This window comes from Petromyzon marinus, unplaced genomic scaffold (assembly GCF_048934315.1).
Source record: "Petromyzon marinus isolate PM22_M1 ecotype Great Lakes invasive population unplaced genomic scaffold, UKy_Petmar_22M1.pri1.0 PM_Scaffold_36, whole genome shotgun sequence".
Lineage (NCBI taxonomy): Eukaryota > Metazoa > Chordata > Hyperoartia > Petromyzontiformes > Petromyzontidae > Petromyzon > Petromyzon marinus.
The window spans coordinates 371,902-443,990 of record NW_027423346.1 but is presented as its reverse complement, the minus strand read 5'-3'; the positions used below and the strand labels follow the sequence as shown (position 1 = coordinate 443,990).

At 39.9% G+C, this 72,089-nt stretch overlaps 1 protein-coding gene across 50 annotated transcripts; it reads right to left on the bottom strand.

Annotated features, from left to right (window-relative positions):
• Window positions 1-21,623: 21,623 nt before the first annotated feature.
• LOC116938419 (ubiquitin-ribosomal protein eL40 fusion protein) lies at window positions 21,624-53,502 on the bottom strand. 50 transcript variants are annotated; one of them, XM_076064243.1, is made up of 6 exons: window positions 53,400-53,502; window positions 44,051-44,170; window positions 38,952-39,038; window positions 35,997-36,099; window positions 29,713-30,389; window positions 28,834-29,682 (listed from the first exon to the last, which is right to left on the bottom strand). In XM_076064243.1, the coding sequence occupies exons 2-5, from the start codon at window positions 44,151-44,153 to the stop codon at window positions 30,296-30,298; spliced, it is 387 nt and encodes a 128-aa protein (XP_075920358.1). In that variant the 5' UTR covers window positions 44,154-44,170; window positions 53,400-53,502; the 3' UTR covers window positions 28,834-29,682; window positions 29,713-30,295. The 50 variants fall into 50 exon arrangements, with proteins under 50 accessions (XP_075920318.1, XP_075920330.1, XP_075920357.1 ...); XM_076064245.1 differs by lacking the exon at window positions 53,400-53,502 and adding an exon at window positions 53,192-53,393; XM_076064203.1 differs by lacking the exons at window positions 35,997-36,099; window positions 38,952-39,038; window positions 44,051-44,170; window positions 53,400-53,502 and having other exon boundaries at window positions 21,624-29,372; window positions 29,483-29,512; window positions 29,593-29,622; window positions 29,663-29,712; window positions 29,753-30,298.
• Window positions 53,503-72,089: the final 18,587 nt, after the last annotated feature.

The following is a 72,089-nucleotide window of genomic DNA, read 5'->3' as shown; positions in this document are numbered from 1 at the left end:
TTGAGGTTTTGTTGTTAAATTGTTGAGGTTTTTGTTGTTAAATTGTTGAGGTTTTGTTGTTAAATTGTTGAGGTTTTGTTGTTAAATTGTTGAGGTTTTTGTTGTTAAATTGTTGAGGTTTTGTTGTTAAATTGTTGAGATTTTTGTTGTTAAATTGTTGAGGTTTTGTTGTTAAATTGTTGAGGTTTTGTTGTTAAATTGTTGAGGTTTTGTTGTTAAATTGTTGAGGTTTTGTTGTTAAATTGTTGAGGTTTTGTTGTTGTTAAATTGTTGAGGTTTTGTTGTTAAATTGTTGAGGTTTTTGTTGTTAAATTGTTGAGGTTTTGTTGTTAAATTGTTGAGGTTTTGTTGTTAAATTGTCGAGGTTTTGTTGTTAAATTGTTCAGGTTTTGTTGTTAAATTGTTGAGGTTTTGTTGTTAAATTGTTGAGGTTTTGTTGTTAAATTGTTGAGGTTTTGTTGTTAAATTGTTCAGGTTTTGTTGTTAAATTGTTCAGGTTTTGTTGTTAAATTGTTGAGGTTTTGTTGTTAAATTGTTGAGGTTTTGTTGTTGTTAAATTGTTGAGGTTTTGTTGTTAAATTGTTGAGGTTTTGTTGTTAAATTGTTGAGGTTTTGTTGTTAAATTGTTGAGGTTTTGTTGTTAAATTGTTCAGGTTTTTGTTGTTAAATTGTTGAGGTATTGTTGTTAAATTGTTGAGGTTTTGTTGTTAAATTGTTCAGGTTTTGTTGTTAAATTGTTCAGGTTTTGTTGTTAAATTGTTGAGGTTTTGTTGTTAAATTGTTGAGGTTTTGTTGTTAAATTGTTGAGGTTTTGTTGTTAAATTGTTCAGGTTTTGTTGTTAAATTGTTCAGGTTTTGTTGTTAAACTGTTGAGGTTTTGTTGTTAAATTGTTCAGGTTTTGTTGTTAAATTGTTGAGGTTTTGTTGTTAAATTGTTGAGGTTTTGTTGTTAAATTGTTGAGGTTTTTGTTGTTAAATTGTTGAGGTTTTGTTGTTAAATTGTTGAGGTTTTGTTGTTAAATTGTTCAGGTTTTGTTGTTAAATTGTTGAGGTTTTGTTGTTAAATTGTTGAGGTTTTGTTGTTAAATTGTTGAGGTTTTGTTGTTAAATTGTTCAGGTTTTGTTGTTAAATTGTTGAGGTTTTGTTGTTAAATTGTTGAGGTTTTTGTTGTTAAATTGTTGTTCAGGTTTTTGTTGTTAAATTGTTGAGGTTTTGTTGTTAAATTGTTCAGGTTTTGTCGTTAAATTGTTGAGGTTTTGTTGTTAAATTGTTGAGGTTTTTGTTGTTAAATTGTTGAGGTTTTGTTGTTAAATTGTTGAGGTTTTGTTGTTAAATTGTTGAGGTTTTGTTGTTAAATTGTTGAGGTTTTGTTGTTAAATTGTTGAGGTTTTTGTTGTTAAATTGTTGAGGTTTTGTTGTTAAATTGTTGAGGTTTTTGTTGTTAAATTGTTGAGGTTTTGTTGTTAAATTGTTGAGGTTTTGTTGTTAAATTGTTCAGGTTTTGTTGTTAAATTGTTCAGGGTTTGTTGTTAAATTGTTGAGGTTTTGTTGTTAAATTGTTGAGGTTTTTGTTGTTAAATTGTTGAGGTTTTTGTTGTTAAATTGTTCAGGTTTTGTTGTTAAATTGTTCAGGTTTTGTTGTTAAATTGTTGAGGTTTTTGTTGTTAAATTGTTCAGGTTTTGTTGTTAAATTGTTGAGGTTTTTGTTGTTAAATTATTGAGGTTTTGTTGTTAAATTGTTGAGGTTTTTGTTGTTAAATTGTTGAGGTTTTGTTGTTAAATTGTTGAGGATTTGTTGTTAAATTGTTCAGGTTTTGTTGTTAAATTGTTGAGGTTTTGTTGTTAAATTGTTGAGGTTTTGTTGTTAAATTGTTGAGGTTTTTGTTGTTAAATTGTTGAGGTTTTTGTTGTTAAATTATTGAGGTTTTGTTGTTAAATTGTTGAGGTTTTTGTTGTTAAATTGTTGAGGTTTTGTTGTTAAATTGTTGAGGTTTTGTTGTTAAATTGTTCAGGTTTTGTTGTTAAATTGTTCAGGTTTTGTTGTTAAATTGTTCAGGTTTTGTTGTTAAATTGTTGAGGTTTTGTTGTTAAATTGTTGAGGTTTTTGTTGTTAAATTGTTGAGGTTTTTGTTGTTAAATTGTTGAGGTTTTGTTGTTAAATTGTTGAGGTTTTGTTGTTAAATTGTTGAGGTTTTTGTTGTTAAATTGTTGAGGTTTTTGTTGTTAAATTGTTGAGGTTTTGTTGTTGTTAAATTGTTGAGGTTTTGTTGTTAAATTGTTGAGGTTTTTGTTGTTAAATTGTTCAGGTTTTGTTGTTAAATTGTTGAGGTTTTTGTTGTTAAATTATTGAGGTTTTGTTGTTAAATTGTTGAGGTTTTTGTTGTTAAATTGTTGAGGTTTTGTTGTTAAATTGTTGAGGTTTTGTTGTTAAATTGTTCAGGTTTTGTTGTTAAATTGTTGAGGTTTTGTTGTTAAATTGTTGAGGTTTTGTTGTTAAATTGTTGAGGTTTTTGTTGTTAAATTGTTGAGGTTTTTGTTGTTAAATTGTTGAGGTTTTTGTTGTTAAATTGTTGAGGTTTTGTTGTTAAATTGTTGAGGTTTTGTTGTTAAATTGTTGAGGTTTTGTTGTTAAATTGTTGAGGTTTTGTTGTTAAATTGTTGAGGTTTTGTTGTTAAATTGTTGAGGTTTATTTTGGTTAAAAGTGCTGGGATTTTTTTTGGTTAAATTGTTGTTGAGGTTTTTTCTTTGGAAGTTTTTATTTATTTATTTTGTTTTAGCGTGTTATTTTTTTCTCTTAAGTTTTTGTTGTTAAGTTTGTTGAGTTTTTTTTAAATAAGTCTATTTATTTATTTTGTTTTAGCACGTTATTTTTTTTCTGTTAAGTTTGTCTTGTTAAGTTTGTGCCGTTTTAAAAACATAAATTTACGCGAACCAACACACCTGATGATGACCATTTGAGTTATGGTCGAAACGTCGTGAGAATTTTTTTATTGTTTTATATATTTTATTATTTTATTGTTTTATTGTTTTATATATATTTTATTATTTTAGTGTTTTATTGTTTTATATATATATATTATTATTTTATTGTTTTATTGTTTTATATATATTTTATTATTTTATTGTTTATTGTTTTATATATATTTTATTATTTTATTGTTTTATTGTTTTATATATATTTTATTATTTTATTGTTTTATTGTTATATATATATTTTATTATTTTATTGTTTTATTGTTTTATATATATTTTATTATTTTATTGTTTTATTGTTTCTCTTCAACGTGGTGACTTTACCGAAAAAACTAAGAATATGAATTACTGCAGTCAATAAAAACTTTAAATCAAAATTTAAGTTGGTTGAGGTTTGTTGTTTAAGTTTGTTGAGGTTTTTGTTGTTAAATTGTTGAGGTTTTGTTGTTGTTAAATTGTTGAGGTTTTGTTGTTAAATTGTTGAGGTTTTTGTTGTTAAATTGTTCAGGTTTTGTTGTTAAATTGTTCAGGTTTTGTTGTTAAATTGTTGTTGATGTTTTGTTGTTAAATTGTTGAGGTTTTTGTTGTTAAATTGTTGAGGTTTTGTTGTTAAATTGTTCAGGTTTTGTTGTTAAATTGTTGAGGTTTTTTTGTTAAATTGTTGAGGTTTTGTTGTTAAATTGTTGAGGTTTTTGTTGTTAAATTGTTGAGGTTTTGTTGTTAAATTGTTGAGGTTTTGTTGTTAAATTGTTGAGGTTTTGTTGTTAAATTGTTCAGGTTTTGTTGTTAAATTGTTGAGGTTTTGTTGTTAAATTGTTGAGGTTTTGTTGTTAAATTGTTGAGGTTTTGTTGTTAAATTGTTGAGGTTTTTTTGTTAAATTGTTGAGGTTTTGTTGTTAAATTGTTGAGGTTTTTGTTGTTAAATTGTTGAGGTTTTGTTGTTAAATTGTTCAGGTTTTGTTGTTAAATTGTTGAGGTTTTGTTGTTAAATTGTTGAGGTTTTTGTTGTTAAATTGTTGAGGTTTTGTTGTTAAATTGTTGAGGTTTTGTTGTTAAATTGTTGAGGTTTTTGTTGTTAAATTGTTGAGGTTTTTGTTGTTAAATTGTTGAGGTTTTTGTTGTTAAATTGTTGAGGTTTTGTTGTTAAATTGTTGAGGTTTTGTTGTTAAATTGTTGAGGTTTTGTTGTTAAATTGTTGAGGTTTTGTTGTTAAATTGTTGAGGTTTTGTTGTTAAATTGTTGAGGTTTATTTTGGTTAAAAGTGCTGGGATTTTTTTTGGTTAAATTGTTGTTGAGGTTTTTTCTTTGGAAGTTTTTATTTATTTATTTTGTTTTAGCGTGTTATTTTTTTCTCTTAAGTTTTTGTTGTTAAGTTTGTTGAGTTTTTTTTAAATAAGTCTATTTATTTATTTTGTTTTAGCACGTTATTTTTTTTCTGTTAAGTTTGTCTTGTTAAGTTTGTGCCGTTTTAAAAACATAAATTTACGCGAACCAACACACCTGATGATGACCATTTGAGTTATGGTCGAAACGTCGTGAGAATTTTTTTATTGTTTATATATATTTTATTATTTTATTGTTTTATTGTTTTATATATATTTTATTATTTTAGTGTTTTATATATATTTTATTATTTTATTGTTTTATATATATATTATTATTTTATTGTTTTATTGTTTTATATATTTTATTTTTTTATTTTTTTATTGTTTTATATATTTTATTATTTTATTGTTTTATTGTTTTACATATATTTTATTATTTTATTGTTTTATTGTTTTATATATTTTTTATTATTTTATTGTTTTATTGTTTCTCTTCAACGTGGTGACTTTACCGAAAAAACTAAGAATATGAATTACTGCAGTCAATAAAAACTTTAAATCAAAATTTAAGTTGGTTGAGGTTTGTTGTTTAAGTTTGTTGAGGTTTATTTTGTTGTTAAATTGTTGAGGTTTTGTTGTTTAAGTTTGTTGAGGTTTTTGTTGTTAAATTGTTGAGGTTTTGTTGTTAAATTGTTGAGGTTTTGTTGTTAAATTGTTGAGGTTTTGTTGTTGTTAAATTGTTGAGGTTTTTGTTGTTAAATTGTTTAGGTTTTGTTGTTAAATTGTTGAGGTTTTGTTGTTAAATTGTTTAGGTTTTGTTGTTAAATTGTTGAGGTTTTGTTGTTAAATTGTTGAGGTTTTGTTGTTAAATTGTTCAGGTTTTGTTGTTAAATTGTTGAGGTTTTTGTTGTTAAATTGTTGAGGTTTTTGTTGTTAAATTGTTGAGGTTTTGTTGTTAAATTGTTGAGAATTTGTTGTTAAATTGTTCAGGTTTTGTTGTTAAATTGTTGAGGTTTTGTTGTTCAATTGTTGAGGTTTTGTTGTTAAATTGTTGAGGTTTTGTTGTTAAATTGTTGAGGTTTTGTTGTTAAATTGTTGAGGTTTTGTTGTTAAATTGTTCAGGTTTTGTTGTTAAATTGTTCAGGTTTTGTTGTTAAATTGTTGAGGTTGTGTTGTTAAATTGTTGAGGTTTTTGTTGTTAAATTGTTCAGGTTTTGTTGTTAAATTGTTCAGGTTTTGTTGTTAAATTGTTGAGGTTTTGTTGTTAAATTGTTGAGGTTTTTGTTGTTAAATTGTTGAGGTTTTGTTGTTAAATTGTTGATGTTTTTGTTGTTAAATTGTTGAGGTTTTGTTGTTAAATTGTTCAGGTTTTGTTGTTAAATTGTTGAGGTTTTTGTTGTTAAATTGTTGAGGTTTTGTTGTTAAATTGTTGAGGTTTTTGTTGTTAAATTGTTGAGGTTTTGTTGTTAAATTGTTGAGGTTTTTGTTGTTAAATTGTTGAGGTTTTTGTTGTTAAATTGTTGAGGTTTTTGTTGTTAAATTGTTGAGGTTTATTTTGGTTAAAAGTGCTGGGATTTTTTTTGGTTAAATTGTTGTTGAGGTTTTTTCTTTGGAAGTTTTTATTTATTTATTTTGTTTTAGCGTGTTATTTTTTTCTCTTAAGTTTTTGTTGTTAAGTTTGTTGAGTTTTTTTTAAATAAGTCTATTTATTTATTTTGTTTTAGCACGTTATTTTTTTTTCTGTTAAGTTTGTCTTGTTAAGTTTGTGCCGTTTTAAAAACATAAATTTATGCAAACCAACACACCTGATGATGACCATTTGAGTTATGGTCGAAACGTCGTGAGAATTTTTTTTATTGTTTTATATATATTTTATTATTTTATTGTTTTATATATATATTTTATTATTTTATTGTTTTATTGTTTTATATATATTTTATTATTTTATTGTTTTATTGTTTTATATATATTTTATTATTTTATTGTTTTATTGTTTCTCTTCAACGTGGTGACTTTACCGAAAAAACTAAGAATATGAATTACTGCAGTCAATAAAAACTTTAAATCAAAATTTAAGTTTGTTGAGGTTTGTTGTTTAAGTTTGTTGAGGTTTATTTTGTTTATTTTTTTGAGGTTTTGTTGTTTAAGTTTGTTGAGGTTTTTGTTGTTAAATTGTTGAGGTTTTGTTGTTAAATTGTTGAGGTTTTTGTTGTTAAATTGTTGAGGTTTTTGTTGTTAAATTGTTGAGGTTTTGTTGTTAAATTGTTGAGGTTTTTGTTGTTAAATTGTTGAGGTTTTGTTGTTAAATTGTTGAGGTTTTTGTTGTTAAATTGTTGAGGTTTTGTTGTTAAATTGTTGAGATTTTTGTTGTTAAATTGTTGAGGTTTTGTTGTTAAATTGTTGAGGTTTTTGTTGTTAAATTGTTGAGGTTTTGTTGTTAAATTGTTGAGGTTTTGTTGTTAAATTGTTGAGGTTTTGTTGTTAAATTGTTGAGGTTTTTGTTGTTAAATTGTTGAGGTTTTTGTTGTTAAATTGTTCAGGTTTTGTTGTTGTTAAATTGTTGAGGTTTTGTTGTTAAATTGTTGAGATTTTTGTTGTTAAATTGTTGAGGTTTTGTTGTTAAATTGTTGAGGTTTTGTTGTTAAATTGTTCAGGTTTTGTTGTTAAATTGTTCAGGTTTTGTTGTTAAATTGTTGAGGTTTTGTTGTTAAATTGTTGAGGTTTTTGTTGTTAAATTGTTGAGGTTTTGTTGTTAAATTGTTGTTGAGGTTTTGTTGTTAAATTGTTCAGGTTTTGTTGTTAAATTGTTCAGGTTTTGTTGTTAAATTGTTGAGGTTTTGTTGTTAAATTGTTGAGGTTTTTGTTGTTAAATTGTTGAGGTTTTGTTGTTAAATTGTTCAGGTTTGTTGTTAAATTGTTCAGGTTTTGTTGTTAAATTGTTGAGGTTTTGTTGTTAAATTGTTGAGGTTTTTGTTGTTAAATTGTTGAGGTTTTGTTGTTAAATTGTTGAGGTTTTGTTGTTAAATTGTTGAGGTTTTGTTGTTAAATTGTTGAGGTTTTTGTTGTTAAATTGTTGAGGTTTTGTTGTTAAATTGTTGAGGTTTTTGTTGTTAAATTGTTCAGGTTTTGTTGTTGTTAAATTGTTGAGGTTTTGTTGTTAAATTGTTGAGATTTTTGTTGTTAAATTGTTGAGGTTTTGTTGTTAAATTGTTGAGGTTTTGTTGTTAAATTGTTCAGGTTTTGTTGTTAAATTGTTCAGGTTTTGTTGTTAAATTGTTGAGGTTTTGTTGTTAAATTGTTGAGGTTTTTGTTGTTAAATTGTTGAGGTTTTGTTGTTAAATTGTTGTTGAGGTTTTGTCGTTAAATTGTTCAGGTTTTGTTGTTAAATTGTTCAGGTTTTGTTGTTAAATTGTTGAGGTTTTGTTGTTAAATTGTTGAGGTTTTGTTGTTAAATTGTTGAGGTTTTGTTGTTAAATTGTTGAGGTTTTGTTGTTAAATTGTTGAGGTTTTTGTTGTTAAATTGTTGAGGTTTTGTTGTTAAATTGTTGAGGTTTTTGTTGTTAAATTGTTGAGGTTTTGTTGTTGTTAAATTGTTGAGGTTTTGTTGTTAAATTGTTGTTGAGGTTTTGTTGTTAAATTGTTGAGGTTTTGTTGTTAAATTGTTCAGGTTTTGTTGTTAAATTGTTCAGGTTTTGTTGTTAAATTGTTGAGGTTTTGTTGTTAAATTGTTGAGGTTTTTGTTGTTAAATTGTTGAGGGTTTGTTGTTAAATAGTTCAGGTTTTGTTGTTAAATTGTTCAGGTTTTGTTGTTAAATTGTTGAGGTTTTGTTGTTAAATTGTTGAGGTTTTTGTTGTTAAATTGTTGAGGTTTTGTTGTTAAATTGTTCAGGTTTTGTTGTTAAATTGTTCAGGTTTTGTTGTTAAATTGTTGAGGTTTTGTTGTTAAATTGTTGAGGTTTTTGTTGTTAAATTGTTGAGGTTTTGTTGTTAAATTGTTGAGGTTTTGTTGTTAAATTGTTGAGGTTTTGTTGTTAAATTGTTGAGGTTTTTGTTGTTAAATTGTTGAAGTTTTGTTGTTAAATTGTTGAGGTTTTGTTGTTAAATTGTTCAGGTTTTGTTGTTAAATTGTTGAGGTTTTTGTTGTTAAATTGTTCAGGTTTTGTTGTTGTTAAATTGTTGAGGTTTTGTTGTTAAATTGTTGAGGTTTTTGTTGTTAAATTGTTGAGGTTTTGTTGTTAAATTGTTGAGGTTTTTGTTGTTAAATTGTTGAGGTTTTGTTGTTGTTAAATTGTTGAGGTTTTGTTGTTAAATTGTTGTTGAGGTTTTGTTGTTAAATTGTTGAGGTTTTGTTGTTAAATTGTTGAGGTTTTGTTGTTAAATTGTTGTTGAGGTTTTGTTGTTAAATTGTTCAGGTTTTGTTGTTAAATTGTTGAGGTTTTTGTTGTTAAATTGTTCAGGTTTTGTTGTTAAATTGTTCAGGTTTTGTTGTTAAATTGTTCAGGTTTTGTTGTTAAATTGTTGAGGTTTTGTTGTTAAATTGTTGAGGTTTTTGTTGTTAAATTGTCGAGGTTTTGTTGTTAAATTGTTCAGGTTTTGTTGTTAAATTGTTCAGGTTTTGTTGTTAAATTGTTGAGGTTTTGTTGTTAAATTGTTGAGGTTTTTGTTGTTAAATTGTTGAGGTTTTGTTGTTAAATTGTTGAGGTTTTGTTGTTAAATTGTTCAGGTTTTGTTGTTAAATTGTTGAGGTTTTGTTGTTAAATTGTTGAGGTTTTTGTTGTTAAATTGTTGAGGTTTTGTTGTTAAATTGTTGAGGTTTTTGTTGTTTAAATTGTTGAGGTTTTGTTGTTGTTAAATTGTTCAGGTTTTGTTGTTAAATTGTTCAGGTTTTGTTGTTAAATTGTTGAGGTTTTGTTGTTAAATTGTTGAGGTTTTTGTTGTTAAATTGTTGAGGTTTTGTTGTTAAATTGTTGAGGTTTTGTTGTTAAATTGTTCAGGTTTTGTTGTTAAATTGTTGAGGTTTTTGTTGTTAAATTGTTGAGGTTTTGTTGTTGTTAAATTGTTGAGGTTTTGTTGTTAAATTGTTGAGGTTTTTGTTGTTAAATTGTTGAGGTTTTGTTGTTAAATTGTTGAGGTTTTTGTTGTTAAATTGTTGAGGTTTTGTTGTTAAATTGTTGAGGTTTTGTTGTTAAATTGTTGAGGTTTTTGTTGTTAAATTGTTGAGGTTTTTGTTGTTAAATTGTTGAGGTTTTGTTGTTAAATTGTTGAGGTTTTGTTGTTAAATTGTTGAGGTTTTTGTTATTAAATTGTTGAGGTTTTGTTGTTAAATTGTTGAGGTTTTGTTGTTAAATTGTTGAGGTTTTGTTGTTAAATTGTTGAGGTTTTGTTGTTAAATTGTTCAGGTTTTGTTGTTAAATTGTTGAGGTTTTGTTGTTAAATTGTTGAGGTTTTGTTGTTAAATTGTTGAGGTTTTGTTGTTAAATTGTTGAGGTTTTTGTTGTTAAATTGTTGAGGTTTTGTTGTTAAATTGTTGAGGTTTTGTTGTTAAATTGTTGAGGTTTTTGTTGTTAAATTGTTGAGGTTTTTGTTGTTAAATTGTTGAGGTTTTGTTGTTAAATTGTTGAGGTTTTGTTGTTAAATTGTTGAGGGTTTTTTGTTAAATTGTTGAGGTTTTTGTTGTTAAATTGTTGAGGTTTTGTTGTCAAATTGTTGAGGTTTTTGTTGTTAAATTGTTCAGGTTTTGTTGTTAAATTGTTGAGGTTTTTGTTGTTAAATTGTTGAGGTTTTGTTGTTAAATTGTTGCGATTTTTGTTGTTAAATTGTTGAGGTTTTGTTGTTAAATTGTTGAGGTTTTGTTGTTAAATTGTTGAGGTTTTGTTCTTAAATTGTTGAGGTTTTTGTTGTTAAATTGTTGAGGTTTTGTTGTTAAATTGTTGAGGTTTTGTTGTTAAATTGTTGAGGTTTTGTTGTTAAATTGTTTAGGTTTTGTTGTTAAATTGTTGAGGTTTTTGTTGTTAAATTGTTGAGGTTTTTGTTGTTAAATTGTTGAGGTTTTGTTGTTAAATTGTTGAGGTTTTGTTGTTAAATTGTTGAGGTTTTTGTTGTTAAATTGTTGAGGTTTTGTTGTTAAATTGTTGAGGTTTTTGTTGTTAAATTGTTGAGGTTTTGTTGTTAAATTGTTGAGGTTTTGTTGTTAAATTGTTGAGGTTTTGTTGTTAAATTGTTGAGGTTTTTGTTGTTAAATTGTTGAGGTTTTTGTTGTTAAATTGTTGAGGTTTTGTTGTTAAATTGTTGAGGTTTTGTTGTTAAATTGTTGAGGTTTTTGTTGTTAAATTGTTGAGGTTTTTGTTGTTAAATTGTTGAGGTTTTGTTGTTAAATTGTTGAGGTATTTTGTTGTTTAAGTTTGTTGAGGTTTTTTTGTGTTTATTTTTTTGAGGTATTTGTTGTTTAAGTTTGTTGAGGTATTTGTTGTTAAATTGTTGAGGTTTTTGTTGTTAAATTGTTGAGGTTTTGTTGTTAAATTATTGAGGTTTTTGTTGTTAAATTGTTGGGGTTTTGTTGTTAAATTGTTGAGGTTTTGTTGTTAAATTGTTGAGGTTTTGTTGTTAAATTGTTGAGGTTTTGTTGTTAAATTGTTGAGGTTTTGTTGTTAAATTGTTGAGGTTTTGTTGTTAAATTGTTGAGGTTTTGTTGTTAAATTGTTGAGGTTTTGTTGTTAAATTGTTGAGGTTTTGTTGTTAAATTGTTGAGGTTTTGTTGTTAAATTGTTGAGGTTTTGTTGTTAAATTGTTGAGGTTTTTGTTGTTAAATTGTTGAGGTTTTTGTTGTTAAATTGTTGAGGTTTTGTTGTTAAATTGTTGAGGTTTTTGTTGTTAAATTGTTGAGGTTTTGTTGTTAAATTGTTGAGGTTTTTGTTGTTAAATTTGTTGAGGTTTTGTTGTTAAATTGTTGAGGTTTTGTTGTTAAATTGTTGAGGTTTTGTTGTTAAATTGTTGAGGTTTTTGTTGTTAAATTGTTGAGGTTTTGTTGTTAAATTGTTGAGGTTTTGTTGTTAAATTGTTGAGGTTTTGTTGTTAAATTGTTGAGGTTTTGTTGTTAAATTGTTGAGGTTTTGTTGTTAAATTGTTGAGGTTTTGTTGTTAAATTGTTGAAGTTTTTGTTGTTAAATTGTTGAGGTTTTTGTTGTTAAATTGTTGAGGTTTTTGTTGTTAAATTGTTGAGGTTTTGTTGTTAAATTGTTGAGGTTTTGTTGTTAAATTGTTGATGTTTTGTTGTTAAATTGTTCAGGTTTTGTTGTTAAATTGTTGAGGTTTTGTTGTTAAATTGTTGAGGTTTTGTTGTTAAATTGTTGAGGTTTTTGTTGTTAAATTGTTGAGGTTTTGTTGTTAAATTGTTGAGGTTTTGTTGTTAAATTGTTGAGGTTTTGTTGTTAAATTGTTGAGGTTTTTGTTGTTAAATTGTTGAGGTTTTGTTGTTAAATTGTTGAGGTTTTTGTTGTTAAATTGTTGAGGTTTTGTTGTTAAATTGTTGAGGTTTTGTTGTTAAATTGTTGAGGTTTTGTTGTTAAATTGTTGAGGTTTTGTTGTTAAATTGTTGAGGTTTTTGTTGTTAAATTGTTGAGGTTTTGTTGTTAAATTGTTGAGGTTTTTGTTGTTAAATTGTTGAGGTTTTTGTTGTTAAATTGTTGAGGTTTTGTTGTTAAATTGTTGAGGTTTTGTTGTTAAATTGTTGAGGTTTTTGTTGTTAAATTGTTGAGGTTTTGTTGTTAAATTGTTGAGGTTTTGTTGTTAAATTGTTGAGGTTTTTGTTGTTAAATTGTTGAGGTTTTGTTGTTAAATTGTTGAGTTTTTGTTGTTAAATTGTTGAGGTTTTGTTGTTAAATTGTTGAGGTTTTGTTGTTAAATTGTTGAGGTTTTTGTTGTTAAATTGTTGAGGTTTTGTTGTTAAATTGTTGAGGTTTTGTTGTTAAATTGTTGAGGTTTTGTTGTTAAATTGTTGAGGTTTTGTTGTTAAATTGTTGAGGTTTTGTTGTTAAATTGTTGAGGTTTTTGTTGTTAAATTGTTGAGGTTTTGTTGTTAAATTGTTGAGGTTTTGTTGTTAAATTGTTGTTGAGGTTTTGTTGTTAAATTGTTGAGGTTTTTGTTGTTAAATTGTTGAGGTTTTGTTGTTAAATTGTTGAGGTTTTGTTGTTAAATTGTTGTTGAGGTTTTGTTGTTAAATTGTTGAGGTTTTTGTTGTTAAATTGTTGAGGTTTTGTTGTTAAATTGTTGAGGTTTTGTTGTTAAATTGTTGAGGTTTTTGTTGTTAAATTGTTGAGGTTTTGTTGTTAAATTGTTGAGGTTTTGTTGTTAAATTGTTGAGGTTTTTGTTGTTAAATTGTTGAGGTTTTGTTGTTAAATTGTTGAGTTTTTGTTGTTAAATTGTTGAGGTTTTGTTGTTAAATTGTTGAGGTTTTGTTGTTAAATTGTTGAGGTTTTGTTGTTAAATTGTTGAGGTTTTTGTTGTTAAATTGTTGAGGTTTTGTTGTTAAATTGTTGAGGTTTTGTTGTTAAATTGTTGAGGTTTTGTTGTTAAATTGTTGAGGTTTTTGTTGTTAAATTGTTGTTGAGGTTTTGTTGTTGTTAAATTGTTGAGGTTTTTGTTGTTAAATTGTTGAGGTTTGGTTGTTAAATTGTTGAGGGTTTGTTGTTAAATTGTTGAGGTTTTTGTTGTTAAATTGTTGAGGTTTTGTTGTTAAATTGTTGAGGTTTTGTTGTTAAATTGTTGAGGTTTTTGTTGTTAAATTGTTGAGGTTTTGTTGTTAAATTGTTGAGGTTTTTGTTGTTAAATTGTTGAGGTTTTGTTGTTAAATTGTTGAGGTTTTGTTGTTAAATTGTTGAGGTTTTGTTGTTAAATTGTTCAGGTTTTGTTGTTAAATTGTTGAGGTTTTGTTGTTAAATTGTTGAGGTTTTTGTAGTTAAATTGTTTAGGTTTTGTTGTTGTTAAATTGTTGAGGTTTTGTTGTTAAATCGTTGAGGTTTTTGTTGTTAAATTGTTGAGGTTTTGTTGTTAAATTGTTGAGGTTTTGTTGTTGTTAAATTGTTGAGGTTTTGTTGTTAAATTGTTGAGGTTTTGTTGTTAAATTGTTGAGGTTTTGTTGTTAAATTGTTGAGGTTTTGTTGTTAAATTGTTGAGGTTTTGTTGTTAAATTGTTGAGGTTTTTGTTGTTAAATTGTTGAGGTTTTTGTTGTTAAATTGTTGAGGTTTTGTTGTTGTTAAATTGTTGAGGTTTTTGTTGTTAAATTGTTGAGGTTTTGTTGTTAAATTGTTGTTGAGGTTTTTTGCTTGGAAGTTTTTATTTATTTATTTATTATGTTTTAGTGCGTTATTTTTTTCTGTTAAGTTTGTCTTGTTAAGTTTGTTGAGTTTTTGTTGTTAAATTGTTGAGGTTTTTGTTGTTAAATTGTTGAGGTTTTGTTGTTAAATTGTTGAGGTTTTGTTGTTAAATTGTTGAGGTTTTGTTGTTAAATTGTTGAGGTTTTGTTGTTAAATTGTTGAGGTTTTGTTGTTAAATTGTTGTTGAGGTTTTGTTGTTAAATTGTTGAGGTTTTGTTGTTAAATTGTTGAGGTTTTGTTGTTAAATTGTTGAGGTTTTGTTGTTAAATTGTTGAGGTTTTTGTTGTTAAATTGTTGAGGTTTTGTTGTTAAATTGTTGAGGTTTTTGTTGTTAAATTGTTGAGGTTTTGTTGTTAAATTGTTGAGGTTTTGTTGTTAAATTGTTGAGGTTTTGTTGTTAAATTGTTGAGGTTTTGTTGTTAAATTGTTGAGGTTTTGTTGTTAAATTGTTGAGGTTTTGTTGTTAAATTGTTGTTGAGGTTTTGTTGTTAAATTGTTGAGGTTTTTGTTGTTAAATTGTTGAGGTTTTGTTGTTAAATTGTTGAGGTTTTGTTGTTAAATTGTTGAGGTTTTTGTTGTTAAATTGTTGAGGTTTTGTTGTTAAATTGTTGAGGTTTTGTTGTTAAATTGTTGAGGTTTTTGTTGTTAAATTGTTGAGGTTTTGTTGTTAAATTGTTGAGGTTTTTGTTGTTAAATTGTTGAGGTTTTGTTGTTAAATTGTTGAGGTTTTGTTGTTAAATTGTTGAGGTTTTGTTGTTAAATTGTTGAGGTTTTTGTTGTTAAATTGTTGAGGTTTTGTTGTTGTTAAATTGTTGAGGTTTTGTTGTTAAATTGTTGAGGTTTTTGTTGTTAAATTGTTGAGGTTTTGTTGTTAAATTGTTGAGTTTTTGTTGTTAAATTGTTGAGGTTTTGTTGTTAAATTGTTGAGGTTTTGTTGTTAAATTGTTGAGGTTTTGTTGTTAAATTGTTGAGGTTTTGTTGTTAAATTGTTGAGGTTTTTGTTGTTAAATTGTTGAGGTTTTTGTTGTTAAATTGTTGAGGTTTTGTTGTTAAATTGTTGAGGTTTTGTTGTTAAATTGTTGAGGTTTTTGTTGTTAAATTGTTGAGGTTTTTGTTGTTAAATTGTTGAGGTTTTGTTGTTAAATTGTTGAGGTTTTGTTGTTAAATTGTTGAGGTTTTGTTGTTAAATTGTTGAGGTTTTGTTGTTAAATTGTTGAGGTTTTGTTGTTAAATTGTTGAGGTTTTTGTTGTTAAATTGTTGAGGTTTTGTTGTTAAATTGTTGAGGTTTTGTTGTTAAATTGTTGAGGTTTTGTTGTTGTTAAATTGTTGAGGTTTTTGTTGTTAAATTGTTGAGGTTTTGTTGTTAAATTGTTGAGGTTTTGTTGTTAAATTGTTCAGGTTTTGTTGTTAAATTGTTGAGGTTTTTGTTGTTAAATTGTTGAGGTTTTGTTGTTAAATTGTTGAAGTTTTGTTGTTAAATTGTTCAGGTTTTGTTGTTAAATTGTTGAGGTTTTTGTTGTTAAATTGTTGAGGTTTTGTTGTTAAATTGTTGAGGTTTTGTTGTTAAATTGTTGAGGTTTTGTTGTTAAATTGTTGAGGTTTTGTTGTTAAATTGTTGAGGTTTTGTTGTTAAATTGTTGAGGTTTTGTTGTTGTTAAATTGTTCAGGTTTTGTTGTTAAATTGTTCAGGTTTTTGTTGTTAAATTGTTGAGGTTTTGTTGTTAAATTGTTGAGGTTTTGTTGTTAAATTGTTCAGGTTTTGTTGTTAAATTGTTGAGGTTTTGTTGTTAAATTGTTGAGGTTTTGTTGTTAAATTGTTGAGGTTTTGTTGTTAAATTGTTGAGGTTTTGTTGTTGTTAAATTGTTGAGGTTTGGTTGTTAAATTGTTGAGGTTTTGTTGTTAAATTGTTGAGGTTTTGTTGTTAAATTGTTCAGGTTTTGTTGTTAAATTGTTGAGGTTTTGTTGTTAAATTGTTGAGGTTTTGTTGTTAAATTGTTGAGGTTTTGTTGTTAAATTGTTGAGGTTTTTGTTGTTAAATTGTTGAGGTTTTGTTGTTAAATTGTTGAGGTTTTGTTGTTAAATTGTTGAGGTTTTCTTGTTAAATTGTTGAGGTTTTGTTGTTAAATTGTTGAGGTTTTGTTGTTGTTAAATTGTTGAGGTTTTGTTGTTAAATTGTTGAGGTTTTTGTTGTTAAATTGATGAGGTTTTGTTGTTGTTAAATTGTTGAGGTTTTGTTGTTAAATTGTTGAGGTTTTGTTGTTAAATTGTTGAGGTTTTGTTGTTAAATTGTTGAGGTTTTGTTGTTGTTAAATTGTTGAGGTTTTGTTGTTAAATTGTTGAGGTTTTTGTTGTTAAATTGATGAGGTTTTGTTGTTGTTAAATTGTTGAGGTTTTGTTGTTAAATTGTTGAGGTTTTGTTGTTAAATTGTTGAGGTTTTGTTGTTAAATTGTTGAGGTTTTTGTTGTTAAATTGTTGAGGTTTTTGTTGTTAAATTGTTGAGGGTTTGTTGTTAAATTGTTGAGGTTTTGTTGTTAAATTGTTCAGGTTTTGTTGTTAAATTGTTGAGGTTTTTGTTGTTAAATTGTTCAGGTTTTGTTGTTAAATTGTTGAGGTTTTGTTGTTAAATTGTTGAGGTTTTGTTGTTAAATTGTTGAGGTTTTTGTTGTTAAATTTTTGAGGTTTTGTTGTTAAATTGTTGAGGTTTTGTTGTTAAATTGTTCAGGTTTTGTTGTTAAATTGTTGAGGTTTTTGTTGTTAAATTGTTCAGGTTTTGTTGTTAAATTGTTGAGGTTTTGTTGTTAAATTGTTGAGGTTTTGTTGTTAAATTGTTCAGGTTTTGTTGTTAAATTTTTGAGGTTTTGTTGTTAAATTGTTGAGGTTTTGTTGTTAAATTGTTCAGGTTTTGGTGTTAAATTGTTCAGGTTTTGTTGTTAAATTGTTCAGGTTTTGTTGTTAAATTGTTGAGGTTTTGTTGTTAAATTGTTGAGGTTTTGTTGTTAAATTGTTGAGGTTTTGTTGTTAAATTGTTGAGGTTTTTGTTGTTAAATTGTTGAGGTTTTGTTGTTAAATTGTTGAGGTTTTGTTGTTAAATTGTTGAGGTTTTGTTGTTGTTAAATTGTTGAGGTTTTGTTGTTAAATTGTTGAGGTTTTGTTGTTAAATTGTTGAGGTTTTGTTGTTAAATTGTTGAGGTTTTGTTGTTAAATTGTTCAGGTTTTGTTGTTAAATTGTCGAGATTTTGTTGTTAAATTGTTGAGGTTTTGTTGTTAAATTGTTGAGGTTTTTGTTGTTAAATTGTTGAGGTTTTGTTGTTAAATTGTTGAGGTTTTGTTGTTAAATTGTTGAGGTTTTGTTGTTAAATTGTTGAGGTTTTTGTTGTTAAATTGTTGAGGTTTTGTTGTTAAATTGTTGAGGTTTTGTTGTTAAATTGTTGAGGTTTTGTTGTTAAATTGTTGAGGTTTTGTTGTTAAATTGTTGAGGTTTTGTTGATAAATTGTTGAGGTTTTGTTGTTAAATTGTTGAGGTTTTGTTGTTAAATTGTTGAGGTTTTGTTGTTAAATTGTTGAGGTTTTGTTGTTGTTAAATTGTTGAGGTTTTGTTGTTAAATTGTTGAGGTTTTGTTGTTAAATTGTTGAGGTTTTGTTGTTAAATTGTTGAGGTTTTGTTGTTAAATTGTTGAGGTTTTGTTGTTAAATTGTTGAGGTTTTGTTGTTAAATTGTTGAGGTTTTGTTGTTAAATTGTTGAGGTTTTGTTGTTAAATTGTTGAGGTTTTGTTGTTAAATTGTTGAGGTTTTTGTTGTTAAATTGTTGAGGTTTTGTTGTTAAATTGTTGAGGTTTTGTTGTTAAATTGTTGAGGTTTTCTTGTTAAATTGTTGAGGTTTTGTTGTTAAATTGTTGAGGTTTTTGTTGTTGTTAAATTGTTGAGGTTTTTGTTGTTGTTAAATTGTTGAGGTTTTGTTGTTAAATTGTTAAGGTTTTGTTGTTAAATTGTTCAGGTTTTGTTGTTAAATTGTTGAGGTTTTGTTGTTAAATTGTTGAGGTTTTGTTGTTAAATTGTTGAGGTTTTGTTGTTAAATTGTTGAGGTTTTGTTGTTAAATTGTTGAGGTTTTGTTGTTAAATTGTTCAGGTTTTGTTGTTAAATTGTCGAGATTTTGTTGTTAAATTGTTGAGGTTTTGTTGTTAAATTGTTGAGGTTTTTGTTGTTAAATTGTTGAGGTTTTGTTGTTAAATTGTTGAGGTTTTGTTGTTAAATTGTTGAGGTTTTGTTGTTAAATTGTTGAGGTTTTGTTGTTAAATTGTTGAGGTTTTTGTTGTTAAATTGTTGAGGTTTTGTTGTTAAATTGTTGAGGTTTTGTTGTTAAATTGTTGAGGTTTTGTTGTTAAATTGTTGAGGTTTTGTTGTTAAATTGTTGAGGTTTTGTTGATAAATTGTTGAGGTTTTGTTGTTAAATTGTTGAGGTTTTTGTTGTTAAATTGTTGAGGTTTTGTTGTTAAATTGTTGAGGTTTTGTTGTTAAATTGTTGAGGTTTTGTTGTTAAATTGTTGAGGTTTTGTTGTTGTTAAATTGTTGAGGTTTTGTTGTTAAATTGTTGAGGTTTTGTTGTTAAATTGTTGAGGTTTTGTTGTTAAATTGTTGAGGTTTTGTTGTTAAATTGTTGAGGTTTTGTTGTTAAATTGTTGAGGTTTTGTTGTTAAATTGTTGAGGTTTTGTTGTTAAATTGTTGAGGTTTTGTTGTTAAATTGTTGAGGTTTTGTTGTTAAATTGTTGAGGTTTTTGTTGTTAAATTGTTGAGGTTTTGTTGTTAAATTGTTGAGGTTTTGTTGTTAAATTGTTGAGGTTTTCTTGTTAAATTGTTGAGGTTTTGTTGTTAAATTGTTGAGGTTTTTGTTGTTGTTAAATTGTTGAGGTTTTGTTGTTAAATTGTTGAGGTTTTTGTTGTTAAATTGATGAGGTTTTGTTGTTGTTAAATTGTTGAGGTTTTGTTGTTAAATTGTTGAGGTTTTGTTGTTAAATTGTTGAGGTTTTGTTGTTAAATTGTTGAGGTTTTTGTTGTTAAATTGTTGAGGTTTTTGTTGTTAAATTGTTGAGGGTTTGTTGTTAAATTGTTGAGGGTTTGTTGTTAAATTGTTGAGGTTTTGTTGTTAAATTGTTCAGGTTTTGTTGTTAAATTGTTGAGGTTTTGTTGTTAAATTGTTGAGGTTTTGTTGTTAAATTGTTGAGGTTTTGTTGTTAAATTGTTGAGGTTTTGTTGTTAAATTGTTGAGGTTTTGTTGTTAAATTGTTGAGGTTTTGTTGTTAAATTGTTGAGGTTTTGTTGTTGTTAAATTGTTGAGGTTTTTGTTGTTAAATTGTTGAGGTTTTGTTGTTAAATTGTTGAGGTTTTGTTGTTAAATTGTTGAGGCTTTGTTGTTAAATTGTTCAGGTTTTGTTGTTAAATTGTCGAGGTTTTGTTGTTAAATTGTTGAGGTTTTGTTGTTAAATTGTTCAGGTTTTGTTGTTAAATTGTTCAGGTTTTGTTGTTAAATTGTTCAGGTTTTGTTGTTAAATTGTTGAGGTTTTGTTGTTAAATTGTTGAGGTTTTGTTGTTAAATTGTTCAGGTTTTTGTTGTTAAATTGTTGAGGTTTTGTTGTTAAATTGTTGAGGTTTTGTTGTTAAATTGTTGAGGTTTTGTTGTTGTTAAATTGTTGAGGTTTTGTTGTTGTTAAATTGTTGAGGTTTTTGTTGTTAAATTGTTGAGGTTTTGTTGTTAAATTGTTGAGGTTTTGTTGTTAAATTGTTCAGGTTTTGTTGTTAAATTGTTGAGGTTTTGTTGTTAAATTGTTGAGGTTGTTGTTGTTAAATTGTTGAGGTTTTGTTGTTGTTAAATTGTTGAGGTTTTGTTGTTAAATTGTTGAGGTTTTTGTTGTTAAATTGTTCAGGTTTTGTTGTTTAAGTTTGTTGAGGTTTTGTTGTTAAATTGTTGAGGTTTTGTTGTTAAATTGTTGAGGTTTTTGTTGTTAAATTGTTGAGGTTTTGTTGTTAAATTGTTGAGGTTTTGTTGTTGTTAAATTGTTGAGGTTTTGTTGTTAAATTGTTGAGGTTTTGTTGTTAAATTGTTGAGGTTTTGTTGTTGTTAAATTGTTGAGGTTTTGTTGTTAAATTGTTGAGGTTTTGTTGTTGTTAAATTGTTGAGGTTTTTGTTGTTAAATTGTTGAGGTTTTGTTGTTGTTAAATTGTTGAGGTTTTGTTGTTAAATTGTTGAGGTTTTGTTGTTGTTAAATTGTTGAGGTTTTTGTTGTTAAATTGTTGAGGTTTTGTTGTTAAATTGTTGAGGTTTTGTTGTTGTTAAATTGTTGAGGTTTTGTTGTTAAATTGTTGAAGTTTTTGTTGTTAAATTGTTGAGGTTTTGTTGTTAAATTGTTGAGGTTTTGTTGTTAAATTGTTGAGGTTTTGTTGTTGTTAAATTGTTGAGGTTTTGTTGTTGTTAAATTGTTGAGGTTTTGTTGTTAAATTGTTGAGGTTTTGTTGTTGTTAAATTGTTGAGGTTTTTGTTGTTAAATTGTTGAAACTTGTGTGTTCGTTCAACAAAATCCCTCCCTCCCCCTCCAACGCGTAAGCAAATTAAAAAAAAAAATCTTAACGCACAAACTAAATTTTTTTTTTCCATCACACACAACAAAGACAAAATCCCTCCCCCTCAACGCGTTAGCAAATAATTTTTTTTCTTAACTTACAAACACATTTTTTTTCCCCATCACATTCAACAAAGGCAAAATCCCTCCCCGTCCAATGCGCAAGCAAATCATTATTTTTTTCTTAACGCACGAACTCAAAATTTTTTTTCCATCACACGCAACAAAGACAAAATCCCTCCCCCCAACGCGTAAGCAAATAAAAACAATTTCTTAACGCACAAACAAATTTTTTTTTCCATCACACGCAACAAAGACAAAATCCCTCCTCCCTCCAATGCGTAAGCAAATAAAAAAAAATTCTTAACGCACAAACTAAATTTTTTTTTTCCATCACACGCAACAAGGACAAAATCCCTCCCCCCAACACGTAAGCAAATCATTTTTTTCTTAACGCACAAACTATTTTTTTTTTCCATCACACGCAACAAAGGCAAAATCCCTCCCCCCAACGCGTAAGCAAATTAAAAAAAATTTCTTAACGCACAAACTCATTTTTTTTTTTCCATCACACGCAACAGAGACAAAATCCCTCCCCCTCAACGCGTAAGCAAATCATTTTTTTTTATTAACTCACAAACAATTTATTTTTCCCCATCACACGCAACAAAAACAAAATCCCTCCCCGTCCAACGTGCAAGCAAATCATTTTTTTTTCTTAACGCACGAACTCAATTTTTTTTTTCCATCACACGCAACAAAGACAAAATCCCTCCCCCTCAACGCGTAAGCAAATAATTTTTTTTCTTAACGCACGAACAATTTTTTTTTTACCCCATCACAGCAACAAAGGCAAAATCCCTCCCCGTCCAACGCGCAAGCAAATCATTATTTTTTTCCTTAACGCACGAACTCAAATTTTTTTTTCCATCACACGCAACAAAGACAAAATCCCTCCCCTTCAACGCGTAAGCAAATCATTTTTTTTCTTAACGCACAAACAATTTTTTTTCCCCATCACACGCAAAACAAAGGCAAAATCCCTCCCCGTCCAACGCGTAAGCAAATCATTATATTTTTTTTTAACGCACGAACTCAAAAAATGTTTTCCATCACACGCAACAAAGACAAAATCCCTCCCCCTCAACGCGTAAGCAAATCATTTTTTTTCTTAACGCACAAACAAATTCTTTTTTTTTCCCCATCACACGCAAAACAAAGGCAAAATCCCTCCCCGTCCAACGCGCAAGCAAATCATTTTTTTTCTTAACGCACAAACTTAATTTTTTTTTTCCATCACACGCAACAAAGACAAAATCCCTCCCCCTCAACGCGTAAGCAAATCATTTTTTTTATTAACGCACAAACAAAAATTTTTTTTCCCCATCACAGCAACAAAGGCAAAATCCCTCCCCGTCCAACGCGCAAGCAAATCATTATTTTTTTCTTAACGCACGAACTCGAATTTTTTTTTTCCATCACACGCAACAAAGACAAAATCCCTCCCCCTCAACGCGTAAGCAAATCATTATTTTTCTTAACGCACAAACAAATTCTTTTGTTTTGTTTTTACCCCACGCGTGCGAAGCGTTTTTTGTGTTCGCTGCCTAACGCGGATTTCGGTGGTGGTGGTGGGTGGTGGGTGGATGTTAGGGGTTGTATGGGTGGTGGTGGTGGGTGGTAGGGGTGGGTGGAGAATCTAAATCCGACAAAACAAAAGAATTAACGAGTCGGCACGCGCGCCAGAGTCGATGGATTTGCTTCGTCTCGCTGAGCAAGGCGAAAAATAATAATTTAAAAAATAAAAATCACATTGCACGGGAGAGCGGCAAGTACCGCTGATGCGTGAGGGTTGTGGTGGTGGTGGTGGCGGGGAGAGACAAAGACGGCCGTGGGGGATGCTGAGCACACACACAGAGAGACACACAGAGAGACACACAGAGAGACACACACAGAGAGAGACACACAGAGAGAGAGAGAGACACACAGAGAGAGAGACACACAGAGAGAGACACACAGAGAGACACACACAGAGAGAGACACAGAGAGAGAGAGACACAGAGAGAGACACACAGAGAGACACACACAGAGAGAGACACAGAGAGACACACACACAGACACACACACATACACACACAGAGACACACACACACAGAGAGAGACACACACACAGAGAGACACACACAGAGAGAGAGAGACACAGAGAGAGACACACAGAGAGACACACACAGAGAGACACACACAGTGAGACACACACAGAGAGAGACACACACAGAGAGAGAGAGACACAGAGAGAGACACACAGAGAGACACACACACAGAGAGACACACACACAGAGAGAGAGAGACACAGAGAGAGACACACAGAGAGACACACACACAGAGACACACACAGTGAGACACACACAGAGAGACACACAGAGAGAGAGACACAGAGAGAGACACACAGAGAGACACACACAGAGAGAGACACAGAGAGACACACACACAGACACACACACACACACAGAGAGAGACACACAGAGAGAGACACACACAGAGAGAGAGACACACAGAGAGAGAGACACACAGAGAGAGAGACACACAGAGAGACACACACAGAGAGAGACACAGAGAGACACACACAGAGAGACACACACAGAGAGAGAGAGACACACCGAGAGACACACACAGAGAGAGAGAGACACACCGAGAGACACACACAGAGAGAGACACACAGAGAGACACACAGAGAGACACACAGAGACACACACATACACAGAGACACATACAGACACACACACAGAGAGACACACACACAGAGACACACACAGAGACACACAGACACACACACAGAGACACACACAGACACACATACAGACACACAGACACAGACACACATACAGACACACACAGACACACATACACACACAGACACTCACACACAGATACTCACACAGAAACACTCAAACAGACACACACACTGACATACACACACTGACACACACACAAACACACACACAGACACACACACAGAAACACTTAAACAGACACACACACTGACCGACACACATACACACTCTCACACAGACACACAGACAGACACATACACACACTCAGACACACACACAGAAACACTCAAACAGACACACACACTGACATACACACACAGAAACACTCAGAGACATACACTGACAGACACACTGACAGACACACACACAGACACACACACAGACACACCCACTGACATACACACACACTGACACAAAGATAAAGATCCCCCATATAGCCTGTAACAGACTGTAGGGGCAAGTGCTGTTAGCGAGCACCTATGAAGGCCGGAACGGTACACGAGGGGGTGGGTGGCTAGCACCACGCCCGACCGCCTTTGACACACACACAGACACACACACAGACACACACACTGACATACACACACACAGACACACACACAGACACACACACAGACACACACACAGACACACACACTGACATACACACACACAGACACACACACACAGAAACACTCAAACAGACACACACACTGACAGACACACATACACACTCTCACACAGACACACAGACAGACACATACACACACTCACACTCAGACACACACACAGAAACACTCAAACAGACACACACACTGACATACACACACTGACACACACACAGACACACAGACACACACTGACACACACACAGACACACACACTGACACACACACAGATTGCCACACCTCCGTCAGGAGCTGGACCGGTACCACCTGGACCTCTGTGGTATACAGGAGGCCTGGCGGACTGGATCTTGTGTGTGTGTGTAGAGGAGAGGCTGCCACTCCCCTGTCAGGAGCTGGACCGGTACCACCTGGATCACTGTGGTATTCAGGAGGCCTGGTGCACTGGATCTGGTGTGTACACAGAGGAGAGGCTGCCACTCCCCTGTCAGGAGCTGGACCGGTACCGCCTGGATCAGTGTGGGATACAGGAGGCCTGGATCTGGTGTGTGTGTGTAGAGGAGAGGCTGCCACTACTCTTGTCAGGAGCTGGACCGGTACCACCTGGATCACTGTGGTATTCAGGAGGCCTGGTGGACTGGATCTGGTGTGTGTGTGTAGAGGAGAGGCTGCCACACCTCCGTCAGGAGCTGGACCGGTACCACGTGGATCACTGTGGTATTCAGGAGGCCTGGTGCACTGGATCTGGTGTGTGTGTACACAGAGGAGAGGCTGCCACTCCCCTGTCAGGAGCTGGACCGGTACCGCCTGGATCAGTGTGGGATACAGGAGGCCTGGATCTGGTGTGTGTGTGTAGAGGAGAGGCTGCCACTACTCTTGTCAGGAGCTGGACCGGTACCACCTGGATCACTGTGGTATTCAGGAGGCCTGGTGGACTGGATCTGGTGTGTGTGTGTAGAGGAGAGGCTGCCACACCTCCGTCAGGAGCTGGACCGGTACCACGTGGATCACTGTGGTATTCAGGAGGCCTGGTGGACTGGATCTGGTGTGTACAGAGAGGAGAGGCTGCCACTCCCCTGTCAGGAGCTGGACCGGTACCACCTGGATCACTGTGGTATTCAGGAGGCCTGGTGCACTGGATCTGGTGTGTGTGTGTAGAGGAGAGGCTGCCACTCCCCTGTCAGGAGCTGGACCGGTACCACCTGGATCAGTGGTATTCAGGAGGCCTGGTGCACTGGATCTGGTGTGTGTGTGTAGAGGAGAGGCTGCCACTCCCCTGTCAGGAGCTGGACCGGTACCGCCTGGATCAGTGTGGGATACAGGAGGCCTGGATCTGGTGTGTGTGTGTAGAGGAGAGGCTGCCACTACTCTTGTCAGGAGCTGGACCGGTACCACCTGGATCACTGTGGTATTCAGGAGGCCTGGTGGACTGGATCTGGTGTGTGTGTGTAGAGGAGAGGCTGCCACACCTCCGTCAGGAGCTGGACCGGTACCACGTGGACCTCTGTGGTATTCAGGAGGCCTGGTGGACTGGATCTTGTGTGTGTGTGTAGAGGAGAGGCTGCCACTCCCCTGTCAGGAGCTGGACCGGTACCACCTGGACCTCTGTAGTATTCAGGAGGCCTGGTGCACTGGATCTGGTGTGTACACAGAGGAGAGGCTGCCACTCCCCTGTCAGGAGCTGGACCGGTACCACGTGGACCTCTGTGGTATTCAGGAGGCCTGGTGCACTGGATCTTGTGTGTGTGTGTGTAGAGGAGAGGCTGCCACTCCCCTGTCAGGAGCTGGACCGGTACCACCTGGACCTCTGTGGGATACAGGAGGCCTGGTGCACTGGATCTGGTGTGTACACAGAGGAGAGGCTGCCACTCCCCCGTCAGGAGCTGGACCGGTACCACGTGGACCTCTGTGGTATTCAGGAGGCCTGGTGGACTGGATCTGGTGTGTGTGTGTGTAGAGGAGAGGCTGCCACTCTCCTGTCAGGAGCTGGACCGGTACCACCTGGATCAGTGTGTGATACAGGAGGCCTGGTGGACTGGATCTGGTGTGTGTGTGTAGAGGAGAGGCTGCCACTCCCCTGTCAGGAGCTGGACCGGTACCACGTGGATCACTGTGGTATACAGGAGGCCTGGTGCACTGGATCTGGTGTGTGTGTGTGTAGAGGAGAGGCTGCCACTCTCCTGTCAGGAGCTGGACCGGTACCACCTGGATCAGTGTGTGATACAGGAGGCCTGGTGCACTAGATCTGGTGTGTGTGTGTAGTGGCTACCACCACAGTCTACATTATAGACTGTCAGTACACTCACCATACTTAATAACCAGGCTACAGTCTACATTATAGACTGTCAGTACACTCACTCAGCTTAATGACCAGGCTAGTCTACATTGTAGACTGTCAGTACACTCACTCAGCTTAATAACCAGGCTACAGTCTACATTATAGACTGTCAGTACACTCAGTTTAATAACCATTACTACAGTCTACATTATAGACTGTCAGTACCCTCAGCTTAATAACCAGGCTACAGTCTACATTATAGACTGTCAGTACACTCAGTTTAATAACCATTACTACAGTCTACATTATAGACTGTCAGTACACTCACCATAATAACCATTACTACAGTCTACATTGTAGACTGTCAGTACACTCACCATACTTAATAACCATTACTACAGTCTACATTATAGACTGTCAGTACACTCACCATACTTAATAACCATTACTACAGTCTACATTATAGACTGTCAGTACACTCACCATACTTAATAACCATTACTACAGTCTACATTATAGACTGTCAGTACACTCACCATACTTAATAACCAGGCTACAGTCTACATTATAGACTGTCAGTACACTCGCCATACTTAATAACCATTACTACAGTCTACATTATAGACTGTCAGTAAACTCAGTTTAATAACCATGCTACAGTCTACATTATAGACTGTCAGTAGACTCAGCTTAATAACCATTACTACAGTCTACATTATAGACTGTCAGTAGACTCAGTTTAATAACCATTACTACAGTCTACATTATAGACTGTCTATAATGTAGACTGTAGCCTGGTTATTAAGCTGACCGTCAGTACACTCAGTTTAATAACCATGCTACAGTCTACATTATAGACTGTCAGTAGACTCAGCTTAATAACCAGGCTACAGTCTACATTATAGACTGTCAGTAGACTCAGCTTAATAACCAGGCTACAGTCTACATTATAGACTGTCAGTAGACTCAGTTTAATAACCATTACTACAGTCTACATTATAGACTGTCAGTACACTCACCATACTTAATAACTAGGCTACAGTCTACATTATAGACTGTCAGTACACTCAGTTTAATAACCATTACTACAGTCTACATTATAGACTGTCAGTACACTCACCATACTTAATAACCATTACTACAGTCTACATTATAGACTGTCAGTACACTCACTCAGCTTAATGACCAGGCTAGTCTACATTGTAGACTATCAGTACACTCACTCAGCTTAATAACCAGGCTACAGTCTACATTATAGACTGTCAGTACACTCAATTTAATAACCATTACTACAGTCTACATTATAGACTGTCAGTACCCTCAGCTTAATAACCAGGCTACAGTCTACATTATAGACTGTCAGTACACTCAGTTTAATAACCATTACTACAGTCTACATTATAGACTGTCAGTACACTCACCATAATAACCATTACTACAGTCTACATTGTAGACTGTCAGTACACTCACCATACTTAATAACCATTACTACAGTCTACATTATAGACTGTCAGTACACTCACCATACTTAATAACCATTACTACAGTCTACATTATAGACTGTCAGTACACTCACCATACTTAATAACCATTACTACAGTCTACATTATAGACTGTCAGTACACTCACCATACTTAATAACCAGGCTACAGTCTACATTATAGACTGTCAGTACACTCACCATACTTAATAACCATTACTACAGTCTACATTATAGACTGTCAGTAAACTCAGTTTAATAACCATGCTACAGTCTACATTATAGACTGTCAGTAGACTCAGCTTAATAACCATTACTACAGTCTACATTATAGACTGTCAGTAGACTCAGTTTAATAACCATTACTACAGTCTACATTATAGACTGTCTATAATGTAGACTGTAGCCTGGTTATTAAGCTGACCGTCAGTACACTCAGTTTAATAACCATGCTACAGTCTACATTATAGACTGTCAGTAGACTCAGCTTAATAACCAGGCTACAGTCTACATTATAGACTGTCAGTAGACTCAGCTTAATAACCAGGCTACAGTCTACATTATAGACTGTCAGTAGACTCAGTTTAATAACCATTACTACAGTCTACATTATAGACTGTCAGTACACTCACCATACTTAATAACTAGGCTACAGTCTACATTATAGACTGTCAGTACACTCAGTTTAATAACCATTACTACAGTCTACATTATAGACTGTCAGTACACTCACCATACTTAATAACCATTACTACAGTCTACATTATAGACTGTCAGTACACTCACTCAGTTTAATAACCATTACTACAGTCTACATTATAGACTATCAGTACACTCACCATACTTAATAACCATTACTACAGTCTACATTATAGACTATCAGTACACTCACCATACTTAATAACCATTACTACAGTCTACATTATAGACTGTCAGTACACTCAGCTTAATAACCATTACTACAGTCTACATTATAGACTGTCAGTACACTCACCATACTTAATAACCATTACTACAGTCTACATTATAGACTATCAGTACACTCACCATACTTAATAACCATTACTACAGTCTACATTATAGACTATCAGTACACTCACCATACTTAATAACCATTACTACAGTCTACATTATAGACTGTCAGTACACTCACCATACTTAATAACCATTACTACAGTCTACATTATAGACTGTCAGTACACTCACCATACTTAATAACCATTACTACAGTCTACATTAGTGTTTTTTTAAATTATTTTCATTAACTTGATTCTTTATTTTCCCATCTACGCGACCATACCGAAGGAATGTTACTTTGTGGGCGTGAAAGGGCAAACAGGGAGAACCGTCAACTTTCATACCAACTCTTTATTCAGAAAGTTACAGCAGACGGAACCTCTCGAGAGACTCACGGAGACTCCCGGAGACTCCAGGAGACTTCCAGAGACTTCCAGAACCTCCTAGAGACTTTCAGAACCTCCTAGAGACTTCCAGAACCTCCCGGAGACTTCCAGAACCTCCCGGAGACTTCCAGAACCTCCTGGAGACTTCCAGAACCTCCTAGAGACTTCCAGAACCTCCCGGAGACTTCCGGAGACTTCCAGAACCTCCTAGAGACTTCCAGAACCTCCTAGAGACTTCCAGAACCTCCCGGAGACTTCCAGAACCTCCTAGAGACTCCCAGAACCTCCTGGAGACTTCCAGAACCTCCCGGAGACTTCCAGAACCTCCCGGAGACTTCCAGAGACTTCCAGAACCTTCAAGAGACCTCCAGAACCTCCCGGAGACTTCCAGAACCTCCTAGAGACCCCCAGAACCTCCTAGAGACTTCCAGAACCTCCCGGAGACTTCCGGAGACTTCCAGAACCTCCTGGAGACTTCCAGAACCTCCTAGAGACTCCCAGAACCTCCTGGAGACTTCCGGAGACTTCCAGAACCTCCTGGAGACTTCCGGAGACTTCCAGAACCTCCCGGAGACTTCCGGAGACTTCCAGAACCTCCCGGACACTTCCGGAGACTTCCAGAACCTCCCGGAGACTTCCGGAGACTTTCAGAACCTCCCGGAGACTTCCAGAACCTCCTGGAAACTTCCGGAGACTTCCAGAACCTCCCGGAGACTTCCAGAGACTTCCAGAACCTCTTGGAGACTTCCAGAACCTCCTAGAGACCCCCAGAACCTCCTGGAGACTTCCAGAACCTCCCGGACACTTCCGGAGACTTCCAGAACCTCCTAGAGACCCCCAGAACCTCCTGGAGACTTCCAGAACCTCCCGGACACTTCCGGAGACTTCCAGAACCTCCTAGAGACCCCCAGAACCTCCTGGAGACTTCCAGAACCTCCCGGACACTTCCGGAGACTTCCAGAACCTCCCGGAGACTTCCGGAGACTTCCAGAACCTCCCGGAGACTTCCAGAACCTCCTAGAGACTTCCAGAACCTCCTAGAGACTTCCAGAACCTCCCGGAGACTTCCAGAGACTTCCAGAACCTTCAAGAGACTCCCAGAACCTCCCGGAGACTTCCAGAACCTCCCGGAGACTTCCAGAGACTTCCAGAACCTTCAAGAGACCCCCAGAACCTCCTGGAGACTTCCAGAACCTCCCGGAGACTTCCGGAGACTTCCAGAACCTCCCGGAGACTTCCAGAACCTCCTGGAGACTTCCAGAACCTCCCGGAGACTTCCAGAACCTCCCGGAGACTTCCAGAACCTTCAAGAGACTCCCAGAACCTCCCGGAGACTTCCGGAGACTCCCGGAGACTCCCGGAGACTCCCAGAACCTCCCGGAACCGTCTCCAGCGTGGTTCCTGCGCTCACTTCAGCTTCTTCTTGGGACGCAGGTTGTTGGTGTGACCGCACTTCTGCTTACGGCAATTCACAGCGCGCGGGTGCAGACGGGCATAGCACCTGCAGGGAGAGAGACAGAGATGGTGAGAGATGGATGGTGAGAGATGGGGTAGTGAGAGAGAGTGAGAGAGATGGTGAGAGAGAGAGAGAGATGGTGAGAGATGGTGAGAGATGGTGAGAGGGAGAGAGAGGTGGTGAGATGGTGAGAGAGAGATGGTGAGAGAGAGATGGTGAGAGAGAGATGGTGAGAGAGATGGTGAGAGAGATGGTGAGAGAGATGGTGAGAGAGATGGTGAGAGAGAGATGGTGAGAGAGATGGTGAGAGAGATGGTGAGAGAGATGGTGAGAGATGGTGAGAGATGGTGTGAGAGAGATGGTGTGAGAGAGATGGTGAGAGCGAGAGATGGTGAGAGAGAGAGATGGTGAGAGCGAGAGATGGTGAGCGAGAGAGATGGTGAGAGATGGTGAGAGATGGTGAGAGAGATGGTGAGAGAGATGGTGAGAGATGGTGAGAGAGAGATGGTGAGAGAGATGGTGAGAGAGAGATGGTGAGAGATGGTGAGAGAGAGATGGTGAGAGAGAGATGGTGAGAGATGGTGAGAGAGAGGTGGTGAGATGGTGAGAGAGAGATGGTGAGAGAGATGGTGAGAGAGAGATGGTGAGAGATGGTGAGAGATGGTGAGAGATGGTGAGAGAGAGATGGTGAGAGAGAGGTGGTGAGAGATGGTGAGAGATGGTGAGAGAGAGAGAGATGGTGAGAGATAGTGAGAGAGATGGTGAGAGAGAGAGATGGTGAGAGATAGTGAGAGATGGTGAGAGATGGTGAGAGAGATGGTGAGAGATGGTGAGAGAGAGAGATGGAGGGAGATGGTGAGGGATAGTGAGAGATGGTGAGAGATGGTGAGAGATGGTGAGAGATGGTGAGAGAGAGAGAGATGGTGAGAGATGGTGAGAGGGATGGTGAGAGATGGTGAGAGATGGTGAGGGAGATGGTGAGAGAGATGGTGAGAGATGGTGAGAGATGGTGAGAGAGAGAGAGATGGAGAGAGAGATGGTGAGAGAGATGCTGAGGGAGATGGTGAGAGAGAGAGATGGTGAGAGAGAGATGGTGAGATGGATGGTGAGAGATAGAGAGATGGTGAGAGAGAGATGGGGAGAGAGAGATGGTGTGAGAGTGTGAGTGTGTGTGTGTGTGTCTGTGTGTCTGTGTAACTGTGTGTGTCTGTCTGTGTGTCTGTGTGTGTGTCACTGTGTGTATGTGTATCACTGTGTGTGTGTCTGTCTGTGTGTGTCTGTGTGTGTCTGTGTGTGTGTCACTGTGTGTATGTGTATCACTCTGTGTGTATGTGTATCACTCTGTCTGTGTGTCTGTGTGTGTGTATGTGTGTGTGTGTCACTGTGTGTATGTGTATCACTGTGTGTGTGTCTGTGTGTGTGTATGTATGTGTGTCACTGTGTGTATGTGTATCACTCTGTGTGTATCACTCTGCGTGTGTGTGTAAGTGTGTGTGTGTGTATCACTCTGTGTGTGGGTGTCTGTCTGTGTGTCTGTGGGTGTCTGTGTGTGTGTGTGTGTCTGTGTGTGTGTGTCACTGTGTGTGTGTATCACTCTGTGTGTGTATGTGTATCACTCTGTGTGTGTGTCTGTCTGTGTGTGTCTGTGTGTTACTGTGTGTATGTGTATCACTCTGTGTGTGTATCACTCTGTGTGTGTGTAAGACTCTGTGTGTGTGTAACTGTGTGTGTGTGTATCACTCTGTGTGTCTGTGTGTGTGTCTATGTGTGTGTGTCACTGTGTGTATGTGTATCACTCTGTGTGTGTGTCTGTGTGTATCACTGTGTGTGTGTGTATCACTATGTGTGTGTATCACTCTGTGTGTGTCTATGTGTGTGTATATCACTCTGTGTGTTTGTGTGTATCTCTCTGTGTGTATCACTGTGTGTGTGTGTCTGTGTGTGTATGTGTGTGTGTCACTGTGTCTGTGTGTGTGTCTGTGTATGTGTGTGTATCACTCTGTGTGTGTGTATCACTCTGTGTGTGTATCACTGTGTGTGTATCACTCTGTGTGTGTGTATCTGTGTGTGTGTGTCACTGTGTCTGTGTGTGTATCACTTTGTGTGTGTGTGTATCACTCTGTGTGTGTGTATCACTGTGTGTGTGTATCACTCTGTGTGTGTAAGTGTGTATGTGTATCACGCTGTGTGTAAGTGTGTGTATCACTCTGTGTGTGTGTAAGTGTGTGTGTATCACTCTGTGTGTGTGTATCACTCTGTGTGTGTGTGTAAGTGTGTGTGTGTATCACTGTCTGTGTGTATCACTCTGTGTGTGTATCACTGTGTGTCTGTGTGTGTGTGTGTATCACTCTGTGTCTGTGTGTATCACTCTGTGTCTGTGTGTATCACTCTGTGTGTGTGTGTCACTGTGTGTGTGTATCACTCTGTGTGTGTGTGTGTCTATGTGTTGTGTGTGTGTATGCGTGTGTGTATCAGTCTGTGTGTGTGTGTATCACTCTGTGTGTGTGTAAGTGTGTGTGTGTATCACTCTGTGTGTGTCTGTGTCTGTGTGTCTGTGTGTGTGTCTGTGTGTGTGTCTATATGTGTGTATCACTCTGTGTGTGTGTGTGTATCACTCTGTGTGTGTGTGTCACTGTGTGTGTGTCACTGTGTGTCTGTGTCAGTGTGTGTGTCACTGTGTGTGTGTATCACTCTGTGTGTGTGTATCACACTGTGTGTGTATGTGTATGTGTGTGTCACTCTGTGTGTGTGTAAGTGTGTCACTGTGTGTGTGTGTGTCACTGTGTGTGTGTCACTGTGTGTGTATCACTCTGTGTGTGTATCACTCTGTGTGTGTGTGTGTGTCTATGTGTGTGTATCACTCTGTGTGTGTGTCACTCTGTGTGTGTGTCTGTGTGTGTGTAAGTGTGTGTGTGTATCACTCTGTGTGTGTGTCTGTGTGTGTGTGTAACTGTGTGTGTGTATGTGTGTATCACTGTGTGCCTGTGTGTAAGTGTGTGTGTGTATCACTCTGTGTGTCACTGTGTGTATCACTCTGTGTGTCACTCTGTGTGTGTGTGTCTGTGTGTGTGTGTCTGTGTGTGTATCACTCTGTGTGTTTGTCTATGTGTGTGTGTGTATCACTCTGTGTGTGTCTATGTGTGTGTGTGTGTCTATGTGTGTGTGTGTATCACTCTGTGTGTGTGTGTGTCTGTGTGTGTCTATGTGTGTGTGGGGAGCGGTAGTGTAGTGGTTAGCGCTACGCTGCGCTATGAACCTGGCGACCCGGGTTCGATTCCCGCTCACGGCCAACACCAGTGACGATTATCTGAATCGGTCCCGGGCCTCCCCTAGGTCGACTCAGCCTCAAATGAGTACCTGGTGCGGTGTGTAAACATTGCCACTAGGGAGACAAAGGCGGTCGGGCGTGGTGCTGGCCACCCACCCCCTCGTGTACCGTTCCGGCCTTCATAGGTGCTCGCTAACAGCACTTGCCCCTACAGTCTGTTACAGGCTATATGGGGGATCTTTGTTTGTTTTGTATCACTCTGTAAGTGTGTGTCTGTGTGTGTGTGTCACTCTGTGTGTCTGTGTCTGTGTGTGTGTATCACTCTGTGTGTGTGTCTATGTGTGTGTGTATCACTGTGTGTGTCTGTGTGTGTGTGTCACTGTGTGTGTGTCACTGTGTGTGTGTATCACTCTGTGTGTCTGTGTGTATCACTAAGTGTGTGTATCTGTGTGTGTGTCACTCTGTGTGTGTGTCTATGTGTGTGTATCACTCTGTGTGTGTGTATCACTCTGTGTGTCTGTGTGTGTGTATCACTAAGTGTGTGTCACTCTGTGTCTGTGTGTGTCTGTGAGTGTGTGTGTCTATGTGTGTGTATCACTCTGTGTGTGTGTCACTCTGTGTGTATCACTCTGTGTGTGTGTAAGTGTGTGTGTATCACTCTGTGTGTGTGTGTCTATGTGTGTGTATCACTCTGTGTGTGTGTATCACTCTGTGTGTCTGTGTGTGTATCACTCTGTGTGTCTGTGTCTGTGTGTGTGTATCACTCTGTGTGTGTGTATCACTCTGTGTGTCTGTGTGTGTATCACTCTGTGTGTGTGTGTCTGTGTGTGTGTATCACTCTGTGTGTGGGGAGCGGTAGTGTAGTGGTTAGTGCTACGCTGCGCTATGAACCTGGCGACCCGGGTTCGATTCCCGCTCACGGCCAACACCACCAGTGACGATTATCTGACATACACACACACACTCTGTGTGTGTGTGTATGTGTGTGTGTGTATCACTCTGTGTGTCTGTGTCTGGGTGTGTGTATCACTGTGTGTGTGTGTCTGTGTGTGTCTGTGTGTGTCACTGTGTGTGTGTGGGGAGCGATAGTGTAGTGGTTAGCGCTACGCTGCGCTATGAACCTGGCGACCCGGGTTCGATTCCCGCTCACGGCCAACACCAGTGACGATTATCTGAACCGGTCCCGGGCCTCCCCTAGGTCGACTCAGCCTCAAATGAGTACCTGGTGCGGTGTGTAAACATTGCCACTAGGGAGACAAAGGCGGTCGGGCGTGGTGCTGGCCACCCACCCCCTCGTGTACCGTTCCGGCCTTCATAGGTGCTCGCTAACAGCACTTGCCCCTACAGTCTGTTAAGGCTATATGGGGGATCTTTGTCTTTGTATCACTCTGTGTGTCTGTGTCTGTGTGTGTGTGTGTAACTGTGTGTGTGTATGTGTGTGTGTCACTGTGTGTGTCTGTGTGTGTGTGTGTCACTGTGTGTGTGTCACTGTGTGTGTATCACTGTGTGTGTGTGTCTGTGTGTGTGTGTATCACTAAGTGTGTGTCACTCTGTGTCTGTGTGTGTCTGTGAGTGTGTGTGTATCACTCTGTGTGTGTGTCACTCTGTGTGTATCACTCTGTGTGTGTGTAAGTGTGTGTGTATCACTCTGTGTGTGTGTGTCTATGTGTGTGTATCACTCTGTGTGTGTGTGTCTATGTGTGTGTATCACTCTGTGTGTGTGTATCACTCTGTGTGTCTGTGTGTGTATCACTCTGTGTGTGTGTGTATGTGTGTGTGTGTATCACTCTGTGTGTCTGCGTCTGGGTGTGTGTATCACTCTGTGTGTGTGTATCACTCTGTGTGTCTGTGTGTGTATCACTCTGTGTGTCTGTGTCTGTGTGTGTGTATCACTCTGTGTGTGTGTATCACTCTGTGTGTCTGTGTGTGTATCACTCTGTGTGTGTGTGTCTGTGTGTGTGTATCACTCTGTGTGTGGGGAGCGGTAGTGTAGTGGTTAGTGCTACGCTGCGCTATGAACCTGGCGACCCGGGTTCGATTCCCGCTCACGGCCAACACCACCAGTGACGATTATCTGACATACACACACACACTCTGTGTGTGTGTGTATGTGTGTGTGTGTATCACTCTGTGTGTCTGTGTCTGGGTGTGTGTATCACTCTGTGTGTGTGTGTCTGTGTGTGTGTGTGTCACACTGTGTGTGTCACTGTGTGTGTGTCACTGTGTGTGTGTGTGTCTGTGTGTGTGTGTCTATGTGTGTGTGTCTGTGTGTGTGTCACTGTGTGTGTCACTGTGTGTGTCTGTGTCTGTGTGAGTGTCACTGTGTGTCTGTGTCTGTGTGTCTGTGTCTGTGTGTCTGTGCGAGTGTCCGTGTCTCTCCTCACTTGCGGCAGATCATCTTGTCACAGTTGTACTTCATGGCGAGCTGCTTCAGCGAAGGCTCAATGATGCCTCCCCTGAGCCTGAGGACGAGGTGAAGGGTCGACTCTACATAGACACGGAGACACAGTGAGAGACACACAGTGAGACACACAGTGAGACACACACAGTGAGACACAGTGAGACACACACAGTGAGACACACACAGTGAGACACAGAGTGAGACACAGTGAGAGACACACAGTGAGACACACAGTGAGACACACACACAGTGAGACACAGTGAGAGACACACAGTGAGACACACACAGTGAGACACACAGTGAGACACACAGTGAGACACAGTGAGAGACACACAGTGAGACACACACACAGTGAGACACAGTGAGACACAGTGAGACACACACAGTGAGACACACACAGTGAGACACACAGTGAGACACAGAGTGAGACACAGTGAGAGACACACAGTGAGACACACACACAGTGAGACACACAGTGAGAGACACACAGTGAGACACACAGTGAGACACAGAGTGAGACACACAGTCAGACACACAGTGAGACACACAGTGAGACACACAGTGAGACACAGTGACAGACACACACACAGTGAGACACAGTGTGAGACACACAGTGAGACACACACAGAGAGAGTGAGACACAGTGAGAGACACACAGTGAGACACACAGTGAGACACACAGTGAGACACACACACAGTGAGACACACAGTGAGACACACAGTGAGACACAGTGACAGACACACACAGAGTGAGACACAGAGTGAGACACAGAGTGAGACACACAGTGAGACACACAGTGAGACACACACAGTGAGACACACACACACAGTGAGACACACAGTGAGACACACAGTGAGACACAGTGAGAGACACAGTGAGACACACACACACAGTGAGACACACAGTGAGACACACAGTGAGACACACAGAGTGAGACACACAGAGTGAGACACACACAGTGAGACACACACACAGTGAGACACACAGAGTGAGACACACACAGTGAGACACACAGTGAGACACACAGAGTGAGACACACAGTGAGAGAGACACACAGTGAGACACACAGTGAGAGAGACACACAGTGAGACACACAGTGAGACACACACACACAGTGAGACACACACAGTGAGACACACAGTGAGACACACACACACAGTGAGACACACACAGTGAGACACACAGTGAGACACACACAGTGAGACACAGTGAGACACACACAGTGAGACACACAGTGACACACACACAGTGAGACACACAGTGAGACACACAGTGACACACACAGTGAGACACACAGTGACACACACACAGTGAGACACACACACAGTGAGACACACACACAGTGAGACACACACACAGTGAGACACACACAGTGACACATACACACAGTGACACACACAGTGACACACACACACAGTGACACACACAGTGACACACACACACAGTGACACACACACAGTGAGACACACAGTGAGAGACACACAGTGAGAGACACACAGTGAGAGACACACACAGTGACACACACAGTGAGACACACACAGTGAGACACACAGTGAGACACACACAGTGAGACACACACACAGTGAGACACACACACAGTGAGACACACACACAGTGAGACACACAGTGAGACACACAGTGAGACACAGTGAGACACACACACAGTGAGACACACAGTGACACACAGTGAGACACACAGTGAGACACACAGTGAGAGAGACACAGTGAGACACACAGTGAGACACACACAGTGAGACACACACAGTGAGACACACACAGAGTGAGACACACAGTGAGAGACACACACAATGACACACACAGTGAGACACACAGTGAGACACACACACAGTGAGACACACACACTGAGACACACAGTGAGAGACACACACACAGAGTGACACACACACACACAGTGAGAGACACACACACAGTGAGACACACAGAGTGAGACACACAGTGAGAGACAGTGAGACACACAGAGTGACACACACACAGTGAGACACACAGTGAGAGACACACACACACACAGTGAGACACACAGTGAGACACACAGTGAGAGACACAGTGAGACACACAGTGAGACACACACACAGAGTGAGACACACACAGTGACACACAGTGAGACACACACAGTGACACACAGTGAGACACACACAGTGAGACACACACAGTGAGACACACACACAGTGAGACACACAGTGAGAGACAGTGAGACACACAGAGTGACACACACACAGTGAGACACACAGTGAGAGACACACACACACACAGTGAGACACACAGTGAGAGACACAGTGAGAGACAGTGAGACACACACACAGAGTGAGACACACACAGTGACACACAGTGAGACACACACAGTGACACACAGTGAGACACACACAGTGAGACACACAGTGACACACAGTGAGACACACACAGTGAGACACACACAGTGAGACACACACACAGTGAGACACACACAGTGACACACAGTGAGACACACAGTGAGACACAGTGAGACACACACAGTGAGACACACAGTGAGAGACAAACACAGAGTGAGACACACAGTGAGACACACACACAGTGAGACACACACAGTGACACACAGTGAGACACACAGTGAGACAGTGAGACACACACACAGTGAGACACACAGTGAGACACACACACAGAGTGAGACACACACACACAGTGAGACACACACACACAGTGAGACACACACACACAGTGAGACACACACACACAGTGAGACACAGTGAGACACACAGTGAGACAGTGAGACACACACACAGTGAGACACACAGTGAGACACACACACAGAGTGAGACACACACACACAGTGAGACACACACACACAGTGAGACACACACACACAGTGAGACACACACACACAGTGAGACACAGTGAGACACAGTGAGACAGTGAGACACACACCACACGTCTCTCGCTCACCCTTCTGGATGTTATAATCTCCCAACGTGCGGCCATCCTCCAACTGCTTGCCGGCGAAGATCAGCCTCTGCTGTTCCGGAGGGATTCCTGGGGAGGGGAGAGAGACAGGGAGGGGAGAGAGACAGGGAGGGGAGAGAGACAGGGTCAGAGAGACAGGGAGAGAGAGACAGGGAGGGGAGAGAGACAGGGAGAGAGACAGGGAGGGGAGAGAGACACGGGGGGGAGAGAGACAGGGAGAGAGACAGGGAGAGAGAGACAGGGAGAGAGAGACAGGGAGAGAGAGACAGGGAGAGAGACAGGGAGAGAGACAGGGAGAGAGACAGGGAGGGAAGAGAGACACGGGGGGGAGAGAGACAGGGAGAGAGACAGGGAGAGAGACAGGGTCAGAGGGAGAGAGGGAGAGGGAGACAGGGTCAGAGAGACAGGGTCAGAGAGAGACAGGGAGAGAGAGACAGGGAGAGAGAGACAGGGAGAGAGACAGGGTCAGAGAGAGACAGGGAGAGAGACAGGGTCAGAGGGAGAGAGACAGGGAGAGAGACAGGGAGAGAGACACACGGAGAAACAGGGTCAGAGAGAGACAGGGAGGGGAGAGAGACAGGGTCAGAGAGAGACAGGGAGAGAGACAGGGTCAGAGGGAGAGAGAGACAGGGTCAGAGGGAGAGAGAGACAGGGTCAGAGGGAGAGAGAGACAGGGTCAGAGAGAGACAGGGAGAGAGACAGGGAGAGAGACAGGGTCAGAGGGAGAGAGCGAGAGAGAGACAGGGTCAGAGAGAGACAGGGAGAGAGAGAGACAGGGAGAGAGAGACAGGGAGAGAGAGACAGGGAGAGAGACAGGGTCAGAGGGAGAGAGGGAGAGAGACAGGGAGAGAGACAGGGTCAGAGGGAGAGAGGGAGAGAGAGACAGGGTCAGAGAGAGACAGGGAGAGAGAGACAGGGAGAGAGAGAGACAGGGAGAGAGACTGGGTCAGAGACAGGGAGAGAGACAGGGAGAGAGAGACAGGGTCAGAGAGACAGGGAGAGAGAGACAGGGAGAGAGAGACAGGGAGAGAGAGACAGGGAGAGAGACAGGGTCAGAGGGAGAGAGGGAGAGAGACAGGGAGAGAGACAGGGTCAGAGGGAGAGAGGGAGAGAGAGACAGGGTCAGAGAGAGACAGGGAGAGAGAGAGACAGGGAGAGAGACTGGGTCAGAGAGAGACAGGGAGAGAGAGACAGGGAGAGAGAGACAGGGAGAGAGAGAGACAGGGAGAGAGACAGGGAGAGAGACAGGGTCAGAGAGACAGGGTCAGAGAGAGACAGGGAGAGAGAGACAGGGAGAGAGAGACAGGGAGAGAGAGACAGGGAGAGAGACAGGGTCAGAGGGAGAGAGGGAGACAGAGACAGGGTCAGAGAGACAGGGTCAGAGCGAGACAGGGAGAGAGACAGGGAGAGAGACAGGGAGGGGAGAGAGACAGGGTCAGAGAGAGACAGGGAGAGAGACAGGGAGGGGAGAGAGACAGGGTCAGAGAGAGACAGGGAGAGAGAGAGACAGGGAGAGAGAGACAGGGAGAGAGAGACAGGGAGAGAGAGACAGGGTCAGAGAGACAGGGTCAGAGAGACAGGGTCAGAGAGAGACAGGGAGAGAGAGACAGGTAGAGAGACAGGGTCAGAGGGAGAGAGGAAGAGAGACAGGGAGAGAGAGACAGGGAGAGAGACAGGGTCAGAGGGAGACAGAGAAAGAGACAGGGAGAGAGACAGGGTCAGAGGGAGAGAGAGACAGGGTCAGAGAGAGACAGGGTGAGAGAGACAGGGTGAGAGATACAGGGTCAGAGGGAGAGAGGGAGAGAGACAGGGAGACAAGGAGAGAGAGACACAGGGGGAGAGAGACAGGGAGACACAGAAAGACAGGGAGAGAGACACAGGGGGAGATCGACAGTGAGAGAGACACAGGGAGAGACAGGGAAAGAGACACGGGGAGAGAGACACACGGGGAGAGAGACACGGGGAGACAGGGAGTAAGACACGGGGAGAGAGACAAGGAGAGGGCCACACAAGTAGAGAGACACACAAGGAGAGAGACACGGGGAGACACAGGGAGACAGGGAGAAAGACACGGGGAGAGAGACACAGGGAGAGAGACACAGGGAGAGAGACACAGGGAGAGACACACACAGGGAGAGACACAGGGAGACAGGGAGACAAGGAGAGAGACACAGGGAGAGAGACACAGGGAGACACAGGGAGAGAGACACAGGGAGAGACACACACAGGGAGAGAGACAGGGAGACACAGGGAGACAGGGAGACAAGGAGAGAGACACAGGGAGAGAGACACAGGGAGACACAGGGAGAGAGACACAGGGAGAGACACGGGGAGACAGACACACAGGGAGAGACACACAAGGAGACACGGGGAGAGAGACACAGGGAGACAGGGAGTAAGACACGGGGAGAGAGACAAGGAGAGGGACACACAAGTAGAGAGACACACAAGGAGAGAGACACACAAGGAGAGAGACACAGGGAGAGAGACACGGAGAGACACGGGGAGAGAGACACAGGGAGAGAGACACAGGGAGAGAGACACGGGGAGAGACACGGGGAGAGAGACACAGGGAGACACGGGGGAGAGAGAGACAAGGAGAGAGACAAGGAGAGAGACAAGGAGAGGGACACACAAGTAGAGAGACACACAAGGAGAGAGACACACGAGAGAGACACACGAGAGAGACACGGGGAGACACAGGGAGACAGGGAGAGAGAGACACGGGGAGAGAGACACAGGGAGAGACACAGAGAGAGACACACACAGAGAGAGACAGGGAGAGAGACACACAGGGAGAGAGACAGGGAGACAGGAGACAAGGAGAGAGACACAGGGAGAGACACACACAGGGAGAGACACACACAGGGAGAGAGACACGGGGAGAGAGACACGGGGAGAGAGACACAGGGAGAGAGACACAGGGAGAGAGACACGGGGAGAGAGACACAGGGAGACAGGGAGACAAGGAGAGAGACACAGGGAGAGACACACAAGGAGAGAGACACGGGGAGAGAGACACAGGGAAACAGGGAGTAAGACACAGGGAGAGAGACACAGGGAGAGACACACAAGGAGACACGGGGAGAGAGACACACGGGGAGAGAGACAAACAGGGAGAGAGACAGGGAGACAAGGAGAGAGACACGGGGAGAGACACACAGAGAGAGACACACAGGGAGAGAGACAGGGAGACAAGGAGAGAGACACGGGGAGAGACACACACACAGAGAGACACACAGGGAGGGAGACAGGGAGACAAGGAGAGAGACACGGGGAGAGACACGGGGAGAGACACACAGGGAGAGAGACAGGGAGACAGGGAGACAAGGAGAGAGACACGGGGAGAGACACACACACAGAGAGAGACACAGGGAGAGAGACGGAGACAGGGAGACAAGGAGAGAGACACGGGGAGAGACACACACAGAGAGAGACACACAGGGAGAGAGACAGGCAGACAGGGAGACAAGGAGAGAGACACGGGGAGAGACACACACAGAGAGAGACACACAGGGAGAGAGACAGGGAGACAAGGAGAGAGACACGGGGAGAGACACACACAGAGAGAGACACACAGGGAGAGAGACAGGGAGACAGGGAAACAAGGAGAGAGACACGGGGAGAGACACACAGAGAGAGACACACAGGGAGAGAGACAGGGAGACAAGGAGAGAGACACGGGGAGAGACACACACAGAGAGAGACACACAGGGAGAGAGACAGGGAGACAGGGAAACAAGGAGAGAGACACGGGGAGAGACACACAGAGAGAGAGACACACAGGGAGAGAGACAGGGAGACAAGGAGAGAGACACGGGGAGAGACACACAGAGAGAGAGACACACAGGGAGAGAGACAGGGAGACAGGGAGACAAGGAGAGAGACACGGGGAGAGACACACACAGAGAGAGACACACAGGGAGAGAGACAGGGAGACAAGGAGAGAGACACGGGGAGAGACACACAGGGAGAGAGACAGGGAGACAAGGAGAGAGACAGGGAGACAAGGAGAGAGACACGGGGAGAGACACACACAGAGAGAGACACACAGGGAGAGAGACAGGGAGAGAGACACACAGGGAGAGAGACGGAGACAGGGAGACAAGGAGAGAGACACAGGGAGAGACACACAAGGAGAGACACAGGGAGAGAGACACGGGGAGAGAGACACGGGGAGAGACACAGGGAGAGACACGGAGAGACACGGGGAGAGACACGGGGAGAGAGACACGGGGAGAGAGACACGGGGAGAGAGACACGGGGAGAGAGACACGGGGAGAGAGACACGGGGAGAGAGACACGGGGAGAGAGACACGGGGAGAGAGACACGGGGAGAGACGTGGTGAGCGAGCGAGAGGTGAGGGTGTGAGAGGAAAGCTGATGATGTTGCTGCTGATGTTGATGATGCTCCTGATGCTGATGTTGATGATGCTCCTGATGATGTTGCTGCTGATGATGCTCCTGATGCTGATGTTGCTGATGTTGATGATGCTCCTGATGATGATGTTGCTGCTGATGTTGATGATGCTCCTGATGCTGATGTTGCTGATGTTGATGATGCTCCTGATGATGATGTTGCTGCTGATGTTGATGATGCTCCTGATGCTGATGATGCTGATGTTGATGATGCTCCTGATGATGATGTTGCTGCTGATGTTGATGATGCTCCTGATGCTGATGTTGCTGCTGATGATGCTGATGTTGATGATGCTCCTGATGATGTTGATGCTGATGTTGATGATGCTCCTGATGCTGCTGATGATGCTGATGTTGATGATGCCACTGATGATGTTGTTGCTGCTGATGTTGCTGCTGATGATGCTGATGTTGATGATGCCACTGATGATGCTGCTGATGTTGATGATGCTCCTGATGCTGATGTTGCTGCTGATTATGATGCTACTGATGATGCTGATGCTACTGATGATGATGCTACTGATGATGATGCTACTGATGATGTTGATGATGATGCTACTGATGATGTTGATGATGATGCTACTGATGATGTTGATGATGCTACTGATGATGATAATGCTGATGATGTTGATGATGCTACTGATGGTGGCGATGTGACTCACCCTCCTTGTCATGAATCTTCCCCTTGACGACATCGATGGCATCCGAGGCTTCAACGTCGAGTGTGATCGTCTTGCCCGTGAGGGTCTTGACAAAGATCTGCATCTTGGTCACCCTGCGCACTGCAACAGAGGACACGCACACACACAGATACACACATATATACATACACATATATACAGATATATACACATACACACACATATACACACATATATACACACACACATATATACACACACAGATATATACACACAGATATACATACATACAGATATACACACACACAGATATACACACAGATATACACACAGATATACACACACACAGATATACACACATACACAGATATATACACACAGATATACACACACAGATATATACACACACACAGATATACACACACACAGATATATACACACACAGATATATACACACATATACACACACACAGATATATACACACACAGATATATACACAGATATACACACACACAGATATACACACACACAGATATATACACACACAGATATATACACACACAGATATACACACACACAGATATATACACACACAGATATATACACACAGATATACACACACAGATATATACACACACAGATATATACACAGATATACACACACACAGATATACACACACAGATATACACACACACAGATATATACACACACAGATATATACACACACAGATATACAGATATATACACACAGATATATACACACACACAGATATACACACACAGATATACACACACACATATATACACACAGATATATACAGATACACACACAGATACACACATATATACACACACACAGATATATACACACAGATATACACACACAGATATATACAGATACACACACATATATACACACACAGATATATATACACACACAGATATATACAGATACACACACAGATATACACACACAGATATATACAGATACACACACATATATACACACACAGATATATATACACACACAGATATATACAGATACACACACAGATATACACACACACAGATATATACATATATACACACATACACACACAGATATACACACAGATATATACACACACATATACACACACACACATATATACACACACAGATATACACACACACAGATATATACACACAGACATACACACACACATATATACACACACAGATATATACACACAGATATACACACACAGATATATACAGATACACACACAGATAGATACACACATATATACACACACACATATATACACACACAGATATATACACACACAGATATATACACACACAGATATATACACACACAGATATACAGATATATACACACAGATATATACACACACACAGATATACACACACAGATATACACACACACATATATACACACAGATATATACAGATACACACACAGATACACACATATATACACACACACAGATATATACACACAGATATACACACACAGATATATACAGATACACACACATATATACACACACAGATATATATACACACACAGATATATACAGATACACACACAGATATACACACACACAGATATATACAGATACACACATATACACACACATATACACAGATATATACACAGATATATACACATACACAGATATATGCACACACACAGATATATACAGATACACACACAGATATATACACACAGATATATACAGATACACACAGATATATACACATATATACACAGATATATACACACATATATACACAGATATACATACACATATATACACACACATATATATACACATATATACACACACACATATATACACAGACATATACACACACAGATATATACACATATACATACACACACACAGATATATACACAGATATATACACATATACATACACACACAGATATATACACACAGATATATACATATATACACACACACAGATATATACACACATACACACACATATACACACACATATATACACAGATATACACACACATATACACAGAGACCCATTCCCACAGAGACCCACAGAGACCCATTCCCACAGAGACCCAGAGAGACCCACACTCACAGAGACCCACACTCACAGAGACCCACAGAGACCCACACTCATAGAGACCCACAGAGACCCACACTCACAGAGACCCACAGAGACCCACACTCATAGAGACCCACAGAGACCCACACTCACAGAGACCCACAGAGACCCACACTCATAGAGACCCATACTCACAGAGACCCACAGAGACCCACACTCACAGAGACCCACACTCACAGAGACCCACAGAGACCCACACTCATAGAGACCCACAGAGACCCACACTCACAGAGACCCACAGAGACCCACACTCATAGAGACCCATACTCACAGAGACCCACAGAGACCCACACTCATAGAGACCCACAGAGACCCACACTCACAGAGACCCACAGAGACCCACACTCACAGAGACCCACAGAGACCCACACTCATAGAGACCCACAGAGACCCACACTCATAGAGACCCACAGAGACCCACACTCACAGAGACCCACAGAGACCCACACTCACAGAGACCCACAGAGACCCACACTCATAGAGACCCACAGAGACCCACACTCACAGAGACCCACAGAGACCCACACTCATAGAGACCCATACTCACAGAGACCCACAGAGACCCACACTCATAGAGACCCACACTCACAGAGACCCACAGAGACCCACACTCATAGAGACCCACACTCACAGAGACCCACAGAGACCCACACTCATAGAGACCCACAGAGACCCACACTCACAGAGACCCACAGAGACCCACACTCATAGAGACCCATACTCACAGAGACCCACAGAGACCCACACTCATAGAGACCCACACTCACAGAGACCCACAGAGACCCACACTCATAGAGACCCACAGAGACCCACACTCACAGAGACCCACAGAGACCCACACTCATAGAGACCCATACTCATAGAGACCCACAGAGACCCACACTCACAGAGACTCACAGAGACCCACACTCATAGAGACACACAGAGACCCACACTCACAGAGACCCACAGAGACCCACACTCATAGAGACCCACAGAGACCCACACTCATAGAGACACACAGAGACCCACACTCATAGAGACCCACACTCACAGAGACCCACACTCACAGAGACCCACACTCACAGAGACCCACACTCACAGAGACCCACAGAGACCCACACTCATAGAGACCCACACTCACAGAGACCCACAGAGACCCACACTCATAGAGACCCATACTCACAGAGACCCACAGAGACCCACACTCATAGAGACCCACACTCACAGAGACCCACAGAGACCCACACTCATAGAGACCCACACTCACAGAGACCCACAGAGACCCACACTCATAGAGACCCACAGAGACCCACACTCACAGAGACCCACAGAGACCCACACTCATAGAGACCCATACTCACAGAGACCCACAGAGACCCACACTCATAGAGACCCACACTCACAGAGACCCACAGAGACCCACACTCATAGAGACCCACAGAGACCCACACTCACAGAGACCCACAGAGACCCACACTCATAGAGACCCATACTCATAGAGACCCACAGAGACCCACACTCACAGAGACTCACAGAGACCCACACTCATAGAGACACACAGAGACCCACACTCACAGAGACCCACAGAGACCCACACTCATAGAGACCCACAGAGACCCACACTCATAGAGACACACAGAGACCCACACTCATAGAGACCCACACTCACAGAGACCCACAGAGACCCACACTCACAGAGACCCACACTCACAGAGACCCACAGAGACCCACACTCATAGAGACCCACACTCACAGAGACCCACAGAGACCCACACTCATAGAGACCCACAGAGACCCACACTCACAGAGACCCACAGAGACCCACACTCATAGAGACCCATACTCACAGAGACCCACAGAGACCCACACTCATAGAGACCCACACTCACAGAGACCCACAGAGACCCACACTCATAGAGACCCACACTCACAGAGACCCACAGAGACCCACACTCATAGAGACCCACAGAGACCCACACTCACAGAGACCCACAGAGACCCACACTCATAGAGACCCATACTCACAGAGACCCACAGAGACCCACACTCATAGAGACCCACACTCACAGAGACCCACAGAGACCCACACTCATAGAGACCCACAGAGACCCACACTCATAGAGACACACAGAGACCCACACTCATAGAGACCCACAGAGACCCACACTCACAGAGACCCACACTCATAGAGACCCATACTCACAGAGACCCACAGAGACCCACACTCATAGAGACCCACACTCACAGAGACCCACAGAGACCCACACTCATAGAGACCCACACTCACAGAGACCCACAGAGACCCACACTCATAGAGACCCACAGAGACCCACACTCACAGAGACCCACAGAGACCCACACTCATAGAGACCCATACTCACAGAGACCCACAGAGACCCACACTCATAGAGACCCACACTCACAGAGACCCACAGAGACCCACACTCATAGAGACCCACACTCACAGAGACCCACACTCATAGAGACCCACAGAGACCCACACTCACAGAGACCCACAGAGACCCACACTCATAGAGACTCACAGAGACTCACACTCATAGAGACACACAGAGACCCATACTCACAGAGACCCACAGAAACCCACACTCACAGAGACTCACAGAGACTCACACTCATAGAGACACACAGAGACCCACACTCACAGAGACCCACAGAGACCCACACTCATAGAGACCCACAGAGACCCACACTCATAGAGACACACAGAGACCCACACTCATAGAGACCCACACTCACAGAGACCCACAGAGACCCACACTCATAGAGACCCACAGAGACCCACACTCACAGAGACCCACAGAGACCCACACTCATAGAGACCCATACTCATAGAGACCCACAGAGACCCACACTCACAGAGACCCACACTCATAGAGACACACAGAGACCCACACTCACAGAGACCCACAGAGACCCACACTCATAGAGACCCACAGAGACCCACACTCATAGAGACACACAGAGACCCACACTCATAGAGACCCACAGAGACCCACACTCACAGAGACCCACACTCATAGAGACCCACACTCACAGAGACCCACAGAGACTCACACTCATAGAGACCCACACTCACAGAGACCCACAGAGACCCACACTCATAGAGACCCACAGAGACCCACACTCATAGAGACACACAGAGACCCACACTCATAGAGACCCACAGAGACCCACACTCAGAGACCCACACTCATAGAGACCCACACTCACAGAGACCCACAGAGACTCACACTCATAGAGACCCACACTCACAGAGACCCACAGAGACCCACACTCATAGAGACACACAGAGACCCACACTCATAGAGACCCACAGAGACCCACACTCACAGAGACCCACACTCATAGAGACCCACACTCACAGAGACCCACAGAGACTCACACTCACAGAGACTCACAGAGACCCACACTCACAGAGACCCACAGAGACCCACACTCATAGAGACACACAGAGACCCACACTCATAGAGACCCACAGAGACCCACACTCATAGAGACCCACAGAGACCCACACTCATAGAGACCCACAGAGACCCACACTCATAGAGACCCACAGAGACCCACACATACCCAGACCCACAAAGACCCATACCCAAAGAGACCCACAGAGACCCACAGAGACCCACAGGGACCCACAGAGACCCATACTCGGAGACACATACCCAGAGACCCACAGAGACCCATAGATACCCACATATACGGGGAGACAGAGACACGGGGAGACAGACACGGGGAGAGAGACACGGGGAGAGAAACGGGAAAGAGACACGGAGAGACACTAGGAGACAGAGACACGGGGAGAGAGACACGGGGAGAGAGACACGGGGAGAGAGACACGGGGAGAGAGACACGGGGAGACAGAAGAGAGAAACGGGAGAGAGACACAGGGAGACAGGGAGTAAGACACGGGGAGAGAGACAAGGAGAGGGACACACAAGTAGAGAGACACACGAGAGAGACATGGGGAGACACAGGGAGACAGAGACACGGGGAGAGAGACACGGGGAGACAGAAGAGAGACACGGGAGAGAGAGACAGACACAACAAGGAGAGACACGGGAGAGATACGGAGACATGAAGACACGGGGAGAAAGACACGGAGACACAGACACAAGGAGAGACACGGGGAGAGAGGGGGAAACGGGGAGAAGGACACGTGGTTTGGGTAGTGACACACTTACTAAGTCCATTCAACGTTTCTCAACAGTACACACCAACACAGCGCACAAGCTACACACATACATTGTACACAGACCTATACACACACACTATACACATTATACACAGACCTATACACACACACTATACACATTATACACAGACCTATACACACACACTATACACATTATACACAGACCTATACACACAAACACTATATACATTATACACAGACCTATACACACACTATACACATTATACACAGGCCTATATACACACACTATACACTATACACAGACCTATACACACACACTATATACATTATACACAGACCTATACACACACTATACACATTATACACAGACCTATACACACACTATACACAGACCTATATACACACACTATACACATTATACACACACACTATACACACACACACTATACACATTATACACAGACCTATACACACACACTATACACATTATACACAGACCTATACACACACACACTATATACATTATACAGACCTATACACACACTATACACATTATACACAGACCTATACACACACTATACACTATACACAGACCTATATACACACACTATACACATTATACACAGACCTATACACACACACACTATACACATTATACACAGACCTATACACACACACTATACACATTATACACAGACCTATACACACACACTATACACATTATACACAGACCTATACACACACTATACACATTATACACAAACCTATACACACACACTATACACATTATACAGACCTATACACACACACTATACACAGACCTATACACACACACTATACACATTATACACAGACCTATACACACATACTATACACATTATACACAGACCTATACACACTATACTATACACATTATACACAGACCTATACACACACTATACACATTATACACAGACCTATACACACACACTATACACATTATACACAGACCTATACACACACACTATACACATTATACACAGACCTATACACACACACTATACACATTATACACAGACCTATACACACACTATACACAGACCTATATACACACACTATACACATTATACACAGACCTATACACACACACTATACACATTATACACAGACCTATACACACACACTATACACATTATACACAGACCTATACACACACTATACACATTATACACAGACCTATACACACACACAATACACATTATACAGACCTATACACACACACTATACACATTATACACAGACCTATACACACATACTATACACATTATACACAGACCTATACACACACTATACACATTATACACAGACCTATACACACACTATACACATTATACAGACCTATACACACACATATGCACACTTATACACATTACACACACAATTATACACACTTGTACACACAATACACACACTTGTACACGTTATACACACACTTGTACACATTATACACACACTTGTACACATTATACACACACACTTGTACACATTATACACACACACTTGTACACATTATACACACACACTTGTACACATTATACACACACACTTGTACACATTATACACACACACACTTGTACACATTATACACACACACACTTGTACACATTATACACGCACGTGTACACATTATACACACTTGTACACACACTTGTACACATTATACACACGCTTGTACACATTATACACACTTGTACACATTATACATATACATTATACACATTATACACACGCTTGTACACATTATACACACGCTTGTACACATTATATACACACACACTTGTACACATTATACACACTTGTACACATTATATACACACGCTTGTACACATTATACACACACTTGTACACATTATACACACACTTGTACACATTATACACACACTTGTACACATTATACACACACTTGTACACATTATACACACACACTTGTACACATTATACACACACACTTGTACACATTATACACACACACTTGTACACATACACACACGCTTGTACACATACACACACGCTTGTACACATTATACACACACACTTGTACACATTATACACACACACTTGTACACATTATACACACGCTTGTACACATTATACACACACATTATACACACACTTGTACACATTATACACACTTGTACACATTATACACATACATTATACACACGCTTGAACACATAATACACACGCTTGTACACATTATATACACACACTACACACTTGTACACATAATACACACACTTGTATACATTATACACACTTGTACACATTATACACACTTGTACACATACACACACTTGTACACATACACACACACTTGTACACATTATACACACACTTGTACACATTATACACACAGTTGTACACATTATGCACACACTTGTACACATTATACACATACATTATACACACTTGTACACATTATTCACATACATTATACACACACTTGTACACATTATACACACGTGTACACATTATACACACGCTTGTACACATTATACACACACTTGCACACATTATACACACATTATACACACACTTGTACACATTATACACACTTGTACACATACACATAAATTATACACACGCTTGTACACATTATACACACACATTACACACACACTTGTACACATTATATACACGCGCTTGTACACATTATACACACACACACACGCGTGCACACATAATAACACACACGCGCGGCAAACTAAATCGCGATTAAAAAAACCACACACATTTATTTAAAATAAATAAGAAAAATTTTCTTCGCAGCGACTCAGAAGGGAGCGGGACGGCCGAAAGCCTGCGGCCTACCCGAGCCGAATGCGCTCGGCTCGCGACCGATGGGTCGACGCCGCCGCTGAGGAGACGGGAGCGGGAAGCTGGGAGCGGGGAAGGGATCCACGCGCGCCTCTACGATGGCGGGAGGAGGTGGACGATGACTACGGATGGAGGTGGATAATGATGGTGGTGGTGGAGGGAGAGAAGGGAGAGGCGAGATGATCGGACGCCATTAACTCACCACGCCGTTGAGGAGAGAGAGAGAGAGAGAGGGAGGGAGGAGGGGTGGGCGGAAGTGACGTCAGGCGGGAAATTTATTTATTTTTATTGTGAACGGTTTTTCGTTTGAAATCCGGCGATTTTATTCAATTCACCCGAACTTAAGCGATCGATTTCGGTTTTTTTGTTTGTTTTTAATTTTTTTTTGCGATGCGTTAAAAAAATGAATATTATAGGGGGGGGAGGGGGATAGGAGCTTCTGGTGACATCACGCCAGCGTCTCACACCTCCGGATGTGACATCACGCAGTCAATTAATTATTATTTTTTAATCCGTCGGTTTTTATAGGAAAAAAAAGGAGACACGAATTCAAATGATGGATTTGTTTTCCTTTTTAATTGAAAAGCAATGAGAGTCGTTTGCCATGTGTTTAAAAAAATATATATAAAAGGGGGCTTAGTAACTTCCGGTGACATCACGCAATCGCCTCACACCTTCGGATGTGACATCACGCGGTCAATTAATTATTATTTTTAGGTCCGTCAATTTTTATAGGAAACACAAAATAAAATGATCGATTTGTTTTCGTTTTTAATTTAAAAGCAGTGAGAGTCGTGGGCGATGTGTTTAAAAAATATAGATATAAAAGGGGGAGTTAGCAACTTCCGGTGACATCACGCCACATGCAACCCCTCCGGATGTGACATCACGCTGCGAATTAATAATAATTTTTATTATTGGTTCTTTCGGTAACGTCACGTAGAAGGGGAAACAATAAAATAATAAAAATATAAAACAATAAAATAATGAAAATATAAAACAATAAAATAATAAAAATATTAAAAATAAAATAATAAAAATATAAAACACTAAAATAATAAAAATCTAAAAAATCAAATAATAAAAATATAAAACAATAAAATAATGAAAATATAAAACAATAAAATAATAAAAATATTAAAAATAAAATAATAAAAATATAAAACACTAAAATAATAAAAATCTAAAAAATCAAATAATAAAAATATAAAACAATAAAATAATAAAAATATAAAACAATACAATAATAAAAATATAAAACAATAAAATAATAAAAATATAAAACAATAAAATAATAAAAATGTAAAACAATAAAATAATAAAAATATAAAACAATAAAATAATAAAAATGTAAAACAATAAAATAATAAAAATATAAAACAATAAAATAATAAAAACATAAAAGAAAAATAATAAAAATATAAAACAAAAAATAATAAAAATATAAAACAATAAAATAATAACATAAAACAATAAAATAATAAAAATATAAAACAATAAATTAATAAAAATCTAAAACAATAAAATAATAAAAAAATGCATAACGATAAAATAATAAAAATATATAACGATACAATTCTCACGACGTTTCGACTGCAAAACAAAGCAGCAATCATCATCTTGCTGTGGTTTTCTCACCTGATGATGATTGCTTCTTGTGTTGCAGAATTTTATTGTTTTATATTTTTATTATTTTATTGTTTTATATTTTTATTATTTTATTGTTTTTCACACCTGATGATGATTGCTTCTTGTGTTGCAGAATTTTATTGTTTTATATTTTTATTATTTTATTGTTTTATATTTTTATTATTTTATTGTTTTTCACACCTGATGGTTTTCACACCTGATGATGATTGCTTCTTGTGTTTGCAGAATTTTATTGCTTTATATTTTTATTATTTTATTGTTTTTCACACCTGATGATGATTGCTTCTTGTGTTGCAGAATTTTATTGTTTTATATTTTTATTATTTTTCACACCTGATGGTTTTCACACCTGATGATGATTGCTTGTGTTGCAGTCGAAACGTCGTGAGAATTTTATTGTTTTATATTTTTATTATTTTATTGTTCCCCTTCTACGTGGCGGTGACTTTACCGAAAGAACCAAGAATAATAATTTTATTGTTTTACAATAATTTTATTGTGTTTTATATTTTTATTATTTTATTGTTTCCCTTCTAACGTGGTGGTGACTTTACCGAAAGAACCAAGAATAATAATTTTATATTGTTTTACAAAAATTTTATTGTGTTTTATATTTTTATTATTTTATTGTTTCCCTTCTACGTGGTGGTGACTTTACCGAAAGAACCAAGAATAATAATTTTATTGTTTTACAATAATTTTATTGTTTTATATTTTTATTATTTTATTGTTTCCCTTCTACGTGGTGGTGACTTTACCGAAAGAACCAAGAATAATAATTTTATTGTTTTACAATAATTTTATTGTGTTTTATATTTTTATTATTTTATTGTTTCCCTTCTAACGTGGTGGTGACTTTACCGAAAGAACCAAGAATAATAATTTTATATTGTTTTACAAAAATTTTATTGTGTTTTATATTTTTATTATTTTATTGTTTCCCTTCTACGTGGTGGTGACTTTACCGAAAGAACCAAGAATAATAATTTTATTGTTTTACAATAATTTTATTGTTTTATATTTTTATTATTTTATTGTTTCCCTTCTACGTGGTGGTGACTTTACCGAAAGAACCAAGAATAATAATTTTATTGTTTTGCAAATTTTTTTATTGTGTTTTATATTTGTATTATTTTATTGTTTCCCTTCTAACGTGGTGGTGACTTTACCCAAAGAACCAAGAATAATAGTTTTATTGTTTTACAAAATTTTTATCGTGTTTTATATTTTTAATATTTTATTGTTTCCCTTCTAACGTGGTGGTGACTTTACCCAAAGAACCAAGAGTAATAATTTTATTGTTTTCCAATAATTTTATTGTGTTTTATATATATTTTATTATTTTATTGTTTCCCTTCTAACGTGGTGGTGACTTTACCGAAAGAACCAAGACTATGAAACACCCTGCAGTCACGAAAGCTTTAAATAACAAAACAAAATAATAATTATTTTTCAATCCGTCGGTTTTTATAATAATAATAAAAACAGGAGTCTAGAACGTAAATGGGTGATTTGGGAATAGGTTTTACCCTTTTAACTGGCACACAAAAAACTGACACCTTTATTCAAGGCATCGTGTTTGCAATAACCACAACACAAGCAGTCAAAATGCAAACAAAAAGACAACTCTGATAATAATATTGATAATAATAAAAGACAACTCTGATAATAATATTGATAATAATATTGATAATAATAAAAGACAACTCTGATAATAATAATAATATTGTCACTGTCCTTGAATTTGATTGGTCCACACCAGAGACGGCTTTTCTTAGAGCCCTTTAGTCTCTCCGCTGGTGTTGGACCAGAAGACGCCAAAAGGCGTCACACAACTCAAAAACAGCGCCACCATCAGAGTTATTGAGGTGCTCGGGATTGAGCATTTACCTATTCCTATATCTTGTTACTGGCAAAGAAGGTCTCATAATGTAAATGCTCAATCCCGAGCACCTCAATAACTCTGATAGTGGCGCTGTTTTTGAGTTGTGTGACGCCTTTTGGCGTCTTCTGGTCCAACACCAGTGGAGAGACTAAAGGGCTCTAAGAAAAGCTGTCTCGGGTGTGGACCAATCAAATTCAAGGACAGTGCCAATATTATTATTATTATCATCAGAGTTGTCTTTTATTATTATCAATATTATTATCAATATTATTATCAATATTATTATTAGAGTTGTCTTTTATTATTATCAATATTATTATTAGAGTTGTCTTTTATTATTATCAATATTATTATCAGAGTAGTATTTTTGTTTGCATATTGATATTGATAATATTGATAATAATATTATTATCAGAGTTGTCTCTTTTTGTTTGCATTTTTACTGCTTGTGTTGTGGTTATTGCAAACACGATGCCTTGAATTAAAGGTGTCAGTTTTTTGTGCCAGTTAAAAAAGGGGTTAAAACCTATTTCTATATCTTGTTTCTGGCAAAGGAGGTCTCAGAATGGGTGATTTGCTTTCGTTGTTAATGTAAAAGTGATTGGAGTCGTTTCCTCGTGAAGATACAAGACTACAAAATAAAAGTGATAGGAATAGGTTTTACCCTTTTTTTAACTGGCACAAAAAAAAACTGACACCTTTATTCAAGGCATCGTGTTTGCAATAACCACAAAACACAAGCAGTCAGAATGCGATCAAAAAGCTGTCTCGGGTGTGGACCAATCAAATTCAAGGACAGTGCCAATAATATTATTATCAGAGTTGTCTTTTATTATTATCAATATTATTATCAATATTATTATCAGAGTTGTCTTTTATTATTATCAGTATTATTATCAATATTATTATCAGAGTTGTCTCTTATTATTATCAATATTATTATCAGAGTTGTCTTTTATTATTATCAATATTATCAATATTATTATCAGAGTTGTCTTTTATTATTATCAAGATTATTATCAATATTATTATCAGAGTTGTCTTTTATTATTACCAATATTATTATCAGAGTTGTCTTTTATTATTATCAATATTATCAATATTATTATCAGAGTTGTCTTTTTCTGTTTGCATTTTGACTGTTTGTGTTGTGGTTATTGCAGACACGATGCCTTGAATAAAGGTATCAGTTTTTGTGCCAGTTAAAAGGGTAAAACCTCATTACCTATATCTTGTTTCTGGCAAAGGAGGTCTCATAATGGGTGATTTGCTTTCGTTGTTAATGTAAAAGTGATTGGAGTCGTTTCCTCGAGAAGATACAAGACTACAAAATAAAAGTGATAGGAATAGGTTTTACCCTTTTTTTAACTGGCACAAAAAAAACTGACACCTTTATTCAAGGCATCGTGTTTGCAATAACCACAAAACACAAGCAGTCAGAATGCGATCAAAAAGCTGTCTCGGGTGTGGACCAATCAAATTCAAGGACAGTGCCAATAATATTATTATCAGAGTTGTCTTTTATTATTATCAATATTATTATCAATATTATTATCAGAGTTGTCTTTTATTATTATCAATATTATTATCAATATTATTATCAGAGTTGTCTTTTATTATTATCAATATTATTATCAATATTATTATCAGAGTTGTCTCTTATTATTATCAATATTATTATCAGAGTTGTCTTTTATTATTATCAATATTATCAATATTATTATCAGAGTTGTCTTTTTTATTATCAATATTATTATCAATATTATTATCAGAGTTGTCTTTTATTATTATCAATATTATTATCAGAGTTGTCTTTTATTATTATCAATATTATTATCAATATTATTATCAGAGTTGTCTTTTATTATTATCAATATTATTATCAGAGTTGTCTTTTTATTATTATCAATATTATTATCAATATTATTATCAGAGTTGTCTTTTATTATTATCAATATTATTATCAATATTATTATCAGAGTTGTCTTTTATTATTATCAATATTATTATCAGAGTTGTCTTTTTATTATTATCAATATTATCAATATTATTATCAGAGTAGTCTTTTATTATCAATCTTATTATCAGAGTAGTCTTTTATTATTATCAATATTATTATTAGAGTTGTCTTTTATTATTATCAATATTATTATCAGAGTTGTCTATTATTATTATCAATATTATTATCAGAGTAGTCTTTTATTATTATCAATATTATTATCAGAGTTGTCTTTTATTATTATCAATATTATTATCAATATTATTATCAGAGTTGTCTTTTATTATTATCAATATTATTATCAGAGTTGTCTTTTTATTATTATCAATATTATCAATATTATTATCAGAGTAGTCTTTTATTATCAATCTTATTATCAGAGTAGTCTTTTATTATTATCAATATTATTATTAGAGTTGTCTTTTATTATTATCAATATTATTATCAGAGTTGTCTATTATTATTATCAATATTATTATCAGAGTAGTCTTTTATTATTATCAATATTATTATCAGAGTTGTCTTTTTGTGTTTGCATTCTGACTGCTTGTGTTGTGGCTATTGCAGACACGATGCCTTGAATTAAAGGTGTCAGTTTTTTGTGCCAGTTAAAAAAAGGGGTTAAAACCTATTTCTATATCTTGTTACTGGCAAAGGAGGTCTCATAATGTAAATGAAAGTTGATTGTTAAAAAAAATTAATCCAGGAGATAAGAGCTTCCGGGGACGTCAGAGCCTCCCCGCTCTGCCTAACAAAACATTATTATATTATATTTCGATTTAAAGCTTTCGTGACTGCAATGATTCATCTTCTTTGGTTCTTTCGGTAAAGTCACGTAGAATGAGAATAAAATAATAAATTGATAAAATAAAATAACGCAATAATATTCTCAATTTATTATTTTATTCTCATTCTACGTGACTTTACCGAAAGAACCAAAGAAGATTATTATATTATATTCTTAGTTTTTTCGGTAAAGTCACGTTGAAGAGAAACAACAAAATAATAAAATATATATAAAACAATAAAAAATTCTCACGACGTTTCGACCATTTATTTATTTAAATAAATAAATTAAATATTTAAATGCGCCGTTTACAAATTAATTTATGCAAACCAACACACACCTGAAGATGACCGTTTGAGTTATGGTCGAAACGTCCGTGAGAATTTTTTATTGTTTTATATATATATTATTAATTTGTTGTTTCTCTTCAACGTGGTGACTTTACCGAAAAAACTAAGAATATGAATTACTGCAGTCACGAAAGCTTTAAATCAAAATTTTAAACATTATTATTTCGTGTCCCTGGTTAGTCAGTGTTATTTTTGCTAATTGCTTATGCCTCAAGAGTACATAAATGGCTGTCATTCACCACAAACATTTGCTTTTGTGATCAAGACCGGTGGACATTGAAGACAGGAGAGTGAACCTATTCATCTTCTTTGGTTCTTTCGGTAAAGTCACCACGTAGAATGAGAATGAAATAATAAATTGACGAAATAAAATTACACAATAATATCATATTCTTAGTTTTTTCGGTAAAGTCACGTTGAAGAGAAACAACAAAATAATAATATATATATAAAACAATAAAACAAATAAAAAATTCTCACGACGTCGTGAGTTATGGTCGAAACGTCGTGAGAATTTTTTTATATTTTGTATTGTTTTATATATATTTTATTAATTTGTTGTTTCTCTTCAACGTGGTGACTTTACCGAAAAAAACTAAGAATATGAATTACTGCAGTCACGAAAGCTTTAAATCAACAATAATATCAATTTATTATTTCATTCTCATTCTACGTGGTGGTGGTGACTTTACCGAAAGAACCAAAGAAGATGAATCCTCGCAGTCACGAAAGCTTTAAATCGAAAGTGAACTCATTGTCAACGTGAAAACGTGGCGTGCATTTGTGCCTTCACGTAGAGTTGTGTACTTTTGAGGCATGGGCAATTAGCAAAATGACACTTCTGAATGACACTAACTACCCAGGGACACACACCGCGCTACGTAAAAATATCGGACCTCATATGTCCATGCAAATGCATAATTTTTATTCATATTCTTAGTCACGTTGAAGGGAAACAATGAAATAATAATAATAATTAAAATAAATATAAAACAATAAAAATTCTCACGACATTTCGACCACAACACAAACGGTGGTCATCAGGTGTCGGTTTTCATTACACACCTAATGACGACCGTTTGTGTTATGGTCGAAACGTCCGTGAGAATTTTGTTATTGTTTTATATATATATTTTATATTATTTTATTGTTTCCCTTCAACGTGGTGACTTTACTGAAAGAGCTAAAGAATAACAATTTTATTGTTTTACAATAATTTTATTGTTTTATATTTTTATTATTTTATTGTTTCCCCATCTACGTGGTGGTGACTTTACCGAAAGAACCAAAGAATAATAATTGTTATTGTTTTACAATAATTTTACTGTTTTATATATATTTTATTATTCTTTTAGTGTTTCCCTTCAACGTGGTGGTGACTTTACCGAAAGAGCTGAGAATATGAATTACTGCATTCACGAAAGCTTTAAATCATGCATAATTTTTATTTATTTATCACGGCTATGGCCAAAAGTTATATACGGATATGCCCATATTAGGAAATCAACGTCGTTAGCATAATCTTACGCGCAGAGTCTCAGCCAATCAGATCACGCTGTCCTGTTAATTTATCACAGCTTTGCCCATATTAGGAATGAACTTCATTAACATAATTATTCGCGGCTCGTTTCAGCCAATCAGCGAACGCTGGCTGGTATAATTAACATAATTTATTACGGATATTCTCATATTAGGAAATCAACGTCGTTAGCATAATCTTACGCGCCCCGTCTCAGCCAATCAGCGCACGCTGTCCTGTTAATTTATCACAGCTTTGCCCATATTAGGAATGAACTTCATTAACATCATTTTACGCGGCTCGTCTCAGCCAATCAGCGCACTCTGGCTGGTATAATTAACATAATTTATACGGATATTCTCATATGAGGAAATCAACGTCGTTATCATAAACTTACTCTGCGCGTCTCAGCCAATCAGAGCACGCTCTCCTGTAATTTATCACAGCTTTGCCCATATTAGGAATTAACTTCATTAACATAATTTTACGCGGATCTTCTCAGCCAGTCCAGCGCACGCTGTCTGGTATACTTAACATAATTAATCTCAGCTATGCCCATATAAGAAATAACTAAATTCTTCCATGTCTCATCTGAGCCAATAACTGCACGCTGTCTGGTGTTAATTAACATAATGTGTACAGCCCATGCCCATATAAGGAATCCAACGAGTTAATGTGATCTTCCGCGGCATGTCTCAGCCAATCAGCGCACGCTGTTTGTGGATGATTAACATAATTATTACCGCCGATGACCATATCTCGTTACTATTATCGTCTCACCGCACGTCTCAGCCAATCAGCGCAGGTTGTCTGTCGATAATTCACATAATTTATACCGCCCATGCCCAAATCTCGTTACTATTATCGTCCAACGGCAAGTTTCAGCCAATCAGCGCACGATGTCATGCAATGATTAACATAATCTATACGACCGATGCCCATATTAGGAATTAACTTCGTTAACATCCTCTGACGGGCGCGTCTCAGCCAATCACTGCACGCTGTCTGTGGCGGCGGGAAGGTTGGGTGTTAAATTAACATAATATATGCTGCCCGTGCCCATATTAGGAAGACAACTTCCGGCATTCCCTGAGACGACTGCGGCCTACTGAGGGCTTTATCGCTGAGCAAAGGAGGTAAACACCGCGGATTTATTTATCTTATTTTTTATTTACAACAACAACAAAGTTCACGTCTGAGGGGTTATTCGAACGGAGCGCGGTCTCGCCGTCAATACGAGTACAATGTCGGCTATGGTCTAAAATAATTATAAGGGTATTAGACTCGCCTCACGCAGAGAGACCTATAGACTCTCATAGAGACCCATAGACTCACCACATAGAGACCCATAGACTCACACACAGAGACCCACAGACTCTCATAGAGACCCACAGACTCACCACACAGAGACCCATAGACTCACCACACGGAGACCCACAGACTCACCACACAGAGACCCACAGGCTCACCACAGAGACCCACAGACTCACCACACAGAGACCCATAGACTCACCACACGGAGACCTACAGACTCACCACACAGAGACCCATAGACCCACCACACAGAGACCCATAGACTCACCACACAGAGACCCATAGACTCTCATAGAGACCCATAGACTCGCCACACAGAGACCCATAGACTCACCACACAGAGACTCACAGACTCACCACATAGACACCCATATACTCACCACACAGAGACCCATAGACTCACCACACAGAGACCCACAGACTCACCACACAGAGACCCACAGACTCACCACACAGAGACCCACAGACTCACCACACAGAGACCCATAGACTCACCACACAGAGACCCACAGACTCATCACACAGAGACCCATAGACTCACCACACAGAGACCCATAGACTCACCACACAGAGACCCATAGACTCACCACACAGATACCAATAGACTCACCACACAGAGACCTATAGACTCACCACACAGAGACCCATAGACTCACCACACAGAGACCAATAGACTCACCACACAGAGACCCATAGACTGACCACACAGAGACCCACAGACTCACCACACAGAGACCCATAGACTCTCATAGAGACCCATAGACTCACCACACAGAGACCCATAGACTCACCACACAGAGACCTATAGACTCACCACACAGAGACCCATAGACTCACCACACAGAGACCCATAGACTCACCACACAGAGAACCACAGACTCACCACACAGAGACCCAAAGACTCACCACACAGAGACCCACAGACTCACCACACAGAGACTCTTAGACTCACCACACAGAGACCCATAGACTCACCACACAGAGACCCATATACTCACCACACAGAGACCCGTAGACTCACCACACAGAGACCGACAGACTCACCACACAGAGACCCATAGACTCACCACACAGAGACCCATAGACTCACCACACGGAGACCTACAGACTCACCACACAGAGACCCACAGACTCACACACAGAGACCCATAGACTCACCACACGGAGACCTACAGACTCACCACACAGAGACCCATAGACTCACCACATAGAGACCCATAGACTCACCACACAGATACCCATAGACTCACCACACAGAGACCCATAGACTCACCACACAGAGACCCACAGACTCATCACACAGAGACCCATAGACTCACCACATAGAGACCCATAGACTCACCACACAGATACCCATAGACTCACCACACAGAGACCCATAGACTCACCACACAGAGACCCACAGACTCATCACACAGAGACCCATAGACTCTCATAGAGACCCATAGACTCTAACAGAGACCCACAGACTCACTACACAGAGACCCACAGACTCTCATAGACACCCATAGACTCACCACACTGAGACCCATAGACTCACCACACAGAGACCCATAGACTCTCATAGAGACCCATAGACTCACCACACAGAGACCCATAGACTCTCATAGACACCCATAGACTCACCACATAGAGACCCATAGACTCACCACACAGAGATCCATAGACTCACCACACAGAGACCCATAGACTCACCACACAGAGACCCATAGACTCACCACACAGTGACCCACAGACTCTCATAGAGACCCATAGACTCACCACACAGAGACCCACAGACTTACCACACAGAGACCCTTAGACTCACCACACAGAGACCCATAGACTCACCACACAGAGACCCATAGACTCACCACACAGAGACCCATAGACTCTCATAGACACCCATAGACTCACCACACAGAGACCCATAGACTCTCATAGAGACCCATAGACTCACCACACAGAGACCCATAGACTCACCACACAGAGACCAATAGACTCACCACACAGAGACTCATAGACTCACCACACAGAGACTCATAGACTCATCACAAAGAGACCCATAGACTCACCACACAGAGACCCATAGAATCACCACACAGAGACCCATAGACTCTCATAGAGACCCATAGACTCACCACACAGAGACCCACAGACTCACCACACAGAGACCCACAGACTCTCATAGAGACCCATAGACTCACCACACAGAGACCCATAGACTCACCACACAGAGACTCATAGACTCACCACACAGAGACCCATAGACACACCACATAGAGACCCATAGACTCACCACACAGAGACCCACAGACTCACCACACAGAGACCCACAGACTTACCACACAGAGACCCTTAGACTCACCACACAGAGACCCGTAGACTCACAAAGAGACCCATAGACTCTCATAGAGACCCATAGACTCACCACATAGACACCCATAGACTCACCACACAGAGACCCATAGACTCACCACACAGAAACCCACAGACTCACCACACAGAGATCCATAGACTCACCACACAGAGACCCACAGACTCACCACACAGAGACCCATAGACTCATCACACAGAGACCCATAGACTCTCATAGAGACCCATAGACTCCCACACAGAGACCCATAGACTCACCACACAGAGACTCACAGACTCACCACATAGACGCGAATAGACTCACCACACAGAGACCCAAAGACTCACCACACAGAGATCCATAGACTCTCATAGAGACCCACAGACTCACCACACAGAGACCCATAGACTCTCATAGACACCCATAGACTCATCACACAGAGACCCATAGACTCACCACACAGAGACTAACAGACTCACCACATAGACACCCATAGACTCACCACACAGAGACCCACAGACTCACCACACAGAGACGCATACACTCACCACACAGAGACCCACAGACTCACCACACATAGACCCTTAGACTCATCACACAGAGACCCACAGACTCACCACACAGAGACCCATAGACTCTCATAGAGACCCACAGACTCACCACACAGAGACCCATAGACTCACCACACAGAGACCCACAGACTCACCACACAGAGACCCATAGACTCACCACACAGAGACCCATAGACTCTCATAGAGACCCACAGACTCACCACACAGAGACCCATAGCCTCATCACACAGAGACCCATAACCTCTCATAGAGACCCATAGACTCTCATAGACACCCATAGACTCACCACACAGATACCCATAGACTCACCACATAGAGACCCATAGACTCTCATAGACACCCATAGACTCATCACACAGAGAACCCACAGACTCACTACACAGAGACCCATAGACTCTCATAGACACCCATAGACTCATCACACAGAGACCCATAGACTCACCACACAGAGACCCATAGACTCTCATAGAGACCCACAGACTCATCACACAGAGACCCATAGACTCACCACACAGAGACCCATAGACTCTCATAGACACCCATAGACTCTCATAGACACCCATAGACTCTCATAGACACCCATAGACTCATCACACAGAGACCCATAGACTCACCACACAGAGACCCATAGACTCACCACACAGAGACATATAGACTCACCACACAGAGACCCATAGACGCATCACACAGAGACCCATAGACTCACCAAACAGAGACCCATAGACTCTCATAGAGACCCATAGACTCGTCACACAGAGACCCATAGACTCACCACACAGAGACCCACAGACTCACCACACAGAGACCCACAGACTCACCACACAGAGACCCATAGACTCACCACACTGAGACCCTTAGACTCACCACACAGAGACCCACAGACTCACCACACAGAGACCCACAGACTCACCACACAGAGACCCATAGACTCACCACAGAGACCCATAGACTCACCACACAGAGACCCATAGACTCTCATAGAGACCCATAGACTCTCATAGACACCCATAGACTCACCACACAGAGACCCATAGACTCACCACACAGAGACCCATAGACTCACCACACAGAGACCCATAGACTCACCACACAGACACCCATAGCCTCTCATAGAGACCCATAGACTCACCACATAGAGACCCATAGACTCTCATAGACACCCATAGACTCACCACACAGAGACCCATAGACTCACCACACAGAGACCCATAGACTCACCACACAGAGACCCATAGACTCACCACACAGAGACTCACAGACTCACCACATAGACACCCATAGACTCACCACACAGAGACCCATAGACTCTCATAGAGACCCATAGACCCACCACACAGAGACCCATAGACTCACCACACAGAGACCCACAGACTCATCACACAGAGACCCATAGACTCTCATAGAGACCCATAGACTCACCACACAGAGACCCATAGACTCTCATAGAGACGCATAGACTCTCATAGACACCCATAGACTCACCACACAGAGACCCACAGACTCACCACACAGAGACCCTTAGACTCACCACACAGAGACCCTTAGACTCACCACACAGAGACCCATAGACTCACCACACAGAGCCCCATAGACTCACCACACAGAGACCCATAGACTCACCACACAGAGACCCATAGACTCACCACACAGAGACCCATAGACTCACCACACAGAGACCCATAGACTCACCACACAGAGACCCATAGACTCACCACACAGAGACCCATAGACTCTCATAGAGACCCATAGACTCTCATAGACACACATAGACTCACCACACAGAGACCCATAGACTCACCACACAGAGACCCATAGACTCTCATAGAGACCCATAGACTCACCACACAGAGACCCATAGACTCTCATAGACAGCCATAGACTCACCACACAGAGACCCATAGACTCACCACACAGAGACCCATAGACTCACCACACAGAGACCCATAGACTCACCACAGAGAGACCCATAGACTCACCAAACAGAGACCCACAGATTCACCACACAGAGACCCATAGACTCACCACACAGAGACCCATAGACTCACCACACAGAGACCCACAGACTCACCACACAGAGACCCACAGACTCACCACACAGAGACCCATAGACTCACCACACAGAGACCCATAGACTCACCACACAGAGACCCATAGACTCTCATAGAGACCCATAGACTCTCATAGACACCCATAGACTCACCACACAGAGACCCATAGACTCACCACACAGAGACCCATAGACTCACCACACAGAGACCCATAGACTCACCACACAGACACCCATAGCCTGTCATAGAGACCCATAGACTCACCACATAGAGACCCATAGACTCTCATAGACACCCATAGTCTCACCACACAGAGACCCATAGACTCACCACACAGAGACCCATAGACTCACCACACAGAGACCCATAGACTCTCATAGAGACCCATAGACTCACACACAGAGACCCATAGACTCACCACACAGAGACCCATAGACTCACCACACAGAGACCCATAGACTCACCACACAGAGACTCACAGACTCACCACATAGACACCCATAGACTCACCACACAGAGACCCATAGACTCTCATAGAGACCCATAGACTCACCACACAGAGACCCATAGACTCACCACACAGAGACCCACAGACTCATCACACAGAGACCCATAGACTCTCATAGAGACCCATAGACTCACCACACAGAGACCCATATACTCTCATAGAGACGCATAGACTCTCATAGACACCCATAGACTCACCACACAGAGACCCTTAGACTCACCACACAGAGACCCTTAGACTCACCACACAGAGACCCATAGACTCACCACACAGAGCCCCATAGACTCACCACACAGAGACCCATAGACTCACCACACAGAGACCCATAGACTCACCACACAGAGACCCATAGACTCACCACACAGAGACCCATAGACTGACCACACAGAGACCCACAGACTCACCACACATAGACCCTTAGATTCATCACACAGAGACCCACAGACTCACCACACAGAGACCCATAGACTCTCATAGAGACCCACAGACTCACCACACAGAGACCCATAGACTCACCACACAGAGACCCACAGACTCACCACACAGAGACCCATAGACTCACCACACAGAGACCCATAGACTCTCATAGAGACCCACAGACTCACCACACAGAGACCCATAGCCTCATCACACAGAGACCCATAACCTCTCATAGAGACCCATAGACTCTCATAGACACCCATAGACTCACCACACAGAGACCCATAGACTCACCACACAGATACCCATAGACTCACCACATAGAGACCCATAGACTCTCATAGACACCCATAGACTCATCACACAGAGATCCCACAGACTCACTACACAGAGACCCATAGACTCTCATAGACACCCATACACTCATCACACAGAGACCCATAGACTCACCACACAGAGACCCATAGACTCTCATAGAGACCCACAGACTCATCACACAGAGACCCATAGACTCACCACACAGAGACCCATAGACTCTCATAGACACCCATAGACTCTCATAGACACCCATAGACTCTCATAGACACCCATAGACTCATCACACAGAGACCCATAGACTCACCACACAGAGACCCATAGACTCACCACACAGAGACATATAGACTCACCACACAGAAACCCATAGACGCATCACACAGAGACCCATAGACTCACCACACAGAGACCCATAGACTCTCATAGAGACCCATAGACTCGTCACACAGAGACCCATAGACTCACCACACAGAGACCCACAGACTCACCACACAGAGACCCACAGACTCACCACACAGAAACCTATAGACTCACCACACTGAGACCCTTAGACTCACCACACAGAGACCCACAGACTCACCACACAGAGACCCACAGACTCACCACACAGAGACCCATAGACTCACCACAGAGACCCATAGACTCACCACACAGAGACCCATAGACTCTCATAGAGACCCATAGACTCTCATAGACACCCATAGACTCACCACACAGAGACCCATAGACTCACCACACAGAGACCCATAGACTCACCACACAGAGACCCATAGACTCACCACACAGACACCCATAGTCTCTCATAGAGACCCATAGACTCACCACATAGAGACCCATAGACTCTCATAGACACCCATAGACTCACCACACAGAGACCCATAGACTCACCACACAGAGACCCATAGACTCACCACACAGAGACCCATAGACTCACCACACAGAGACTCACAGACTCACCACATAGACACCCATAGACTCACCACACAGAGACCCATAGACTCACCACACAGAGACCCACAGACTCATCACACAGAGACCCATAGACTCTCATAGAGACCCATAGACTCACCACACAGAGACCCATAGACTCTCATAGAGACGCATAGACTCTCATAGACACCCATAGACTCACCACACAGAGACCCACAGACTCACCACACAGAGACCCTTAGACTCACCACACAGAGACCCTTAGACTCACCACACAGAGACCCATAGACTCACCACACAGAGCCCCATAGACTCACCACACAGAGAACCATAGACTCACCACACAGAGACCCATAGACTCACCACACAGAGACCCATAGACTCACCACACAGAGACCCATAGACTCACCACACAGAGACCCATAGACTCACCACACAGAGACCCATAGACTCTCATAGAGACCCATAGACTCTCATAGACACACATAGACTCACCACACAGAGACCCATAGACTCACCACACAGAGACCCATAGACTCTCATAGAGACCCATAGACTCACCACACAGAGACCCATAGACTCTCATAGACAGCCATAGACTCACCACACAGAGACCCATAGACTCACCACACAGAGACCCATAGACTCACCACACAGAGACCCATAGACTCACCACAGAGAGACCCATAGACTCACCAAACAGAGACCCACAGATTCACCACACAGAGACCCATAGACTCACCACACAGAGACCCATAGACTCACCACACAGAGACCCACAGACTCACCACACAGAGACCCACAGACTCACCACACAGAGACCCATAGACTCACCACACAGAGACCCATAGACTCACCACACAGAGACCCATAGACTCTCATAGAGACCCATAGACTCTCATAGACACCCATAGACTCACCACACAGAGACCCATAGACTCACCACACAGAGACCCATAGACTCACCACACAGAGACCCATAGACTCACCACACAGACACCCATAGCCTCTCATAGAGACCCATAGACTCACCACATAGAGACCCATAGACTCTCATAGACACCCATAGACTCACCACACAGAGACCCATAGACTCACCACACAGAGACCCATAGACTCACCACACAGAGACCCATAGACTCTCATAGAGACCCATAGACTCACACACAGAGACCCATAGACTCACCACACAGAGACCCATAGACTCACCACACAGAGACTCACAGACTCACCACATAGACACCCATAGACTCACCACACAGAGACCCATAGACTCTCATAGAGACCCATAGACTCACCACACAGAGACCCATAGACTCACCACACAGAGACCCACAGACTCATCACACAGAGACCCATAGACTCTCATAGAGACCCATAGACTCACCACACAGAGACCCATAGACTCTCTTAGAGACGCATAGACTCTCATAGACACCCATAGACTCACCACACAGAGACCCTTAGACTCACCACACAGAGACCCTTAGACTCACCACACAGAGACCCATAGACTCACCACACAGAGACCCATAGACTCACCACACAGAGACCCATAGACTCACCACACAGAGACCCATAGACTCACCACACAGAGACCCATAGACTCACCACACAGAGACCCATAGACTCACCACACAGAGACCCACAGACTCACCACACATAGACCCTTAGATTCATCACACAGAGACCCACAGACTCACCACACAGAGACCCATAGACTCTCATAGAGACCCACAGACTCACCACACAGAGACCCATAGACTCACCACACAGAGACCCACAGACTCACCACACAGAGACCCATAGACTCACCACACAGAGACCCATAGACTCTCATAGAGACCCACAGACTCACCACACAGAGACCCATAGCCTCATCACACAGAGACCCATAACCTCTCATAGAGACCCATAGACTCTCATAGACACCCATAGACTCACCACACAGAGACCCATAGACTCACCACACAGATACCCATAGACTCACCACATAGAGACCCATAGACTCTCATAGACACCCATAGACTCATCACACAGAGATCCCACAGACTCACTACACAGAGACCCATAGACTCTCATAGACACCCATAGACTCATCACACAGAGACCCATAGACTCACCACACAGAGACCCATAGACTCTCATAGAGACCCACAGACTCATCACACAGAGACCCATAGACTCACCACACAGAGACCCATAGACTCTCATAGACACCCATAGACTCTCATAGACACCCATAGACTCTCATAGACAC

Coding starts and splice junctions, on each gene's coding strand:
- LOC116938419 (XM_076064192.1), bottom strand. CDS start 23,172: ATGTGTGTCTGTGTCTGTGTGTCTGTATGTGTGTCTGTGTGTGTCTCT.